The sequence below is a fragment of the Stylophora pistillata genome, chromosome 6 (assembly GCF_964205215.1).
Source record: "Stylophora pistillata chromosome 6, jaStyPist1.2, whole genome shotgun sequence".
NCBI classification, from domain to species: domain Eukaryota; kingdom Metazoa; phylum Cnidaria; class Anthozoa; order Scleractinia; family Pocilloporidae; genus Stylophora; species Stylophora pistillata.
Window position 1 is genome coordinate 19,279,407 of NC_142524.1, and position 70,930 is coordinate 19,350,336.

Genomic DNA, 70,930 nt, shown 5'->3' on the forward strand with positions numbered 1-70,930 from the left:
CATTTATTTTTAACCGGCACTGAGAGCACAATTTAATTATAGTTCAAGAACACGGCCAATAGCCGTGTTTCTGATCTTCGAAGCTTCTTTCATGTTCTGAAAACGTTGTTCTTTTAAGTTTAACACTTCTCGCTTTTCAGTGTAAGATTATTTGTTTGTGTTGATCAAGCGTTTGACCTGAAAAAAAAAAACTCCTCAAACTCTTTGGAATGACCCTCATTTTAAGAGATTACATCATCCTGCAAATAATGGCTTTGTATTTAGTTTCACTTTTCTTTTTGGGTGAAATGAATTAATTCTGTTGGATGAAATCAATAAAATATTAGGCTCACTAAACCGAGCTGATACAATGACAAGGGTTGTATAATATTTATGTATTATTATAACTAATATTTTAAATGATTATTGTTATTGTTAAGTATTAATCACACCCACGACTTTTACCCACACCCACACCCACACCCACGACCCACGACTTGTACCCACGACCCATGACCCACGACCATTAGTCAAACTCTTAAAAAAAAAGGACAAATTAAAACAAAAAAAAAAAAAAAAAAAATACGTGTCGGGTCGAATTACACGCACGACTCCCAAGACGGTTGTTTGACAATTGGGCAAAATTCACGGCATATTGTAAAATTGGACTGGATTGGATTTGTAAAATATGGACTGGATTTGTAAAGCATCGACTGGATTTGTAAAATATGGATTTGTAAAACATGGATTTATGGAAACATGATGGCATTGTTCGACTGTTTATTTGTTTATTTCTCTGTCTGTCCCTTTTTAATCTTAATTGTTTTATTTTATATTATTTACATTTTATATTACCTAATAATTTCTCTAAAAGATTGTTTGATGTTGAGTAATATTAGAATTTGAAAATTTTTAAGAATAATCAAGAAATACGAGAAGCACTCGCTTACAGCGAGTAACCATTCTCCGCATTTTTGGCATTCTCTCGTGTTCAAAAACAAAATTCCGCGTGCTTTTACAGTGCATTCGGCGCGTTTTTATTTTTAAAATTATCAACATCTTAATACACAGGAGCTGGTAATGGTTACTCGCTGTAAGCGAATGCTTCTCGTATTTCTTGATTATTCTTAACAATCTTTTAAGATCTTTTGCCGCATCCTGCGTAAGCTTATTAGGCTCTCTGCATTTCACGCATATCGATCTACTAATGGGATATGATGATATCCTTTAGAAGGCTCTAGAATGTTGTGCTGTGTTGCAGTTAGAAGAGAGCACTAAATGATGTTTCAATTTAACATTAATCAGCTTAGCAACTGTTAACAAGCCGTTCGTTCTCCGTTTTAATAAGATCATGAATGAGTCCTCCTCCATTTTGCCCGCAGGAAATCAATGAAAGATTGCGAGTAAAAGATTTGACTATCGAAAGAATTGATAAATAGTTTGCAACAACGGCTGGAAAGACTGTCCGTTGCAAAAAATGATAACAACCACTCAAAGCGATGATCTAGTGGAAAATTGTATGTAATACTGCATGAGTCCCGTCTTATCACAGAGAAACGACTTCACCAGACTTAGAGCTGTGTAAAACTGATACACGAAATCCGAGCGAAGAAACAAGACTAAACCTCTTCGTTGACGGAAAATATTAATGAAATTTGTTCACCAAACTCTGCTACAACAGATTTGGGCCTGGCAGCTTTACATGTAAATCGCATTATCTAGAGGCTTATTTGAATTAAGAAAGCAGTGTCGCGGCAAGTTTTGGAAAAGTAATCTGAAAGTATGGAACAAAAACAATTCGTACAAGACTTCGTCTTGCAGATTTGGATTCTCTTGATTCTGCGGTATTTAAGGAACGACGGTGTTGTAGGTAACTGTGTGTCCATAGCTGTTGCGCTTAAGTTATTTGGTAAAGAAGAATAATTTCTCAAATTGAAATACCTGTTAGTCGCAGCGAAACAAAATTCCATCCATCAAAGAAAATACACGTGCGTGAGCAACATTCACCACTTAATGCACACACATATATCAGCAGTTGTGGATACTAAGCATTTAGGGTGCTTAGCCCTTTATAACATTGATTCTTGTTAAGAGGGTCTACCCAACCTGCCGAGTGTTTAGATGAGGGTATGTAACCGCGGAAAAAGTCCTCTTTTGCTCTTTTGAAAAATTTCTCTCCAATAGTATGGAAAATGAAGGAAAATGTTGTTTATTTACCTCTTGATTGATACATATTTTCTTAATACATACTCTGGACGTTAGTATTTCCTACTAGCTAATCAAATCGCTCAACTGACAACATAGGAATCATTAAAAATTCTGTTTGAAATTTGAGGCAAGGGCCAGTACCGTGTAAATTCAACGATTTCAGCTTTGAATTCTCGTAAACTTGACTGAAAAATACCAAAATGTTTGCAATATACGACTCCTGAATGAAAGATTTTCATGAGGTGGAGTTAATCAAGCCGAAATGAAAAATTTGAAAGGAAAAACACTTTGCTAGTGATTCACGCGTGTTTTTTCTGCCTAAGCATCTCAGATATTTCGATATCTCGATATTTTCAAAGACCACTAATTGCATTCATCCTACGGGCTAGTGCAATATTGTACGGTCACGGAAACGTAGGATGCTTACGGGACGACGGCTTCGATTTGGAATAGTATGGGATTGTGAAGAAATCTTGCGAAGACGATTGACATGTATTATATACTCGGCTTGAAGGTGCTCGAAAAAGATTGACGGAGCGACCTCGACTGTTATGGAACAACTCTACCATATTAATGTTCGAATGCAAAGACAGTACTCTGAGTGATTTAAATGGAATAGTGCCATAAACGGATGAGATGAGTGAAAACTAAATAATTCCATACAATTGAGATATTGGGTTTAAAACAACAGTCTAAACAAATTACTCCGCACGGATTGAGTCAGATTGTTTATTTGGCGTTGGTTTCACTCTTTCAGGTTATCAATTTTGTCCTGGGACTTCTTTTAAAATGTCAAAATAATGTCAAAACTTAGTATGATGTTATCGGGTTCCATGTCTTGCTCCTTTCTAAGATATTTTGAGAAATATCACTCGTGCACTCATGTATAATATCTGTAGATGTAGCATTTCTGACTATCATTGTGGCTGAGCTCTTTTAAATAGCGGTCGGAGGTTGTCAGAGTGGATTTTGAAACTCTCAGGTTTGTACTCAAACCCGTCCTTTAATTTGTACCTATTTCCGAGTAGAAGAATTTCAACATTTATCGATTAGTTCGTGCTCGCATTCTTCCGATTGTGGATTCATTTTTCTTTCAGTCGCCCATGTTTGCCAGACAATCAGAAACGCGATATTTTGTTGTATATACAATAAACTCGCATATTGGCTCACGAATAAGATAGATCAAAGATAAAAACGTGAGCATTTGAGAAAGGGTAGGATGATATTTGTGCAATTTCGAAACTTTTCGGTCATTTTCCAGTGAGTTTCTGACAGCTATCCGAAGATGTTTAGCGCCCTATAGGTAAGGTCCGTTTCTCGAAAGTCTCGGTAACTTAACGGCCCGTAAAGCTGTTCTGTTTTCACACGAGATGGCGATTTCAAATGTTTTGAAAACCGACAATGAAATAAAACTATCAGCTGAAGAAACATAAAGGACTCGTCTATTTTGCAGGAAGCCTAGTGTTCTACCTATGCATGTTCCTAACAGGACTAAAGAGACAGAGACCGCAGCTTGTCAAAGTTGATTGTGAAACTTGCATAGAAACACTTCAAGTTATAGGGTAATTGTAACAAACAACTTGACAACATTCAAGTCTTTAGAGTGAAGGACTTGAGTGTTCAGTATAGCTGGACAAGATTATTATTCAGTGTTATCGCTCTCCTCTGCAAATTAAGTACAGGTTGCAAAGGGTACATAATAATGCTTTGATATGCTCTGCCCGAAGCAATTCACAGAATAATTTGAGAATGGCTAAAACAAGCCTATACGAGGGTATCATACAAACTCGATAAAGTTTTTGTGTTTAGGAAATAGCGAAGCGGAGAGAATACGGCGAAACCTCGATCGAGAGTCCGGGTAATGGAAAATAATTATGAATATAAATGTTTGAAGATGATGGAACCAGAGAAGCAAGTCCAGATAATCGAAAAATCCGTATTATCGAGGTCCGTATAATAGAGGTTTGACTGTACCTATACTTTGATTTTTTTGGCTATGTAGTTAATGTGACTCTTATAAGTAATATTTGAAGTTATATAAACTCCAAGGTTTAAATGGAGTTTAGTGGGTGAATTACTGATTATTATCATTCCCTATCTAGTGAAAGCTTGTTCGCAGGTAACCAAGTATGGACTTTATCATGTACATTGCTAACTCACTTTCATGTATGTATGCTTAAGAATAGATTTGTATTATCTCCAATGACTTTCATCGTTGCTAAAAGTCATTTATGTAAATAAGGAACAGAAGTGGCCCAAGACCTGATCGATCCTTGGAGCCGGCACACCACAACTGACCATATATGAGTAAACCAGTGTTTAACAACACCTCTGATATCATAGCTTCGCGATTAAAATATTGTGTTTAACAGTATCAAATGCTTTGCTGTGAGAGAAATCACGATCATCAATAGCTTTCGGCACTTGGTCAACAATACTGAGTTTAAGTAAAGAAATTATAAACTCTACACCATTTATACTGCGAGAATCGTGTACAAATACGTTTATACCATTTGTTAGGAAAAATTACAGGATATTTTAGAGGGAAACTTGAATTGTGCTAGCTTATTTCTTCCAATACCTTTAATGTTTTTGATTAAATAAAATTTACAACTTTTTTAGAGACATGTTTCGGTATGCTTATGCCATTTTCAATCAATGAGTAACTGAACGTGAGTAATTATATAACAGACAAGTAGATGAATAAAATATTTACGGTATGATGTAATACAAAAGCGGGTACTAATTACAGCGTGACAACAAACATGAAATTAAAGGTGTGAACTAAAATGCTAGAAAAGTGTCATAAAGCTGTAATTGTTTGTTAAGTTCAGGTTTGATCTTATTTATAGAAAAAGCTTCTTTGAGTTTTAAATCAATTGAGTTGTTGGCAGAATCCAGAATACTAAAGCAAGAAAGGTAGTATTTGTTCTTACAAGAAGGAGATGCGTTAAAATGTAATAATATACGAGTTTTTATCGCTTTCCGTGTGCTCCTTTATCCTAGTAGAGAAGTGGCGACTAGTTTCGCCAATATAACGGGAATTACATCCCACACAAGAAAATTGATAAACTACCATGGATTTTAGAGCATCAGGAATACGATCTTTAACACTGAACATGTTTTTAATTTTGAAAGAAGTGAAAACTAGTTTGATAAAAAGGTCCGATTTACAAAAGCGCTTAGTGAGTTGTCGGAGTTTAAGGTTCGCTATTTTAGAATAATAGCCAACAAAAGGGAGTTTAAAGTAACATGTATTATTGTCATCAATGTTCCGGCTATTTTGAGAGGAGGACCCGTCAAGATACCGCTTGAAAGTTCTTTCAATGATATGCGAAGGAAAAGAATTACGTTTTAAGGTGTCGGAAAGTTTCTCAAGATCGTTTTGAAAACCGGAAGAGGTGTTGTTGATTTTGTAGATACGGTCAATAAGAGTTTGGATAAGGCCAATTTTGTAGCATGATGGAATAAAACTGAAGAAATTTGTTAGGAGACCAGTTTAGGTTTTCTCATGAAAAACTAGCTTATCTTTTTCTCGGTTTCCACGAGCAAACATGGCTAAATAATTTTAACCGTTCGACTCGCCTTCTACTTTATAGGCGTTATGTTGACGACACCTTTTGTGTCTTCCACAATGAACAGGATGCGATGTCATTTTTTGATTACATTAATTCACGGCACCCCCAACATAAAATTCACTTTCGAAAAAGAGCATGATGGTAAACTCTCCTTTCTTGATATATTTATCGACAACTCTTCGAATGATTGTGTTTCTTCAGTACTTCGCTTGCGTGACGACGCCGGAAAGGGCTGCAAGGAAGACTACTACTTGTCTGTTATATAATTACTCACGTTCAGTTACTCATTGATTGAAAATGGCATAAGCATGCCGAAACATGTCTCTAAAAAATGTTGTATATTTCTTACAATATTTATTCTACTTGCTACTACTAAGACCTTATGGAAATAAAATTTAGTTGTAGGGTTTGTCAACAATGTGTCAATTAATTAAATTACCAGCGTGGCCTTAATTCTTCTCTGATGTCAGCTAATAAAACATTATTGCTTCTGTAATCTTTCCTCTAAGTTATAGATACTAAAAACAGAAAAAGTAAGCAAGGTAAAAAAAAAAAAATCGCACTGAAACGGCTATTGATCACAGAATTTGAAGAGGCTTGGTTTTCTGATTGGTTTGTGATATTTAGACTGAGAGTAGCAGGAAAAACACATTAATGTTTTCCTTATTCAACAGCTTAATTAGATTTGACTAACATTCATGATTTAATAATTAACATCGATAGTGAATTTTCATTTAAAATAGGATGCTTCATAACTTTGTTCCTTTCTCTTCAACATCATTTACTAGACGGGGCTCGATTAAAGGAAGTGGGTTAAAAAATATTGGTTTAAAAATTCATAAATGCCTTAGATTTTCCAACTTTGTATAGTGGTGTACACTTGTATATATCTAAAAGCTAAATTATGAGGTCAAGTTGACTGAAGCTTTATTCAACACAACAACAACAATTGATTTGAGTATTAAATAATACAGCACTGTCTTTCTCATACATACGATTATAAGTGTACAGTCTTAAAAAAAGAGAAATTTCTTTTTATCGCAATGATTAAAATAGGATGAAAACCAGATGAGAAAAACCCAGAACAGCTTATCTTAAAAAGAGCGCTAATAACATTGAGATCGACAAACTAAAATTTAAATGGCCATCATCAGTTGTTGCCAACGAAACAACAGATACGTAGGCTTTTAGAAGCACAAAGTAATGGCACAGGTTCAGACATGAAAATATCAAGTGCAGAAACGAGAAGTACAATTCAAGAGGATAGTGGTTTCTTTTCTGTATTGGTATCTACTGGTGCAAAAGATCTGCTTTATGTTGCAAAGGCTGCTACTAAATTTGTTCCAGGTTTCGCCAAAGGAGAATTTGGAGCATTAGGGTCAAAATGTGTTGAAAAAATTTTTGGTAATGTGCAAATAATTGGTGCGTACGTTACGCATTTTCTATGCTTTAGATTAACTGTGAAGTGTAAAAGAATTTCTGGTTCCAAAGCACATCATTGATGTAACCATAACAAGGTCACCCTTAGCCTCACTCCCGTTAAAAGGCTTGGCAACAAAGCACACAACTGTAAAATGGACTATTCTGGCAAGTTGTGCAAACCCTCAACTGCATGTGTCTTGGGTTTGCAAAACTTTCTTGAATTCTCCCAAACCCCCACGTGTTTAGATGAGAGTAAGTAAAGAAGGAAAAAGTTCTCTATTGCTTTGTTTTATAGAACCATCCTCCTTGTTTGACTAGGCTGGCATATTTTTTTTATGGTTTTATATTGATGAACGTCATGCTTTTTGTTTCGCTTCCTTTGTTAACTGAAAAGGATCGATTGAGAGTAATGGTGAAATATTGTAGCTTGACGAGATGTAAATAAAGCTAAGAAAGGATCGGACGAATTAACACAAGAACAGTATGGATAGGAAATGAAAAAATTTCAGCAGACGACGCAAAACGGTATGGGAACAAAGTTTGACAGTTGGCTGCGATAAAAGTAGAAGGAAAGAAAAAGAAAATGGGATGGCGTTTGAAATCAGCGGACGATGACGGATGGCTGAGGCATGGGGTGAAGTTTAGCTTTGGATGCACTTCTACTGTTCCATTAAGTCACTTTCAAGTGTTCTGTATCACAGCAACTGAAGTTTAAATCTTCCCAAAACAATTTTTGAGCATGCTATCCCTTGATAATGAAACTTTGCGCAGTTGCAACTGACGTCTAGTTTCCCTTTGCTTGTGATAACTTGGGCTCATTGGCTCTTTATTAAGTTCTGGCCAATTGATAGAGGTCAGTTAAGGAGATGGTTTCTTCTTGTTAGTTAACTTGATGATAACGAGACTGAAAAGAAAAGTACTGAATACTTCAACACATCATGAATTTATTTGTGGATCAGGACTAATCAGTTTTCATAAGCATGTCTGCAGTTGTATGATAACTTACTTGGAATGTTAGGCACTCTAGCACACATGTGTTCATCAATCTTATTTGATGATAAGTAGATCTCAAATAAAAGCTTTGCTTGGTTCTTCATCTTTTCAGGCAAATTTAAATAGGTTATCACAGTCTTATTGGAACTGAGACCAATATCCTAAACACACCAATGGATGGTTAAGGTGACCCCATTACTATTTTACATAAACTCTTTCTGAGAATCAAAGATAAATCCTGATGTTTATCTTGTCAGGCTAGGTTGATAGTGTTTCTTGCACGGCATCAAAAATAGCCATCTTTCACAGGAGGAAAGGTTAGCCTGACAGGTGGTAGGGGAGGAAATCCCAGTTTCGAACTTCTGAGTGGCTCACAAGAAGTGGGGGCTTGTATTAAAAAATCGAGAATGGTTGCCAAACGGAGTATTCAGCTCTGGATTTGACTCATTTGATGCACATTCCTCGAACTCGCACGCTTTCACATGCCTCGAGTAAAAGATTTGTCAACAGTCTTGAGAAAACAAATGTTATACAAAGGACGGGAAGAGGTCCACTGCTATGGTATTTGCCATGAAAATCTAATGAAGCTGTTTGACCTTACATGTGTGAAATTAAGGGTAAAGAGTTCAGTTACGAATCTCATGCTTGAAATGAGAAAACACATCTTGAAAGTGCTCAATTTAAGATCCAAATCATGCGCTAGGTTGTCTAAGGCCATGTCCACACGTATCCGGGAATATTTTTTTCCGCAAATATTTTTTTGTGGATATGAAAATTTTCGTGTCTACACGCAGCGTATTCGAATCGTTTTTAGCCGTCCACACGTATCCGATTGTATCCGGAAATTTTCTGATTTGCTCTAGTGCCCAGTTCTTTTGCCGGAGAGAATCCTTAAATGAGCATGCACATAATTGCGATTTTGGCGCCATTTCTTTCGCGCCATCGGTACTGCGAGGTGTAATCAGTCGAAGCTTGTAGTTTATCACTCAAACAAATGTCTAAATCTGCTGAAAAAGTCAAGGAAAAGTATGCTGATACATATAAATGGACCGATGATGAAGTTGAACTGCTGCTGACGGTCACGAAAGAATACAAAACGAAGCAAATTGCTAAAAGCATAGTTAATAGAGGGGACTGGTTATGAAGGCCGGCATACATCAGAGAGCTAGGTTATTGTTCGAGTTTATCGAAGCCAACCAAGCGTGACCGTGCACACACATTCAAGATGGCGGGGAGCTAGAAGACTTGCGTACGTGGTTTGATCTGTTTCTAAAGCGTCATGATGTAGTTCTGTCCACCGGGACAGTTTATTTAAGTTTCTAAACTCGAAATTACAATGCCTGGCGACAACTGTGCCGTGTTTGGTTGCGGTACATGTCGTAGAACGAAAGGAATCGGCATATTTAAGTTGCCCCCGCTGCGAAATGCCGAGTATGAAAAATCGCGCAAAGAGTGGCTAAATCGGCTGACCAAACCAAGAATTATCGACAAAGATTTCCAAAGTCAATTCGATAAAGGAAATTTATTTACATGTGAGAAGCATTTCGATCCAAAGTATATCGAAACGTGTAAGTATTCGAGTAAAATATCAATCAAATGGTACCAGGAGAAGATCAAGAGATAAGTCTTAGTCCAATGACTATATTTGATGGATGATTTTTGTGCTCACTCTATTGTATTAGCTAAACTATACTTGTTACCATTTCAATTAGCTGAAAGTAATTATAAACCGTGACAAGTATTTATTCGATTCCAGAGAGATGAGGAACATGGGTTTCATGCATAGTCAGTAACAGCTTTTAAATGTAATGATAAAATGTTAATTTTGTATAACATCAATAACAATGTTTCTTGGGAAAAGTATAAGCCAGGTAACTTTTAATGCTCATTAAAATCCTCTGAGTCAATCAATACAGTTTTAGCAATATGGTGAAAAGTCATTAAAATTTATATTGGACTAGGACTGCCTGTCATTTTCAGATTCTTTACAAGCTCTGCTTATTTCCTTACGTAGCGCTTTGGATTTCAACTGCTTTGCTTGTACCTTATGCTTCTGTATGATATCCTTTGCGAAAGAAAAGGAGCGGACTCTTACATACAGTTGAATGATGTTATGTAGTACATCTTTGGCAAGAGTGCTTTCTGCTGTAAGTTCAGCATCAGACAAAATTAAATGATATGCAGAGATTACATCTATGTCATGGGTAGATCTTGATATAATGTCAGTACAATCAAGCTTTCTTATGTCAGCTTTTGAAGTTATATCCCTAAAATAGTGCTCAGCTCTTTCAAAAATTGTTTGGGTATTCTTTGTTATTGTCCATAAGCCTCCACGATTTAAAGATGAAGTTAGCCTCTGGCTATCTGAAACAGCCTGGTCATCTGACTTTCCAGCCTTAAGAATTGAGATTGCTTGCTCAATTTCCGGTGATTTTTTACTATTTGCCAGTTTGTTATGAAGTTTATGTAGAACATATCCTCCCATGTACTGTAGTCCAGCTTCTTCTTCAGCTGAGAGTTTAGTTAATGGTGCACAAGTACAAATACTAGAGTCTTTGGCTTTCTCCTTGCTGCCAGCCAAGATAAAATCTGCCACTTTGGTAGATAGCAATGTCGCTGCATCCCTAGACAACCCCTCAAAATAAATTACTGCATTTGAGACTACTGCAGAGTAGAAGGAAGTATAGAATCGTTCCGCGTTGCCAGACTTGACCAAGCGACCATAAATGTTTTTTATTTCGCTTATACCTCCATTTGCTGGATTTGTTTGGTAGGTATTTATTTCCTCTCTAATCGAACTTGGATACAATTTCTTTCCAACTATTTTGGCTTTTGCTTTGTGGATGATTTCACAATAAATCTCGAAGGTGAACTGCTCTGTTTCCCTTGGCTTTTCGGACGAATCTGCACTATTTTGGTCTTTGCGCTTCGCTGTTTTGTGTCGCTTTAACCCACTCTTGCTTTTGCACTTCTTGGAACACAGTTCGCATACTAAGTCATCGAATTCTACCTATTACAAATAGATATGATATTAAAAAGATTACAGAATACCCGACATAAAAGCACGATAAACAGTTGAATTCGATCTTGTCAAACATACCGAAATGGTAATAGCAAAACACTTGTTTTCTCTCGCTTTTTAAACTGATCAGGAAGGTTATAATACTTACATCGTCAGCAGCTTCTGTAAAGTATTCATCTAGCTCTTCTTCTTCTTCTAAAATGTCTAAAATGGCATCAAAATCGTCTCCGAAAATAAAAAGTTCACTACTATCCGCCATGTTGCCTTGTAGTGCAAATCAAGGATGTGCACCTTCGTGTGACGTCACGGTACGTTTCAACCTCAGGAGCCGAACAATAGGCCGGCCCTTTCATGTATGCCGGCCTTCATAACCAGTCCCCTCTATTAACTATGCTAAAAGCATCGACTGGGAATCTTGTGTTGACAAGTCTGGCGAGATTATCGAGGCTTACAGTGCTCATTATCCCTCGCCATTATCCATTCTTCTTCGATCATTGTGCCATTGATAAAATTGTCCCACCATGCGCTTATCCTTCCTGCCGGGTCGCGTCCAGAATCACCTTCGGTGATGGTTCGCTCTTTTTTTGACTTTACGATGCCTACTGTTCATTGATAACAATCTCAAAACATCCTATCGATCTCTAATGTATTGTTTGTGTAAATTTATCTTAGCTGCATTTATCTGAACGCATGATATCGAACTAGAAATCAGAGCAACTAACAAAGAAGCTACAACCTTACTGTACGCCATGTTTGTTTATAATGCTCGCCGTGAAGACTGGATCCAAGAGAATGACGTAAGCGTATTCGAAAATTTCCGGATTCGACCGTCCACATGTATCCGTATTCGTATCGGATAAAGAAATTTCCACTCTGGAGAGCGTTATCAAAAATTTCCGGATACGGCCGGAAAATACGCTGGATACGTGTGGACGCAAGCCGTATTCGTAAAAAAAATTTGCGTTTTCACAAATTTCCGGATACGTGTGCACGATGCCTAAGATGACACATCTGGTGGGCTTACCTAAAACCCTGGGGCACACTTATTTTGTGTTTTTTTTTTTTACCCACGCGAGGTTATTAACTGCTATTAAATAACTTAGAAACAATGCGCGAACTGATCGATCAAAAATCTATTGTATATTTGCCTGTAAACCCATAGAAAACTGAGTCATCTTCCTGTCCTGTAAAATGGCTCCACACAGGGTGAATTCCCAGATTTTAATTTGTTTCAAGCCTTTGGTTTGGAAGAAACGAAGAAGACACTTGAACGCACAACATTATCAATTTTTTTTATTTGGAACTGAGGCCAAAAATAGTATAAACCTGTATATAGGTGGGACTGACATTGAACAATCAAAATCTATCAAACTGTTGGGGGTACTCCTGGACTCTGAACTAAATTTTAGTGAGCATATTACCTTAGTCTGTAAAAAGGCAAGTCAACAGATAGGAGTTTTTAAGTCGTCTAAGGAAACTAATACCCACTTACGCTAAACTACAACATTATAAAGCAGCCATTTTACCTCACTTGACCTACTGCAGTATCATCTGGCATTTCTGCAGAGCCTCAGAAAAACGTAAAGTTGAAAGACTACTGGAGAGGGCCTTGAGAGCAGTTTTCAACGATAAATCACTCTCTTATGACGGCCTGCTGAAGCTGGGTGAAATTCCATCACTGGTGAACAGAAGGCTCCAGGACATAGCAATCCTTATGTTCAAGGCAAAAAAGAACTTACTTCCTTGTCAAATACAGGAACTATTTATGTCAGAAGTAAACTGCGATAGAAGATATTCTCTAAGAAATTCAGATTTCAGAATCCCTCGCTTTAATACAGTAAAATATGGTAAACACTCTATAAGATACTATGGCCCTCTCCTCTGGTCGAAACTTACAAAAGAGTTACGCAGGGAAGACAGCCTGCACGGATTTAAGAGCAAAATCAGGAGAACGGACATGACTGTTATGATTGATGATGGATGCAAAAAATGTGCGCTCTGTAATAGTTGATTTTTAACTCTAGGACATTGATAAATAATTTTAACTGTTAATAGGTTAGGTAAATAATTCTGTAAATAGGTTCCAGATTTCTTATTTTTAAAGCTTTTACTGTGTGTCCCCAATTAGTGCTATGCGCTAGGTTTTCACGACACATAAATAAAGTTCACTACTACTACTACTACTACTACTACTACTACTACTACTACTACTACTACTACTACTATTTAAACGCAGTTTAACTGGCCTTTTGCTCCGTTTGAAGCCTTTATTTTTTGCTGCGCAATGAAAGGGGATGAACTTTAGAATTCTCGACTAAATTCCCTAAACTTCTCGCCGAGAAGGAAAAGTTGTCATGTTTTTGCTTCAAGAAAATTGTAATGACAAACTTTTTTCTTCTTCTCCCACCATGTCAAGAAAGTGTGGTTAGAACAGCCAACGACGAGGCAAAACAAAAGCATCGCTCGAGAAATTACGCTTTCGAATAAAACAGTGCTATATATTTTCACTCCTCCAACATAGCGGCCATAAAATTTCTCTGACGTCAAAGTCACGTGACCGCACACACTCTATTGATTTCACACATACAATTCAATCACGAGATTAAATTTTAGGACTCGCAAAGGCTATCGGGAAAATGTATGTTAATCGCGCGTCTTTGTTTGAAAACTTTTAGAGTACATAGTGCAGAGGGAGTGCAGCGTGGTCGTTAGAGATGTTTATCAGGCTACACAGATTTTGCCGCAGAAAACATAGTCGCATTAGACTTCTTTTCTTAATAGGAATCTTTAGTTTACTATCTTTTGCCTTAGTTTTCCGAAAACTTTCGACTACAGATAACGTTGCCACAGTTGAAGAAGGCAGTGCAAGACATGTACAGGACGCCAAAATCATATTAACCAAAGAGAAAGATGGCAATAAGAGTATTGCTTGCAAAGTTCCCGTCCTGGATCCATTTCATCCCAGCGTGGTTCAGTTTATGAAAGATGTTGGCAAACTTCGTTGCGAAGGAGTGAGCTTTTCGAGTTTTGACAACAATCTCCTTCGAGTTCAAGGTCAAGGCATCATTTCAGCGCAGTACAGAAAGATTTTCAGAACTTCTGGAGATGACTTCGGCGTTGTTTTGTCGGACCCCTTACAAATTCAAAACGAAATAAGCGAAAAGAAAGGTAAGGTACATTTAATTTGGTTATATCAACTAAGTTGAAATTCAGTGTAAATTGGCTACCGTAAACAGTTCAAAACTTGATGCTTCGATTGTTAACCGCTCGCCTGACGAAGGTATATCGGCAAAGTATTACGTTTTCCATATTCTCGTGACTTTACCAAAGTAAAAAAAGACAGATAAAAGGCTATTTGTAAATGCATTGCAAAATTTATGAGAGCGCGACGAAAATTAGCGTGCACAACTTGTAATAAAATTTCCAATTGCCTACTACTCGAGGTTTGTGCCCTCAATCTGTTTGGCACCTGCAATTTGCCGAAGGTAACGATGCTAATGTAACGGAGTTTCAAGATCCTTTGAAATTCCATCATTTCCCTCAAAATCTAGTTCAACAACTAACAAATGGTCTATGAAGATGATAAATAGACATTATCATCACTAATAAGTACACATCATCACTACGCGTCTTAAGCTCTTATTTTGACACATGTTTATGCCAGAAACCACGAAGGGAAACTTATCCTCTAGCAAGCTATGATCAGATAAAAACGCTAAGAGTATGAGGGAGGAAAGATTCAAATATGCTCATTTTCTTCTGAAATCAATTTGTTGTGCTTGTAAAATTATCATACAGGGAATTTATTTACCGCTGAGGGAATGTTAAGAGATGTCTTAGAGAATGATATCTACGGCCAGCAATACAGCTAAGTCTCATTTAAGCGTTAGAGCCTAAAATTTCTTGCTGAAATTTGCAGCGTGCGTTTGTTCCTTCGCATCGTATGCTTTTTGAAGATACATTTTAGGTTTCTCGGATCTCATGTCTGTAAAACGCTTCGTGTCATCAGAAAAATTTACATATTTCACATCTCAGTGAACCTTAATAAAAGAAACAAACGTTAATTGTATACGTATTTTATTCACTACGCGCGATACCGCTTGGATACCGCTCGAGGCCGTAGGCCGAGGTCGGTACTAAAGACAGAGGGAAAAGTTTTTCCCAATACGGATCTACCTAGGCTGGTGAATAAAATGCATATATAATTAACGTATGTTTCTAATACTTAACGAAATGCTTGCCAAAAAAACCCAAATGATTTAGGGCTACAAGTATGAGTTTGATTACGAGAAGATCCTCCATAAACTGAACGATGTTTTTCGCGAGTAGATGATAAAGGGGAACCTAAGGAACCTAAATCTGAAACACTGCTACGCTTAGCCGAACTAGTGCTCACACTCAATTGTTTTTCATTCGGAAACAACTTCTTCAAACAAACCAATGGTGTAGCCATAGGCACCAAAATGGGACCTAGCTATGCCAATCTCTTTGTAGGTTTTGTCGAACATCAATTTTTCAGCCAATACAAAGGGTCCAAACCTGAACTCTACGGTCGCTACATCGACGACTGTATCGGCGCTACCTCCTCTACCAGAGAGGAGCTCACTAAATTCATAACCGCAGTCAATTCTTTTCACCCGGCTCTGAAATATACTTGGGAAATTTCTGACAATTCTTTATCCTTTTTAGACGTCAAAGTTTCAATTGAAGGTAACGGTTTATGCACTAGTGTGTATTACAAACCTACAGACTCGCATAATTACTTGTTATATTCGTCTTCACATCCATCTCACGTTAAGAATTCCATTCCTTTTTCTCAGTTTCTAAGACTTCGTCGTTTATGTAGTGATGACTCTGATTTCCACCACAAATCAGAGTCGATGTGCCAGTTCTTCGATAAACGTGGTTACCCTGTTTCCGTCGTTCAAGCGGGTTACCACCGCGCTCAACCTATTGATCGACATTCAGCACTACAAACGTCGCATAAGGAAGATTCCGACCGCATTCCATTCACTCTCACGTTTCACCCTCACAACCACTCAGTTAAATCCATCATTCTTAAAAACTTTAAATTACTTCAAAACGATCCAGAGACAAGCACTATCTTTTCGCAGCCTCCGCTCATTTCATTCAAACGCGACAAAAACATAGGCAATTTTTTGGTCAGAAGTTCTTTTCAGACTAATGACCAACCAGGCACTTTTAAATGCGCTCGTGCACGATGCAAAACGTGTCCTTTCATTCACAACACTGATAAAATATCGGGACCTAAACGATCCATTAAGATCACCGATCACTTCACGTGCACCTCCGCCAATGTAATCTATTGCATGACTTGCACTTATTGCAAAAAGATATACATCGGCGAAACAGGCAGAAGACTAGGTGACCGATTCCGAGAACACCTTCGAGACGTGGAAAGGAATGACAAGGACACATCGAAACCAGTCGCTAGACATTTTAATTTACCTAATCATTCTAAGCAACACACGGCAATCTGAGGTCTTTCCTTGCACTTAGGTGGCACGGAAAGCCGTAAAAATCTTGAACAAAAGCTCATCTTTCAAACCGGCAGTCTAAATCCCACAGGGATCAACGAACGCTTTTTATTCCACTAATTTATTCATGTTTTTCTCGTTGCCATGCTCCCACCAATAACGTAGCTCCATTTTCTGCCTTTAAAAGCACACACAACCCACAATTCCTCTATTCACTCCGACAAAGGGCTAACGCTCGAAACGTCAGCTTTTGTAATCATTACGGTGGCTAATTTACCATTTCAACTTTGTTGATATATCCAAATTATTTCGTTACTCCCACCGACGCAGCCCCAAACAGTTTCTTTCGAAACTATCAGCCTTTATTCAGATGATAAAGGGGACAGAGGTTATTTAATTAAAGAAGGCTTCACCGAAACATTTTTATTTACGCACATGTCACGATGTGACACTTGTCAATTGGAGAAGAAAAAAACGCATGTACACTTTTGGGACCCACTTTTAAATAAACAAGAAACAGTACTGGTATGGCAAACATACACGATTTAAATGACCACAGCGACGATCATCTCTTGAAAATACAACCAGAGACCTAGGAAAGTATTGTACATTTCCAACGACGCTTAATGTTCGAGTATTTACCTCGGTTCTTTTTTATGTTATCACAAAGTCAAAATTTAAGTGGCTTCAAATGTGTGTTTTGAAGTTATGAGAGTTTGCACACTGTTTTGTAATATTCTAAAGGGTCCCAAACTGAAATGTTGTTCTGACATGACTAGAGGTACATCATGATATACGTGCAACACAGAGACAGACACACTCGTTGTTTCTACTTGTTATATTTTTTATGGGTTGACTTTTTTAAGTAACCTGTAATGAGAATGACTGAGTCATGCGTTTTTTGACAGTTATTACCACAAGCATGATAACAAGTGTATACCTCGTGCAAAGCAATAACAAATTAGTGCCATTGCAGAGCGTAACTCAATGTTAAACAATGTCTTGGTCATTAAATATTTGTTTGCTTTGCTTAAGATTCTTCAATCCAGACTATACTGTCAGTAAAAGGTGCTGTAAAGTGATGTAATTATACATGTCTTTATTCAATTTATGAACATCATGAAAGCTGGTGTGCATAACCATAACATCTAATATGCAGTTTTCTGGTAATTCCCTTTAACTGCAAGCTTTTCTAGCTGGAGTAGATCACGGTACTTCCCATGGAGGCTACCACGGTCTCTTTGTCAGCTTTAGTCAGTTTGTGCAGTGTTTCTAATTTCTGAACAAATTTTTATTTGGAAGCACCCCAAAAGTTTAGTAAATAGATGACAGAAATAAAAATAATAATTCCAGCCATAATCCAAGAGTTAGAAATTATAGGCTTCTCCCGCAACAGAAGAAGGGATAATTACTTAGATTGCCTTTACAATTTTTCGCATAATTTCCTGATCATACCGAAACGATCATGATTTAAGCAGCAGAAATGGAATTTGTGCTTGCCAGGTATTAGCCTGAAAGAAATAGGAATAGTCAAATCCCTAATGACATGAGAAACTCTCCCGGTGTTGCCTTATTGTACTTGAAATCCCAACACTTAATGTTTTAGTAACTCTAATGAATCCAACACCTACTGCAAAATTTTCCTAGTTGTTATTGACACTTTTCTTTATTTCTTAAATACAACTGTACATTAGGACCGCAGATACCGAATTCAGGAGGTCAGTTCTTGTCTTCCTACGTCTTGGACTGGCTAGAATATCCACGTCCTTATTGATATGGTGTTCTATCGTACTTGCTTGAGATCCTCAGTACACAAACTCCTCGATAAATTGCCAAAAAAAAAAAAAATCGTCATTCTTGTATCGTTCGAGACATCACAGCGATGGCCCTTATCTAATTCCTCACGGTGATATCTGGTGTTATTTAATTGCAGCATTTTTTAGTCCACGACGAGTCAACATTGAGCGCCTTGTCACTAGCCGCAGTCCTTTGTTCAGCTCAGTTTACGCGTTTGGATATCCCTAAAGGAAATACCGAAAACGCTTGCGTTTCGGCGCGGGGATACCCAAAACGCAGGAATACTGAAAACGAGGGGACAACATGCCACCAAGAGTGATCTCAGTTTTCGTTCATTTATGGGACAGGGTCACGTCTGACAACACGCTGAACTTTCAGCACCACATCACTGATAACCGCAAGTCCTGTTTTTCACTCATACTGTATCTACCGAACTGCCAAGATATTAGTTCACGCCTGTACTGTTTGGTTTTCCTCGCTGCCTTAGGGCCTGATTACATGAGCCGAGCTGGCCCGGTTAGCCGGGCTGATTTCTTTTGTTTTCACGCTTTGGTGAACGCCAAAACAAAAGAAATCAGCCCGGCTAACCGGGCCAGCCCGGCTCATGTAATCAGGCCCTTACTCACAAACTAGACACAGCTTGACGCCTAATTAAAAGGTGGTCGCAAATTTGATTATATTGCACCATTACTTAAAGAGCTTCATTGGCTCCCAGTTGAACATCGTATTGATTTTGACTTGCTCTAATCACTTTTAAGGGATCTACACAACTTTGCTTCTTATGTTACAGTTTCTTTTCAAGCTAAAATTGAATCTCGATTACCGAGTTGATACATGCTCATGCGATGGACACCAAATCAATAGAGGATCTTTATTTATTTATCCCTTTTCCTATCCCACGGGACGTTCTTACATCGAAGCGCTCGATCAGGAAATTACCGAAATAATGTGCGATCAAAGCTTAAAGAATAATCTCAATTTGAAAGCGAGCACGTGGCAATTAAAAGACCGGGCTAAACAAAGGTAAAAACTAGCGATAAGTTTCGCTTTGAATTACAACTACGTGACAGAATCACAAAATAAGTTGTTGCTTGCTAATATTCGTAGATCTTGACCACTTTATCGAGAATTATGGTCTAAACTCGTTTTCTACTCCAAAAAATGATCTTGATACACGGGGTCTTATCCTGAACTGAAACGTTAAATATAATTTTCTATCTAGACACTACTAATCACGGAAGCGTCAATCTATCCAGGAAATATTTCGCAGCCTCTTACGGAAGCGGGAACAATCAGCTTTGATGGGAGCAGTTACACCGTGTCATGATCTGCTTAACAACTTTGCCCCCAGTGGGCGATTGAGCTCATCAACTAACTTTAATCTACAAGTTCCTCCATCAAACTTGAAATGTTATGGAGACCGCACCTTTTCTGAAAGTGCACCCAAGTTATGGAGCAGTCTCCTAACTAATATTTAACGTAGCTGTAGTGTCAGTTCATTTAAGTCGTCTCTAAAACATTATTATCTCTTTAAACGACACTTTTCATCATAGGTGAGCATTAGTTTTCTCAATTTTATTCTTTCCCTGTATTGCTAAGTGCTTTGGAACTTTTGTATAAAGCGCTGTAGAAATGACTATACTATTATTATTGTTATTATCATTATTATTAGGATAAAATAGGTATAAAAACGACATTGGACGTCAGTTAACACTCACAGTATAACTGATCTAAGACGATCTCAAATAAATTCTTGAAATACGAAAACTCGTATAGATAGACATGTTTGAGTAAGTCTGACTCACAATAACAATTGGCAGCACTGTCACTCTATAATTTAACAAGTCACTAAAGCATCTTTGAAAGAATGTTTTTCCTTATGTTGCAGGTGTTTTTAATGGAAGTGCAGCAGTTGATCACGATTTTATCCGAGTCGATGTCGTCTTGTCTTCGGGAGAGACGAAAAGTGACGTACACATGCACGTGTTTCCTAAAAAGGAAGTTCTCGAGCGGAAGCGGCAGCCTAGTGGTCTCCCATTAAGTGTTGCAATGATTATGTTTGATTCCACCTCGACTGCCAATTTTCGACGAAAATTGCCAAACAGCTGGGAACACTTGACTAAGAAATTAAACTCCATTTTGATGCAAGGTGATTTTAAAATCCAAATCTAAGAAAAGTCTATTGCGTTGCGCCAATATTTTCTCAGTAGATGTGAAGCAATAGTGACCAGTTTGGCTCGGGGGCTTTTGTCGAAGCTCAAAGAACAAAGTTCTGGCTAGTGCCTAGTGGGTATACGGTCAATTCGCCACCATAGCAAACTCGTCACCAAAACCTCGCCACCACTCGAAGTCAATTCGCCACCAGTCGCGAATTGACATTTTGGTAACGTGTACCTTCTCGTGTGAAACTTACATCAAATGAAAGCTAAGAGTGCATTGCGAAAAGGGAAAGGGAAGTTAGTGTAGCGTCTCAGTGATGGAACGTTCAACGAAATAAAACATGTTGATGTCACGAAGATTATGAACAGTTTGCGAACAGCGAAACCAGAGTGTTATTCACCGAGTTATTTTTAATAAGTGATTTCCGTGTCGTATGTAAAGCTTAAATAGCCGAAACACTGAAAATTTCTACGAATGAAGAAAAATCGCCAAAGTCTTTTCAAGTAAACTTCGCTATATTTGTACGCGCTTTTAATTTCACAATCTACTTCGACTTCTTAAAATTTTTATGATGAAAGTTTCATACGATTTCACTCATATCGGCGGAAATCACTTGGCGAAAATCACTCGGCGAATAACACTCTGGTTTCGCTGTTCGCAAACTAATCTTCGTGATCTCATCATGTTTTCTTTCGTTTAACGTTCCATTGTTGAGACACTACATCTAACTTCTGAGTCCCTTTCCTTTTTCGCGATGTACTACTACATCTTAGCTATCATTTGACGTAAGTTTCACACGAAAGGCTACATGGTACCAAAAAGTCAATTCGCCAACCGTGGCGAATTGACTTCAAGAGGTGGCGAGTAAGCTGTGGTGGCGAATTGATCAGGTACCGCCTATTGCATTAACAGAAATATGATTGTAAATGCTCAATCCAAGTGCTTGATAGATATCGCAGTGCAGGAATGTATTAAATGCAATGAATATATGAAGTTCATATATTTTGAACTGCGGTATTAAATACGTATGATGCACGATCCTTCGCAGTAGATAGCGCTATTTATGCAATAGCGAAAATCAGACCTGAAAAAAATCAGGCCTGATTTTTTTTCAGGTCTGATTTTCGCTATTGCATAAATAGCGCTATCTACTGCGAAGGATCGTGCATCCTACGTATTTAATACCGCAGTTCAAAATATATGAACTTCATATATTCATTGCATCTGATTTATCATCACGGCTTTATTACGAATCAACTTAACGGCCTGCTCCCAGTTGGCTTGTTAGCTCAATTGGTAGGGCGCTGCACTAGTATCGCAGAGGTCAGTGGTTCGAATCCCGCACAGGCCTGATTTTTTTCAGGTCTGATTTTCGCTATTGCATAAATAGCGCTATCTACTGCGAAGGATCGTGCATCATACGGAATGTATTAAACTGGAAAGTTACTTCTTTGCATAATTATTGCTTTGCTGAATGACCTAAGTCCCATCTACCATAGATTTTCGATCTTAAATATATAAAAAAATAAAATAAAGGCAATAACGATAATAATGATAATAATGATAATAATAAACAATTACTACAAAAATATGCTATTCGGGACCAGAGATTACCAGGAGCTGCGAGAAATGGGGAGCAGCTCCATAAGTGTAGGCTAGAAGGTGCAGCCAGCTCCTAATATTCGCTCTTTCCCCGACATACTTCAAGCGTGGGACAAATCTCATTTGGTTTCTTTTTCATCGACAGGAAGGACAATCGTTGGGGATGGAACCACTTCCCAGCTGGTTGCGATGTTTACTGGTTTACCGGAGAGAGTGCAACAGGAAGCTCGAAAAAGAATAAGTTCATCAACAACTGTCGATAACTGGCGGTGGGTTTTTAAGAACTTTACAGATAAAGGTTATGCCACTTGTTTTTCAGAAGATACGCCACATTCTGCAGCTTTCAATTATCGCTTGAAGGGTTTCCGAGATCCTCCTACAGACCATTTCAGCCGACCATTCTGGTTGGAGGCGGAAAAATTTTGGAGGAAGCATTGTATCAACAGCAGAGCATCTCATAATGTGTCTTTTGAATATTTGTTGAGCTTCTTTCGCAGATACAAGAATCGACCAAAGTTTGTGTTCTCGTCGCACGGTGCAATTTCTCATCAAGACATAAACACGATTGGCTACGTAGATGAAGATCTGAAAACATTTTTGGAAAGGTTTGAGGAAGAGTCTTTCCTTAATAGCACTATGCTGATTATTTTCGGAGACCATGGTGCGCGGTTCTCAAATTTACGGAAAACGCTTCAAGGTAAACTGGAAGAGAGACTTCCATTTACGTCGATTACTTTACCAAAATGGTTTCATGAAAAGTACCCAGACCTCTACAATAATCTCGTTCACAATTCCCGCGCTCTTTCGTCACCCTTCGATGTATATGCAACGTTACGTCATATTCTGTCATACCCCCAGTATCCAAGCGGGATTGCCACGGGCCAGAGCCTTTTTCACCGAATTGAAAAGGCAAATCGTACATGTTCAAGTGCAGGTGTGGCAGATCATTATTGCCCTTGCCTTGACCTAGAAGCTGCGTCAGTTGATGAGCAGGTGGTCAAAGAGATAGCGGCTTCCGTGGTTAACTATATAAATAACAAGACGTCGCAAACCGATGAATTATTGAAACTGTGCCAGCGTTTAGAGTTAAAGGAGATCAAAAGCGCTTTCCGGGAGATGCCGAAGGACGCCATGCAAAGATTTAAAGACTCAAAGCACGCCAGAGATGACAGGTGTGACAGCTGCGAAGCGGTGTTCGGCCAAAAGGCTGAGAACACTCTTGCCAAGGACACTTTATATCAGATACAATTAGTTACATTTCCAAACAAAGGATTTTATGAAGTCTCTGTCAGATTGAAGAAAGGAGTTCCTTCAATTACAGCAGAAATAAGTCGAATTGACGCTTATAAAGACCAAGCGAACTGCATCGCGCGCACCTACCCCTTACATCGTAAGTATTGTTATTGTTCGACCACCTCGTCTTCCTAAGGGAAAGAAGAAATGTTTCTTAATTTTGAGGTACTTGACTACCTGTAAAAACTGCAACCTTCAATCAAAGATATCACAGAATAGTCCTTTTTACAGTTCTGGGCTTGGCGGCCAAGCAGTTGAACAGAAGTGAGGCTTAGGGTGACCTTGTTATGATAGAGATATTGCTGTTTTTAAATGCAAATTACTTTGTTATCATGCTAACTAGATACAGGTCTCTATCACAACAAGGTCACCCTTAGCCTCACTCCTGTTCAAAGGCTTGGCCACCAAGCCTACAACTGTTAAAGGGACTATTGGAGAAATTTCCTCTACAATAATGATCGCGTATTAAAACATTTGATTATCTATCTAACAGAATTCAAATTCACTCCCACCTATGGGGATATAGTGTTAGCCCTCGTAATTACGAATGTGCCGGTCCGTGTTCGCATGAGGTGTTCAAGCCAAAAGAATCGTATTCAAGCCAAAAGAATCGTATATGTTGACAGACCATGGCACGGCGTCGTCTAAATTTCATACCTCTAAACAAGCTATCCACTAACTTAAAAAAAAAAAAACATTGTAGGAATATCGCTATAGAGACTTCGACGGTCTTCGGGAGCTCTTGAAACCTTGAATTCATTACATCTCATTCGACAGCGCCAACATCAACTAGACTGTACTTGCAGGAAGGTTCATTAATAAGCGTGGCCTCGGAGCGTGTTAGAACCTCCTCCAAATGATAAAAAGGAGATTTACGCATTCGTATTATTGAAATCAAGAAGGGCGCCATTGACCTTGTCCTGCATTGCTTGCATACTAAAACGAAAAAAGACAAAGTAGCAGCACGGTAATTAAGAACCGATTTTTCGTCTTTTAGATCTCAATAGTTTTTCGGTTTCTGTGTTTGGGTCTCCTGGCTTGTCAAGACGTGGCAAATCAAAGTAAGCTATCCTAACTTTCTAGAAATAGGGTTGAAACTTAATGATATTACCAAAAGACAGACAGCTAAGCGGTTCGGCTGATTTTAGCTAAATTTCATTACAATGCAGCGTATATTCTCTAAACTTGGCTGCTCAACTCCTTATTCAAAGCGTTATATTTTCATCCCAACTTGTTTTTCTATGGAATTCGACAGAGTAGTCACAATTATGAAAATTGATGCGCACTGCTTACGTGTGCCTAGCGCAAAATGGCGCTAGGCACACGTTGGGATGTTAATATAACGCTTTGAATGAGTTGAGCAGCCAAGTTCAGAGAATATGGCGCGTAGAATATAGCCCAATTGGTTAGAGCGCCGGATTGTGTTGTGCGGGAGGTTGAGGGTTAGAGCCCAGGCTGGACCAATACTCATGGTCTTAAAATATCTTAGGAGAATTTGCTAACTTTCTATAATATCAAGAAATGGATAGATCTTCTAGTCTTCTCGGATAAGGACGAATAAACCGGAGGCCCCGTCTCCTGCAGGGTTAGGGGTATGAGACGTTAATTTCCCACGCACGAGATTACTGTGTGGTGTATAACTTCCCCTGGGGTGGGATGGGTGGGAGAATGGCCCTGAAAAGCCTTATGCGGAGTGGTCAATTAACTTATGTATCTATGTCAAAATGAAAGTAATGTATATAAGCGTTATTTATCATGCGTGAGGTAAAAATGGCTGGGGCATTGACCGAGTTCTTTACGTTTTAATTTTTCCGATTTTCCTTTGGCAAATTGATTATATTTTAGGGGTTACAGTATTGGGCATAAAAAACTGAAATGGAGACTAAACAAACACAAAATCTAAAAATAAAAAAAAAGGCAAGGAAAATACAAATTAGTGCGTGTTGTTGTACCTTAGGGATCTATTAACTCACATACTGTAGCGCTGACCGCGTGTCGATTAGAAGAAGTGACGAAGAATAGAGTACAAAAGGTCGATCCCAGAGGTGAAATATGAGCACGTATGATTGGAAGGCTATTCTGTATCAGTAACTTAGAATAGACTGGCTTACACACCGAAAAAAACCGGTTTCATCAACTGAGTTGATAATGTAAATTGGCCGCCGTAAAGAGTTTCAAAGCTGACTTTTCGTGCGTTAGCCCTCGTCAGAGCGAAGCGATTAAATTCGTTTCAATTCAATGAAGAAAACTTCCTCCGTATGATGCACGATCCTCGCAGTAGATAGCGCTATTTAAGCAATAGCGAAAATCAGACCTGAAAAAAATCAGGCCTGTACGGGACTCGAACCACTGACCTCTGCGATACTAGTGCAGCGCTCTTACCAATTGAGCTAACAAGCCAACTGAGAGCAGGCCGTTAAGTTGATTCGTAATGAACCCGTGCAAGTGATAAATGAGATAGAATAAATATATGAAAATCATATATTTTGAACTGCGGTATTTGATACGTATGATGCACGATCCTCGCAGTATCTACTGCAAGGATTGTGCATCATACGGATCCTCGCAGTATCTACTGCGAGGATTGTGCATCATACGGATCCTCGCAGCTATCTACTGCGAGGATCGTGCATCATACGTATCAAATACCGCAGTTCAAAATATATGATTTTCATATATTTATTCTATCTCATTTATCACTTTCACGGGTTCATTACGAATCAACTTAACGGCCTGCTCTCAGTTGGCTTGTTAGCTTAATTGGTAAGAGCGCTGCACTAGTATCGCAGAGGTCAGTGGTTCGAGTTCCGTACAGGCCTGATTTTTTTCAGGTCTGATTTTCGCTATTGCTTAAATAGCGCTATCTACTGCGAGGATCGTGCATTATACGTATCAAATACCGCAGTTCAAAATATATGATTTTCATATATTTATTCTATCTCAAAACTTCCTCCATACACACGGAACCGCTATTGGTACGAATATGGTACATAAAATCAAACAACGCGTCATAGCAAGAGGGTGCCCAGAAAACAGCATAGAAAGGTCTCTGTCAGGGGTCAAATTTGGCTCAAGACAAACGGCAGTTACACTTGAACAAAAGCCAAAAGGTCACCAACATTTGTTGCCTTTTGCCTTACGTATCGGCAACACAAAGAAGGAGCTCTCAACGTTCTGTTTGTCCGGAGACAATTGATATATTCTGCCGACACTAGTCTTCAAATGCATGCCGCTGCAAAAAGTTTTTAGTTGTGATGGTGTTGTTGATTTCTTCAAAAGTAACTGACGCCGGAAGGATTGCTGCATTACATCCACCCTTCCCATGAAAGTTGATTGCAGTCTCTATCAATTTTGCCTTTGATTTTGAGAAATATCACTAATCGAGTTCTGATGTACTACAACATTCCTTCGTGTAGATGTCCACTTGTATGTATGAAAAGGAAGACTATTTGACCTGGCTATGGTTTGTGGCTGTACCTTGGTAATCCTGCACGTTCCTTACAACAGCTACAACAAGTAGCATCATAAATATTTTTCTTCTTCCTTACTAATTCCTCTCAACCTTCGCTGTTTCGAGGTTGATGAACTTTATTGATAACAAAGCAAGCTTAAGCAAAACTGTGACCACTCTAGTCCTACAACCTAAAATACGATCAATTTTGTGAGAAATATTAAAGTATTATCGTTGTTACTATTATCATGTATATTTACAATACATAACTGAAAACAGAAACGCAGATCCATACGCTCTAAACCAAGCATTTGAGAAATTACAGCAAGTTATCTCTCCGACAGCAGTGAGTAAAATACCACTCTCTTTCTTTGAAAAAAATCTGGCATACTTGTTACAATTTGGTAATAGTGGTTTTCAATGAGAACAAATTCCTCCAGAACTGTCTTCATACCATTCCCTTAATTGATTGGTAGTGGTTCAGACAATGCTAAATTTTGAAAGCTTTGACTTGATATACAACAAAGGGAAATGATGAGAATGAAGTATTTTAAACTAATTAACAGTTGAACAATTTTTTTCAGGAAAAAACCATGTTAGAAGCACTTAAAGGGACAAGGAGGCTTAAAAATAATTATTTTTGTGTCATATTAGTTCATCTTGTGTAACCCCAAAAATACAACTTTTGCGAAAAGCAAAAAGGAAAAACAAGAGTTTTCCTCTGGATCACCAGCAATAAATAGTGTCATAACATTTTACTTTGCTGTTGTTAACAGCACACAAACGTGATCTGTTGTTACTCTCTTGCCATGAATTTCTTGTTGAGTTTCCTCTGAATGGCCAGCTGCCATGACAACTACTAGTTGAAGTCACGTCTTTACACCACTGTCACTGTTGAAATGGAGAAAACAGAATATAAGAACAATAAATACTATGCAACCAAGAGGGATTTCTTAGCATACTTTTTACCAGGTCAAAATGTACACAGGTCTTAAAGAAAGTTACAGTTTGTAATGAAAATGCCAGAGAGTCTTATAAATACTGGGACCAATTTCCTTGTCATTCCTCTCTAGAACATATCTTTATGCATTTATTGAGAAGACATGATAATGGAACATTTGATACAGACTATTGAGGACTGCGAACTCGTGAAAAGAACCATTCAGAAGAAATGGGACCTAGATCTATTACTTGAGGAAGCAAGCCGAAGAGAAGACATCAATCAGCGAGTCAAAGACATGAAAGAAGACTTTAAGATATCGAAAGTAGAGCATCAATCGAAAGATCTTCTGAAGAAAGGAAAGTGGGGCAGAAGAAGAAAATCAAGGAAACCACTGTGACCTCCCAGAAAACGAGAACACAAATGAGAGAAAGAGAGTTTCTGTTCCTCCACAGGATCATTTGCTATCTTCGTATTCCAGTAGATTAGTTCACTTCTGTCTAATCCAGGCAAGACAAATTCCGAAACTTGTCTGAATTTCTTGCAGTCACTGAATCCTGTGAAGTGATTAAAATACTCCTTTCTGGTGGCTTCAGTACTGGCACTCATAAGCAAACTTTGAACTGAAAATCTGTGACAACAAGGTAGTTCTACCTCTACTTGAGTCCCTCTTGATATTTTTTCTTCACAACCAGCTTCCTTCCAGCTGGATCCTTCACCTTCAGAAGCTGTTTCTTCAGCTGCAGCTAATTCATTTACCCACTGTATTTTACTTCTCTTTTCCGGAAGGCTTCGTTCCAGAGCGTCTTTCGTCCAGGGGAATACAGAGGGGTATGCATTTTGCTTCAACCTTCTTTTGTTACTGTAATTATTAATGAAATCGCTTTCAACAAAATGAGCTGAACAGACTTTAGTACTGTCAGAAATGCGAAAATCTCTCTTAGGGTCTCTTTTGATTCTCGTTATCCAAACCTAAAAAAACATTTTTAAAAAATTTAGCTAAACATATCACTTTTCGCTTCGCTTCAAGAAGCCAGTCGCGGCAACAAATTGTCGCATAAAACACTCGAGAAAGATAACTTCTTACCTTCTGTAATCTATTCCCTTTAGGAAAAGAGTGAAAATTGTACTATCCCTCCAATTATTTTGACAACCATAAACGCAGCAAAAATGGACCATTTTGCCTAGAATTATTGACTGCGTACCAAGCTTTGTCCAGAAAATTCAAGATGTCGGCTGTCTGTTTACCCAATTCAGATCACGTGACCCACCGGAAGTAAATGAGACTGAATCGGTCTATTGAGACAATTTTCCAACGATTTTCCTACAAATAAAACTTACGCAATTGTTTGTCGCATATCGTTTATACATACATACATACATACATCTTTATTTAACAATGCAGGTTAGAAGGATTGGCAAGACCGAAGTCCTGATTATTTTACTCTGTAAAAATAAGTTACGATCACTAACAACTGCGCTCTGTGTTTCGAGAGAGGGAAGCCTGAGAGAATTTGTTTCAGTTGCCAGCGGGAAAATCATGTAAACAAAGATTGTCGCTTTCGAATGAAAATAAAAAGCAAATGTCGCTCAAAGAAAATAGGATTCGCTCAGTCGAACGTTACCCTTTCAACACAAGGTGCGATGAAAATAATAAAATTAACAGATATTGTCCACCTATGAAGGAGACTACAGACCGACACACTTAAAAGGTTAGCTTTTCATTCAAGCCGAATTGTACTACTTCGAGTGTCTTTCTCTCGGCTGAAAAATTAGGCGTCTTTGGAAAGAGTGAGAACAACAATATCTCCCGTGCACGCAGATAAGGGAACTTGAACGCAATTTAAAGTCCTTTTCTCTTGAGCTAAGAGCGAAACAAAGACAACTTATAATTACAAAGACATTCCATGTAAACATAACCCACAACTACGTCCAAGCTCCTTGTATTCTACCCCACAAAAAAATGATCTGAACAGCGTGCCTATATTGAAGCACGAGGATTGCGTTCGAAGCATGCGACTCTTACCAAACAGTTTTGAAATACTCCCATCTTGATTAAAGGTAACCTCTTTGGCTCACAAAGCTTTTGTAGCACTAGTTAGATGTCACCACTTGTTCTTCACTCGCCGCGACCTCGAGATCATGTTCCTACTTCAAAAAACATTTGTTGAGGTCCCTCCATGGCAAACACAACAATGAAGGAAGATTTTGTAAGCCCCCTACTCCATCATGCACACAGTGAACAATATATTGTCTTTGTTTTACAATAGTATGGAGTTATGCGCAAATTTTTTCCATCAGTTCAACCGCCAAGATTGAGGAACAGGTCACTTTGTATATGGCAGCCTAGATCTAGGAGATGCCCTTTTCAAGCAAGGAGAGCACATTAAACGGTCAAGGTCAGAAGCGATTAACAACAAACTGGGCACGCGCGACAGAGGTGAATAACGTATACGCATGCGTTAGATTTTGCAGCGGAAAGACGGACTTTGAGGGCCTGATTACATGACCCGGGCTGGCCCTGTTAGCCGGGCTGATTTCTTTTGTTTTAGTGTTCGCCAAAGCGTGAAATCAAAAGAAATCAGCTCGGCTAACCGGGCCAGCTCGGCTCATGTAATCAGGCCCTGAACCGTTCGCATGGTTGATTTCCTATTCTGTTGCTTCGAGGCGTCGTTTTCCTTACCACTTTTCTTTTACAGAACAACCTTCAAAAACTTGGTACACCCCTAAAAATTCTCATAAATTAATTTTCTCCTTAAAACTTCTGGAAATAGGAAAGTGCCTTCGACGAAAACAGAGTTCCTGGACCTAGGCCTTTTGAGCCCGCGTTGTTGACCGCATACCCTCTGACATAGCATTTCATTATTAAGCTCTGTCGGCACGCGCAGTACTTACCGGGTGTTACCACGGAGCAATGTTATCCATAATTTACAAAAGTTGAACTCAAGGTGATTAAATTTTGCCTAGTATCATGCATTTTCTTTGATGGATCACATTTTGTTTCGCTGTTGTAATTTCTACAAGGTATTTAAGTTTTAACAATTATTTTTCTTCGCCATCCTTGCCTACAGCACCAGCGTTTCAAGCGTCAAATGAAATCTGGAAAACCGTTAACACTGAATACGTAGCAGGAAAATTCAAACATGTATACCGAAGTCTTTTACGAATTGTTTCGGTTCTGTACCTTCAGATTACCTTTGAAATGCTTGTCATGAATGAGTTTTCCCGATGAAAATAAGCTTCTTTACTATGATGGGGTGTACAAGAAAAGCTTTCTGGCCCATATCATATGTCGCGGAGAAAATAGAAAATTTCATTCATAATTCCCGGCAACAGAGAGCTTTTGACTTATTACTTCACTTGGCATTGCATGCACCAATTTTACGTCGCTCTAAGTTGACAAAGACGTTTCTCTGTGACTCCAAATTGGGTCTTAAGCAATATCACTCACAAAATTTTCCGCCAGATCATCGAATTACTGTGGTTTTTTACGATTTTGGCGTTAACGAATCTTTCAGCTGTTCTTCAATTCCTATTCTGTTCTCGATAGAGAGATAAACCTTTTTATCGTATTCTTCTATTGATTTCCTCCGGGGAAAACGGATCAGCGCGTATGAAAGATTTCTTGATACTTTCGAAAAGGAGAGCAAACGACTACTAAACTGGAGCTAAGCGGAGTTTACTGTTAAACTGCAAATCCGTATGATGGACGATCCTCGCAGTAGATAGCGCTATTTGAGCAATAGCGAAATTCAGACCTGAAAAAAAATCAGGCCTGTACGGGACTCGAACCACTGACCTCTGCGATACTAGTGCAGCGCTCTAACCAATTGAGCTAACAAGCCAACTGAGAGCAGGCCGTTAAGTTGATTCGTAATGAACCCGTGAAAGTGATAAATGAGATAGAATAAATATATGAAAAGGTCAGTGGTTCGAGTCCCGTACAGGCCTGATTTTTTTCAGGTCTGAATTTCGCTATTGCTCAAATAGCGCTATCTACTGCGAGGATCGTCCATCATACGTATCAAATACCGCAATATATGATTTTCATATATTTATTCTATCTCAAACTGCAAATCGTTGAACGAAATCTTCGCGTGCTGGCGTTTGTAAGTTAATTTTTTTGTAGCAAGTAAGAACGTACTTTGAATAGTGGCTTGATTTTAAAGGCCTATGTTTCATATTGATTTATTGCAGTGCGTACCAAAGAGTATGATAATGATTTCCTGTCATTTTGAATAAGCAAGCAAACTGTTTCGCTTCACCAAACAAATAATCAAGCGGAATAAATTGCTATGTACTCTTTAAAAAACTGATGATTTAAAACCAACTAGTACCAATTTTTTATCGTTGTTGAAATTTTGATGCATGATTCTGACATGGTCCTAGTGTTTTTGGTAGCCCTGTAACTGATAATATAATGGATTATTCTGAATTCACATAAGCTAACACACCTTTGCCATCTGAGTCAACACCATTATGTTACTCATTGAGGTAAATATTCATTTTGTTTATGAAGATGGTTAACAAAGAGAAGAAAGAAAGGAAAGAAACGAAATAAGCACAGAATGCAAATGAGATATAATGACTAAGTAAATGTCAGAATTAATAGATTTTGGTTTCCAATTCAACCAGTAGACCTTCAGAGCCTGGAGCTTGCTGATTAGACTAAAGTCCTCCGACGGGCGTACTCATGACAATAGAGAGTTCCTGGATTTTACACCTTTGCTGCCAGAGAAGATTAAGATGTTTACTGATTACATGGCTTATTGTTCTTCTGTTTTTATTTGCGTCTTATGGAGAGTTGAATTACGCTTGGTAAACATTAGAACGTGGATTACCAGTTGCTTCACAAGGGGTGAGTCTTTTGTTCATTTTTGGATTTATCAACTGATTTAATAGTGTAAATTGGCCACCAGAAAGAGTTTTAAAGCTGACGTTTCGAGCGTTGGGCCCTTCCCATTCGCTCTGACGAAGAGCTAACGCCCGAAACGTCAGCTTTGAAATTCTTTACGGTGGCCAGTTTCCGTACAAACTAGCCGATGGCGAGCTAGTCTAAGCAAATGTGTTTAACAAATCTATATAGCTTAGTGTTTAAATGATGTATCGAATGTAGAAATATTTTGAGAGGAATCAGTTAAAATCAGTCTAAAAGATATATTTTAAAAGGTACTAGAAGAGGACAAGTTCGATCTCGCTGACAAAACACTGATTTCTAACCTTGATTTTTTACAAAGTGACATTGACTAGCTTCTAGCTAAATTCGGTCAGCTTTACAGCTTATTACTTTTATCGATTGGTGAAAAGTTTTGTAGATGACTTTGCTTCTATGAACCCTTGCCGTTTGGGAGAAATTACATGAAATCAATACAATATTTTACAAAAACTTCAGAAATTATTGTCATCAAGATGAATGACGTATCATGAAACGCACCGCTCAGCCATCCTCGGCATGTCGGCGAAAACATTTCTCTCGTAAAAGAACTATTGCAAAGTTCTGAAATGTAAACAGTGGCGAATATCCGAATTCTAAGCACGTCATAGTCGGAAACATTTTTGAAGACGAACTTATCGGAGTGGAAGAAAAGTGGAGGAGAAATCTTCAGTAAAAGAAAACCGGTTTTTAGTTAAAGGAGGGACAAAGTTAAAGGATGACGACCTTGTAGAAATACTTGCAGATGCCAAAGCAAAGGGCAAAAGAAATTAATAACCAAGTGGACGATAAATAAAATTCATGGTAACAGAGTCTATTAGCACCATCACCAACTGGAATTTTATTTTAGAAGTCATTTCAGAGCAGAAATTAAAACAACAAAAGCGCAAACATCAAAGGTACGATCGAACATGTCACGCGCGGGTGATTTTCCGAAAGCTTTTGCACATTGGCTGCATGAACATTTTAATGTTATTGAGAAAAGCAAATTAACCTTAATTTTCAATTGTCTATAATCTTATTGATCATAGAAATGACGCCAATAATGTTCAAAACGTTGCAGTGAAATCACACAGCTGCGCCTCGTGTTTTCACTTTAGTCTTGAACATTAAGCTGGCGTTTAAGCTGGCGTTTAAGCTGGCACAGTTTTTTTGTTGATTCTTATATCTGTGTCCTTAGAAATCAATAAAGGTAAGTATTGGAATGGAGAGCCAAACATCTTTTAAATTTGTGGATTATGCAAAATAGAAGGAGTACAAAATGTCAGAATAGTACCGCGGCGTGACAGAGCTGAATAACGTATACGCATGCGTTAGGTTTTGCCGCGGAAACACGGACTTTGAGTCGTTCACATGGTTGATTTCCTATTCTGTTGCTTCGGGGCGTCGTTTTCCTTGCCGCTATTCTTTTACAGAACAACCTTCAAAAGCTTGGTTCACCCCCTAAAAATTTTCAAAAATTAATTGATTTTCTCTCCTTAAAACCTCTGGAAATAGGAAAGTGCCTTCGACGAAAACAGAGTTCCTAGGTTTTAAAAGTCAGCCCTTAGTATTTTCCACTAATTTCGCTAACTTTTAGACCTAGGACTTTTGAGCCTGCGTTGTTGACCGCAAGCCCTCAGACGTAGCATTTCATCATTCAGCTCTGTCCCGCGGCGTTTCTTTTCGCTTTTTGATAATTCAAGCGCATGAAAACGATGAAGGCCGATTGAAAACCAGAGAGTAGACTCAATTTAATACAGACAGCTAAATTTTTTTAGGAGAAAGGCGAAAATATTGTTTTAAATTACCTGTAACATTGTGCTGGAAGAGACGAGGTAAACAAACAAGGTCAACAAGAATACACTCAAGTTCACAATTATAAAAGAAACAGCAAATAAATCTCATTCGAAAGCTGTCATTGATATGATAAAATTTTAACGAAATTTTTCCTAAAAAAATTTTGTTAAGAGGCCATTTTTGACTTACCAGCTGGTAACCTTGGAGGGCACAACTTAAGAACAACACAGACAAAGTTTGCCGTGTTGTATATAAAGCTCAAATCGCTAATCACCACTGGCAGTTCTGTCATTCATACTTAACAGAACTCTACTAAAGAATCTAGTGGTCACAATGATAACAATAAATAACAATACACAGTTAGTTTAGTAGTTCTCATCAATAGAATCATTCGGCTATTAAACAAACAAGATTACTCAGGTTCCACGAACATCAGATGTAAACAGTCGAGCGGTTTCTGTTGGCAGCGTAAAGCGAAATTTAAAAAAGACTTTAAAAGAATATCATGGGTCACGGCGATAAGTCCTCTCAGTTGATAATCTCTTGTTCAAGGCCTGAATGCAAGGATTTTAAACTGTAGTTCTCAAAGGGCATGCCAGGGAGAGGTGAACAGAATTAGTGCCACAGGAAACCGTATGGACATTGTCCCCAGGTTTTATAGTTTGGAAGAGACTGTTGCGGTGAACAAAGTGAGAAACGAGCCTGAGACTATACTAGGGGAAACGGCCTCGCTAGTTTCAAAATTATAGTCATTCTGCAGAACATAACAATAGTTGGCCATCCAAAACATCCAGCAAAAAAGATCTGATTCGTTTACCTCTAGCAAAATTGCAAAATACCAGTCTTCTTTCCGATATAATGGAGCAAAAACTTGGAACTCTCTACCATCCAAAATACGGAACTCTGAAAATCTTTTGTACTTAAAACAGTCACTTGAAGCTTATTTTAGAATAACTTCTAGTTAATTAACTTAATTGTAAATATTCTCTTGGTTATGATATCATACATTTGTTTTATACTGTATCATATGTAATTGTATTGTAATTTGTTTTATGCAGAGCCCCATTTAAACCAGCATATGCTGAACTGGGCATCTCTGCTAAAATATTGTTGATAAATAAATAAATAAATAAGTAAATTTATGAGTAAAGTTGTGAGTTATAGATGAAAAAATTTGGTAATTACAGGGTCCTCACCACCTTTGTTCAAGTCCTTATTAATTGAAAAGAATAACTGCAAGGAAACTTACTTACTAACGCTATACTTTTCTTGTTCCCTCTCAGCATCCCGCGTGGTTCATTACTCAGGTAAACCAATAGAACGTGCAGTAAAAATATACTTAAAATAAAGACGGTATGATCGTGCAGTCTGATCGTCTGGGTGAGGGTGGAGTTGTTACTGACGTTTTCTACAACAGACTAGTAAAATCTATTCCGTTTAACATTAAAAATTAAAGCAAGTTTAACAGTAGAAATTAAAGCAAAACTGAATCTCGAGTCACGTTTCGAAGTCCAAAAAAGCTCAACGAGTCCGAGACGTACACACCTAAGTCATATGATAACGCGCAACGCAACTCTAAATATCTGTAACAAGTCCTTCTCATGATCAGGACTGATCTCATCCAGACTATCAGACCACGTGATTACACGTAACCCCAGGTTCAAACCATCTACTGAAACGACACTGGGTATGTTTCAATTCTCTGTGGTTTCACCTGTGCAGAGAATGAGACCGGGTTATTAACCATCAGGGCGCTCGTATTATTTCAGTTATTTTATAAGGTTGTATATCCCCAGCCCACTCATAGACTTACCATCTGAAAAGAAGGAGGAGAGATAACTACAATAGTTTTCATATATATCTGTTGTTAACAAAACCTGGAGAGTAGTGGTACTTGTCATCACACCACATTGTTGTTTGTTTTCTTTTCCCAGCAATGAGTCCAAATTGTGGAATATCGAGGAAACAACGGACGATCCCGACATTCAAAAGAGTTGCTCTCCAGTAATAAATGTCCTGTTTCTTAAGACACATAAAACAGGGTCTTCTACAGCATGTAACATTTTTTTTCCGTTATGGGGACTCCCGAGATCTTTCCTTTATTCTTGGTGCAGACACAGTCATTGGTTGGCCAAGACGTTTTAGAATTGCACATACCTTGACACGTAATGATCTCCAGCCAAATTTCCTATGTAGTCACACTAGGTATAGTAAGAAAACGATGAACTACCTTTTTCCTAAAAATGTGAGTAAATATATTACAATCCTTCGAAACCCAGTCGACCAGTTTGAGTCTGTGTTTAACTATATGGGGCTTGGTAAAAGATTCAATTTAGGTGTTGACCCCACGGAATCTATCAAACAATTTCTCAGGAAAGGGATAGAATTTAAGGATGTTAATAAACATCAATTAGCTAGAAACCAAACGATGTTTGATTTAGGTTTCGACTCTCAGTTTAATCAGAATGTCACAGCAGTGAAAAACTACATTGCATTCTTAGAAAAGGAATTTGACCTATTTACGCTTATGGAGTATTTCGAGGAGTCCGTGGTGCTCATTAAGCGCTTGCTTTGCTGGGAACTCAGTGATGTTCTACATATTAAAACAAATGAGAGAATAGATAAAGAAAAAGCTGCGTTCAGTGAAAACATGAGGGAAAATATCAAACGGTGGAATAACGCTGATATGTTTCTCTATGACCACTTCAACAAAACCTTTTGGCATAGAATAAAAATGGAAGGTGCAGGGTTTTACAAAGACCTCGCAGCCTTTCGACAAATGAGGAAGGAGACGGAAAACACATGTTACGAAGGAAAAACACTCCAAATGGCCTATGTTGGCAAGTATGTGAAGAGCCTGGCTTTGAATCCAAACCTGTCACAAGTAAATAGAGAGAAATGTGAAAAATGACAAGAAAAGAGAACAGCTATCTTGAACATCTAAGAAAGAAACAATCTTTTAAATCAGCCGGACCTATTAAGGCAGTGATAAGCGAGGATAATGAACCTAATCAGCTTACCTGGGATGCGGCAAAAGATCTTCAATACGATCCTTTACCACTATAACCCTAGTATAGTTAAATTTTCAATAAGACTAACCAAGGATATATAACATCGGTTTGCTAACTATTGTTATACATGAGACCATAATACCAGAATTTTCTTTACCAAATACTCGGTTGGCCAGCTCAAGAAATGCCCTTGCATACACTATTTATTAGGCTTTAGGGTCACAGTTACGAACATTTTCCTGTATTTTGCGCGAATTTGTACCATATGCTGTTTCAAATTATAAAACTTCAAGTGTTGTAGTTTTCAAAAATCGTTACCTTATCTCTGTGTCGGTAAGGCCGGGGAAAAATTCATGTAGTCGTGCATGGTGGCTGCCTTCGATAGGCCTTAGTTTCATTTTCTTTTAATTTCTAGATTATGGCGCCCCATTTAAAAATGTACACTGTAAAATGAAAGGAGCTGATTTGGCCCTAATAAAAGTGGGGCCAAAACGCGCGAGTCCAGGTACTGACTTTGAGTCAATTCAGCCCCACTGAAATGGAGCTGTTTTTAGCACCAGTTTTAGGGCTAAATCGCCCTAGTTGTAAGGGCCAAATTAGACCATGTGAAGGGTCAATTTGGAAAATATTAGAGCCACTTCGGAATTGAAAAGAGCCAAAACAGCTCCCCAAATTCCAGCCCTCTCCTAATTATATAAATGACCTCTAAAAGAGCCAATTCAACTCCATTTGCACCACTTAGAAGCAGAGGGGTCTTTCCTCTGTGTTCTGATTTTCCCCCTTACTATCACATATCGAAAATACACCTCATACTGCATCTTTCAAACACTCATTTATTAGGCTCTAGATACTGTTTCAGTAAAAAACCTTTTACGGTGTTTTGACATTTATGAAGAATCTTGCGATATAGCATAAACAAAGAAAAACATAAGAAATAAAAGGACAACATAGACACCTATGATGAATGTAACTATTTTATATAACCTAAATAGTTTATTAAATCGATTGTGCAAACATTGCTAGAAATTGCGCCAAATTGACAGTTGTGAGTAAGTTTCCCTTTTCAATGACGAAGTAAATGTCTGGAATATCTGTTGCCATTGTGGGACTGAGGCAGCTTATAATCCACTTGGGCTTTTTTTAAAACAAAATAACACAAATGAAGCAAATGGTCCTGCTTATGCACAAGAACGACCTTTGATTTGTGCATCGGAAGAGCAAAGAGTCTTGTAAAGCAGCATTTAGTGGACTGGAGAATACAAGCACTCATGCTGCTCCTGTTTAAGCTCTTTTTACAACATAAACATTAAAGGCACTTTTCAAGTTATTATAAGTGAGGAAACAGTGAGAATTCCTTTCGCTTACTATAAACATGAGATCAACTTGAAACAGTTCCCCAACAATCAAAATTCTGATACTGTTGGAGAAATAGAACGAGAACTTTATGTAGATGACCTCATTACTGGCGGAGGGACTGTCCAAGAAACGAAACAAAAGAAAGCTACAACGACTGAAATATTCCGCCGGGCCACTTTTCATTTGCACAAGTGGCCCTCAAACATCCCTGAATTAGAGATCTCAGAGGACACCGAGAATGAAGATGACTTAAGCTATGCGAAACAGCAACTAGGAGTAAAGTCCAGAGAGTGCGGTCTGCTCGGTTTAAAATGGAATAAATCAACGGACGAAATTGCAGTCACTATTCCAGAAGAAGATGCTCTACCTACTAAACGAGGGATTCTGGGAAAAGTAGCAAGAATCTACTACCCCCTTGGTCTGATCGCGCCAGTTACCTTGGAGGGAAATTTACTTTACAGAAATGCCTGCGAAGAGAAATCCACCTGGGATGCACCGTTATCTGTGCCTCTAGAACAACAGTGGCAGAAGTGGGAGCGTTCTTTACCACATGAGGTTTCCTGCCCAAGAGCACTGACCAGCGTCCATAAATCGATCGACAAAACTGAACTCCATGCCTTCGGGGATGCGAGCGGAAAGGGCGTCACCGCTGCTATGTACGCCGTCGTCAAACAACCAAGCACTGTAAATCAAGAACTTGTCACGGAAAAAGCAAGACTGGCGAAGCAAGGCCTAACTATACCTCGCCTTGAGCTGTCTCAGGTCACATGGCTGTAAACCTCTTGAGCAACGTACAAGACGCGCTTCAAGGTTTCCCAGTAAGTTCCCTACACTGTTGGCTCGACAGTAGGGTTGCCTTGCACTGGATATTAGGTGGAGGAGACTACAAGTAGTTTGTGGCTAACCGAGTGCGAAAGATTAGAGAGCATGTTGAGGTTATCTGGCGACACGTACCAACTGGAGATAATCCTGCAGATCTCGCTTGTCGTGGTGGATTGGTAACTAAAGAGAACCGACTATGGTGGAGGGGACCAGAGTGGCTTAGCTACCCTAGCAAATGGCCAGAAAACCTTGTCACCGCACCCAGTAAGGAATCCAACCAAGAGGTGAAAACCACAAAGGAACTGTTCGCCTTCAGTATGGCTTAAGACCATTCCTCTTGACTCTAAATTGGACCTACACAACGCCACCAGAATGGATAATCCACCCACAACCAGACGCAGTCGACGCTACAACAAGTGGGGCAGGCTCTTAAGGAAACGTCAGCATTTCCGCCAAAAACGCAGATTGCCCAACCCAGTCAATTTGGACCAACTACACCAGTTAGACCCTGTTAACCTTTCGAGCACATCCATGGATGCAGATCAGGTAAAATTGCTGAGGAAAGGACCATCGTTTTGCCCAACACCTAAGGACATTAATTGGCAGAGCGTGTACGATGACTTAGAAGTATTTGAAGCTCGACTACGAACAGCAGCTTTCTTCATTGATAGTAATCCTGATGACAACTTGACAGTTCCTAGCCACCTACCCCGCGTACCAAAGGATAGGAAATGGAAACCTCCAACGTCAAGGTACCCTGAACTTGAACTATTTTTAGCTAATGTACGGCGTGATCTTATCAATCCTGAGAACAGTAGGCAAGCTAGAGATAACCTTTCTAAAAAAGAACGGGCTGCGCTTAAAGAACTTAAAAATTCCAATGTAGTGATTCGTATACAGGACAAAGGATCCCGATTTGTTTTAATTGATGAAGGGGAGTACGAGGAAAAACTGTTTGGTCAGCTTAACAATCAGTTGCATTATGAACCTTTGCAATCAGACCCAACCTCTAAACATTTGGCATTAGTAGAGAGTTGGTGCTCCAAATGGCTAGGAAAAGGTGAGATTTCTCCCGAAGTAGCCAAATGGGTTTTAAATAAAGAAGCGAGACCAGGAGTTGCATTTGGAAACATCAAAACACACAAAACGGGTAACCGCTCAGACTTATTACATCTTGTTGTGGCACGGCAATTGAAAACTTATCGGCCTTTACTGAATTTTATTTACAACCACTTGCTCGAAAATTACCATCGTTTATTAAAGACACTACCGACCTGCTTAACAAAATAGAACATACAACAACAAACATATGAAACATATGTGTGAACTGCGGTTATGAGACGTATATGAGAACGATTCTTCGCAGTAAAGCACTATTTGAGCAATAGTGAAAATCAGACCTGAAAAAAATTTTCAGGCCTGTACGGGATTCGAACCACTGACCTCTGCGATACTAGTGCAGCGCTCTACCAATTGAGCTAACAAGCCAACTGGGAGCAGGCCATCAAATTAATTCGATATAAACCCGTAGATGATAAATCAAACAACAACAAACATATGAAACATATGTGTGAACTGCGGTTATGAGACGTATATGAGAACGATTCTTCGCAGTAAAGCACTATTTGAGCAATAGTGAAAATCAGACCTGAAAAAAATTTTCAGGCCTGTACATAGATAGAACATCAAAATACAAAATAGAACATCTTAACACAAGCGGTCCATTTTCAACTGGTACCTTACTGGTCTCATGGGACGTGGTTTCAATGTTCCCTAACATCGATAACAAACTCGGCCTCACTGCAGTAAGGAAGGCTTTGAATATTAGAGAAAACAAATTTCCATCCACGACTTGTATTTTAGAAGCCGTGAAAACTTGTTTGAAAAGCAATCATTCTGTTTTTAAAGAGAATTTCTTTCTTCAGATCCATGGCACAGCTATGGGTCCGAAGAATGCTTGTAGCTATGCCGATCTAGCAATGGGCGAAATTGATCACAAAGCTAAGTTTTCTGGTCCGATAAAGCCGTCCTTATGGTGGCGATATCGAGACGATGTATTTGATCTCTGGCAGCAGAGCCTTCCTGCCCTACATCAATTTACTGATTACATCAATTCTCTGTATCCTACTATTAAGTTTGAGCTAGTTTTTTCTGAGCGTGAGCTCCACGTACTTGATCTTTCTACTTGATCTTTCTACATCTTATCGATGGATTTATCAGGACAGACGTCTATTCCAAACCTACAGATAGCCATTTATATCTTCCGCCTTCCAGCTGCCATCCTAAGCACGTTTTCAAGACTATTCCTTTTGGAGTAGCCACAAGATTGAAAAGAAATTGCTCTGAAGAAATATTTTTTGCCAAGACAACAGTTGAGTACAAAGAGTACCTTGTTAACCAGGGTTACCCTTCTAAATTAGTTTCTAAACAATTCTCCAAAGCCTCCGCCATCCCTAGACATAATTTACTCAGGACTCGTGGAAAAGAAGCGAAGAAACTATTTCCATTTGTTACTACATTTGATCCTAACTTGCCCGACGTAGGCAACATAATCAGAAAGCATTTGTTTATTTTGCAATCTAACCCCAAATTGAAAGAACTTTTTCCTCGAAGTTCTATCATACCATCTTTTCGTCAATCGAAAAATCTCAAAGAATCGTTAGCACCATCTCTTTTTAAAACTGCCAGCGAGAGACAAACCATTCCTCATAACAATGGGTGCTTTAAATCCGATAAGAAAAGATGCGACCTCTGTCAGAACTTCTTTGTTGAATCTAAATCATTTCTCAGCTTTCAGACGGGCAAAAATTACACCATTCACTCTAGACTTTCCTGTGACTCTAAAAATGTGATTTACTTGGCTTCCTGTAAGAAATGTCGCCTGCAATACGTGGGATCTACTACCACCGACTTTAAAGTGAGATTTCGAAATCACAAATCTACCATGCTCACAAACAAAATAACTTGTGAAGTTACGATACACTTCAACAAAACCCCACACACCTTGGACGATTTTTCGTTCCAATGCATTGACCAGGTACAGGCCCCTCGTGGCTCTGCAGAGATCGATAGGCTTTTAATCACAAAAGAGGCTTATTGGAGTGCTCAGTTGTTCTCTTTGGCACACCATGGTTTGAATAAAAGAAAGGAATTTCATTCGAAAGATAGAATTTGCTATAATTAATTTTCCATCTTATATTAGGCGCTACTAATTGATCGTTCAAAGGCCCTTTTCTTGGATTTTACCGGCCCTTTAGGTGTGGATTGGACTCAGAGGCCCTGCCAAGGGATCTTAATATGATTAGTATCATTTAAGGGCCCCTCCAGGGATTTTGTTGCTAATTTGCCCTTTCGGGCTCCAAAGGCCTTGTTTTGGGATTTTGTCACGGTTTACAGTTGTAGTAAAAAGTGGGCCTTCCCTTTTTTAATGCTCGCCGCATTGCTTTTTTGCAATTGATCTCGCCACTCTTATTAACATATTTAGTATTCTTATCTCTTAGTTTTTAGGGTTTGTTTCTTGTATTTTGTCCTTTGCTTTCTTTGTAATTAGGTTTTTGTTTATTTGCACCAGTTCATTAGTTGTTATCTGTAACCACGTAATCATTAGCACTTCGATCCTATTTAATGCTCTTTTTTTCTTTCAAAAGTTGTAAATAACTGAAGAAGGTCTTTGACCGAAACGTTTTTTATTAAAATGTTTTATATTTTTTACGTCAGAAGTTGTCCATCCTCGCAATTTTTTAAACTTTCTACGTTCGTGTTGGCTGTGAGGTTCGGACTGCGAATCTTTATTGATCCTCCTGGCGCGGTGCACCTCTGTTGGCCTGAGAGTTCCATTAACGACTTGCGATTCATTGAGCGATTCAAACTAAAAGAAAGAAAGAAAAAGGGGGTTATAACATTTTCCATTTTCCAGCGCATGCTCGCTGGTTTACTCTAGTTTGAGCACTCTGGCATGGCTTAGACGATACCACAAAGGTTGGGTCGTTTGGGGTGACCGTCTCGGTTCTCCCCCATCCTAGCATTAGCACTGCACTGATGAGGCCCAGAAGGCCGAAACAGTACTGTCTGCAGTTATATATATATATATATAACCAAAATAGCGGAATGAGATCATCATCTACTAAAAAAACTGTTTACATGTGCTTACTCGTTGAATGCACATGGGGGGAGTGTATCGGAACAGGATAATTAGTATTGTAACAATTTAAAATTATCTGCCGGAAATCGAGTGTCACGATCTGTCTGCTCCGATAAATCAGTTTGTTTGTCTTTGTTGGGAAGAACTTTATAGCCAATCAAGGTACGCTTTGATCAAGGTGTGTTCATCCGATAAGAAAATTATTGAGAAGTTTCTAGTCGGTCAGAGACTTCGCGTAACGTTGTTCTGTCTGCTTTTGAGCAATAAATTCTGGAAGAAAACAGTGACAGTGTGGGCTCCTCACTAATTCCCTACACTACCACTACCAATTCCCCACACTACCACTACCAATTCCCCACACTACCACTACCAATTCCCCACACTACCACTACCAATTCCCCACACTACCACTACCAATTCCCCACACTACCACTACCAATTCCCCACACTACCACTACCAATTCTTATCATGCTGTCGTCTTCCAGCTTCTAAATGTTTTCGTAGTTAAAATGCTCGAATGTTCATCTGTTGTGGACACAGTTTTTGTGCCAATTCCTCTTTTTTTTTTTGTTGATTGTTTTTCTTCGTTTTTATTTTTTCTGAAATCCCATTACCTCTTGTAGCAGGCAACTAAGAGGACCGTGAGTTGTCCTCATGAATCCGGGATCGTTATCAAATTTGATAACCACGTGACGTCACGAAATGGCGACCATTTCGGAATTCGAAGATTTTCGTAACCAGCTCGAAACGTTCGCTGTTTATTCATTATTGTTCGCCGCATGTACCAACAATCTCTGGGAAATTAGTGAATAGATACTGTTCTTCGCGTATATTCAAGATGGTGGTCTATGAGGAGAGACTTTTTTAGTATAGGGGAAATTTGGACAGAGAGGTAACAGGGCAATTGAAACGACACGTACATTTTTGAACTTTGCCTTTAGAGAGTCAAAAAAGTTATCCACAGTTGAAAAATGTATGGAGCTGATCTTCAATCTACTTTTTTTCTATGCAACTGTAATTTATCATGATGCAAACTGCAGGAAAAAAAGGACATTGGGTGGTCTTGATTTACATCTAATTCAGCCACCAACTGCCAGTCTGTGTTTTCAGCCATTATTTTATTTTTTTGTTGATTTTTCGAACATTCGCCTCAGGCTCTGTAAAATTGTTGATTAGTCCTCGAGACGATTACTTGTATCAAGGTGAAGTGCCAGTTTCCAATAGAATTTGATAGGTTCATTTGGAATTGAATTTTCTTTATCCGACGTTCATCCCTTCCTCGGCAACATTGACAAAACGCGGGGCAGCCATTTTCGCTGCTATAATCACCTCACGCGAGGTGATTATAAAGAGATATGACGCAATCCTTGTCCAATCAGAGTGCGCACATTTCTATAATCACCAGAGCAATTATACTAATTAAAACAGTTATATCGCCAGCCGCTAATTTTGTGTCAAGCCACTATTAGAAGATTAGGAATGATCAAATTAAAAAATTTCTTTGTTATTCTATCTCATGGTAGATCCTTATTGTCCCCTGTAAGCTGATCGACTTTACCAAATGGTTCACCAGGGTCCATCAGGGCTTAAACCACATCGATACCGCTACAAGCCTGCAATTACCTAGCGACTTTATGACTTAAGCTTTCAATTTTCCGGTTTCACCGGTGATTGTCTTTTTTAAAGGTTATTTTTTCCTTCTAATGAGTTTTATTGTTTCATTTCCAATGGAATGTTAAGATCTCATCCCAACATTCTTTTAGCAATTGGAAAAAAATAAAAGGTTAATAACGGTTGTTAACAACACGAAAAAAATATAACATATAGAGGATATTATATGGCCGCGCGGGGATACGAATTTTATCTTCGAGTGTTGAAAGTATCTCTCACGAGTGGGCGCAGCAAACGAGTGAGAGATACTTTCAGCACGAGAAGATAAAATTCGTATCCCCAAGCGGCCATGTAATTTTGTGTTTATTATATAGATACTGATGAAATTTCCACATAAAGGACAACTTTTTTTATTCATTTTCGAAACAGCAATTGGGTTATTATGTTGGTAACCATGGCCACACCAATCTCCTCACACGTGAAAGATAAAAATAGTATCTTCACTGCGCGTGGTGAAGATATGATTTTTTAGTAAAAGGAGAAATCCTGATATTTCATCAGTACCTATATAATAAATATTCATTATGATATAATTTTACCTCCTAAGGGATGGCTTTTTCTTAAATATGTGTCTATTTGGTATTGATGATAAGATGTCTCCACACTTTCCTCTCAGAATTTAAGGAAAAGAGATGTAATTGAAATTGTAAATATCATTTGAAAGCAACAGCCTCACAACTTCATGATAATGTAAAAAACTGCAGTAGAAAACAATGGGACCACAAGCTGTGCCTAATCAAATTATCACAATTTTCCGTCTTGTCTTCTTTGAATTGCGTGACTCATGGAAGACATTATAATGATGGCAGATTTCGATAAGGGTGCGGTGCTATCGGGCTATGAGTACGAGTTTGTTTCGACCGTTTTTGAAGAATTTCACTGTCTGATTTGTCAACTACCTTTGAGAGAACCAGTTCTCACTAGATGTGGACACAGATATTGCAAGAATTGTCTCGACGAGGCCATGAAAAGGTAAGGATCTTTGTCGGACGCTTTGACGTTTGCAAGATGTTGTTCTTTCGATTGGACTCCCGAAGGAAATTTCGAATTCTACCTCTCAGAAATTGTTAATTTATTTCACAAGAGTTTCAGAGTTTCCGCCGAGACTCTTATTCAGACTACGTCGCTATAGTAAATAAGGTTCCTGACGGCGGTGTTGTCTGTACAGGCGAAACAGAAAATCTATCTTATGTTGTTCTTGGTTTTATTTTGTAGACTATCCCACCGTTGTGGGTTACCTGAAATGAGTAGCAGCGGAGAATTAACTTTCTCATAAAATGCGGTTTTAAACACCTCTAAAATATATGCTAAATCGAAAGCGACAGAAATTTCTTCTATCGTATCACGATCACGTTCTTCTTTTATGTACAGCTTATCATTGGTTTTAATCCGATTACCAAGGCGGTGTTCTTGCTAACCTAACTCTTGTTCTTATTTTCGCCTTATGTTTTATTACAGACAACAAGTTCCTGAATGCCCTGTTGACAGGGAAAGATTGGACCGAGAGAAGGTGATCATTGTAACTCATTGTAGAATTTTTCGAAGAAGAATAAGAAACAGTATTGCGCATACATGCGGCTTGTAGAACAGCATGACGTCTGTAAGGACTGTTGTGATCATTTTCGAGACAGTTTTTAATAAATAAAACATCAGGATGAGACACATTGGTGATTTACATAGCACGCGATCAAATGAAAATGATGTCACGCTATGCCTACCACCACGAATCATCATACAGACTAAAACCACGGTTTCATCCCAAAACCTCCATGATAAAAAGACCTTAAATTCAACTGCGTACTTTATTATTCTATAGCAATGTCTAAGAAAATATGTAGTGGTATAGTTTTTGGAAACATCTTGCTTTAGTCGCTCGGGCAGATGCTAGTCGTCACAACTTAAATGTACTAAGTTCAGTGACTTCGTGGGTGGCCGGTTCGTCTCAGTTTGGTCATGTAAAATGCCAGTGTGGAGGTGGGTGAAGGAAATGACGAGATCAAAGTCCATTGAAATTATATTATATTGAAAGTATATTGAAAATATCGATGCTGATCCCCCAGTGTTTGGTCTGAAACAGAACATCTTGGATGCGTGAACATTCAATTTATGTCAATCAAATTGACTGATGCAATGATAACCGCTACCGAATACACGAATTTATTGTTTTCAGCTGTATCGCTCCCGTTGAAAAGAAAAAAAAAAAATTCCAGCATTGAAGTCCCCAAATAATTAGTCAGGTTTGATTACTGTTAATCTCTTAGTGGTAAGAATTTTTTCCAACGGGCAATTCATATAAAATAGGGGTTGTCGGTTATCGTTTCTTATTTTAATTCTAATTTCTAGTATTCATTTTATCCCAAGCGTTATGCATATTGCAGTTTCCCTCATCTTTAAAATAAGGAGTTATAAGTTGTCAATTTTACATTCCTCGATATGATTTTCTGACCATACAGGTCAAACAGGTATGTCTGGTTTTTTCAGAAGTAAAATGACGATTCAGTGTGTTTCTCTATAATTTGAACCTCTACACTATAATTTCATTTTTTTTATCTAGGACATATTTCCCGATAAAGCGACAGAAAGAAGTATTTTGTCCTGCCTTGTGAGGTGTCCAAGCGCAGGATGCGAGTGGACTGGGGAAACCAGAGATGTCGAAGTGAGCAAAGCTTATCAGCAGTGAGAGATATGTGGTGTCTATTTATTGCCAAACGTAAATTGTGAGGTGATTTAAAAACAAGCCTCCCCCCCCCCCCCCACACACTCCCCTGAGATTTTTGTTTCAGTAGAAATTGACAGGAGATACTGGGAAAAGACTGACCTTTGATATAGCTTTTAGTGTGCGACTTAACTTACAAAATATTGGAATTTAGCAAATACAAGATACATTATTAGTAAAAATCTCTGTTTAACCAAGTCTTGCATACAAACCAATAATGCGTGAACCACATTTTTCATGTTCAATTTGTATCGGATCTGCGAACAGACTGAGTGAGAACAGCGGTTTAACCAAGTGAAACCTGTTAATTCGCCGCCGGTTTGTGGAACACTCATCTCAACTTTACATTGTTTTTCTGATATCGACGTATTCATTTCCTGCGAATTGTGATGCGTCTCATTCAACATTTCAGGTCTATTTAAATTAAGTGCAGTTTTTTCTTAATTACGCTTTGTGGATGATAAACCTGACCGGGCCAAGACTTCCCGTAGTTTTCGGAAAACATATTAAATAACACGTTTAAAATCTACAGAACCTGTGTCTTTATTTTCTCCATTAATGGGGAAAAGTTTCTCAAAAGACTGAAATAGAACCAATCTCTGTTACTGGGTTCTCTTATTAAAAAAGTAGCTACTAAGCTAAACAACTTGACACAATTAAGCATATATAATGTCTATCAGAAATGAGTAAATAAAAACAGTTTTTGAGAGGCTAAGAATTTTGGGGAAGAATTGTCTTATAAAAGATATATCATCTCGAATGACGTCATGAGCTACCTGCAGCGTACTCAACGAGCATGATTTCCATCTCAGCTTTTACATGAGATTCACTCTATTTCTGTTAACTCAGGTTCCTGTTCTAAAAGTGCTCCAAACGCATCTCTTCTATGGTACAAAAAGCTTGAAAGAGTCTTGACCATTAGTTGGAACGGTTTGTATTTTTCCTGAACCCATTGAGCTATGATCAACTTTAGCGAAGAATAACGCTGGGTCATTGATTGATTTCCTTCTGCAGACTCATTTGCAGTCCTGCGGTTGCAAGATAACTTCCTGTCCGAATCTTCACTGTGACGTCACCATGGAGAGGAGACTTGTGGATGACCACGTGAAAAACACGTGTCCCTGGAGAACGGTGCAATGTGGATACTGCGATAAAAAACACGCTAAATACGATGAAGAGGTGACTAACAGTCTTCCAATAGCCATAAAACAACGTTGTCATTGAAGCCTTGATAATAATAATGATAATAAATAAACAAATGTATGGTCCATGTTTTTGATAGATACACGCTGGGGAATGCCGAAGACGTCCTACTGACTGTTCTAATGGATGTGGTGAGGTTGTTGCCAGGGAAGAGGTACGAGACTCTTTTTTTAAAGACACTTGCTTTTTCTGTTTAGCATTTTTTATTTGCCTCGACTTCAGGAAATGACAAAAAAGCTGAACAAGAAATGGTGTTCAAAGACGACAACGAAAATATAAAAACCAAGAAACAAGCAAACAAAGAAACTCACAGAGAGTCTTATTTGAAAAACTGAGTTGCATTGATCGACCTGGAGGCATTTTCGCTTTTAAAATTAAGTGAGAATCAAGTGAAATTAAGTAATAACAATTTACATCTCAACAGCACTTTTAAAGGCATTTACACCCAAAACAGGTTTCCTGACAAAATGCCAACAATATTTCGCTGATTCCTCCGTTTAGATGATGGCTCATCAGGAGGTTGTTTGCTCTCATACTGTAGTGAGTTGCCAGTATGACTATCTGGGTTGTGACAATCAGGTAAGTTAGCAACATATATCCTGGATCTCTTGGGTAAGCTGGAGAGAGTGTGCTCAACTCTTACTAGGTCCACTCTAATTATCCCAGGATAGCATAGATGTTTAATTAGAAAACGTGATCATCCGCTGACCAACTGACTTTTACCATTAAGGTATTTCAAGGCTCTTAGAAATTGCCGAAACTATAAAAATAAACATGAAAACATTTCTTTAATTTCGAAATGGAGGTCGATTTTCTCAGACTCATTTTGGTAAATTACTTGACAATGTGGCGGACGGTTACGTACAATAAGTGTCATCTATTTAACACGAGTAAACGGCTTTTGGGAGCCTTTTTTATTAAGGTCACACAATACCAAAAATTTCTTCGATACCCCAACTCAAGTTTTACATGAGAATATACAAAGCCAACGAGCATAAACTTTCTTCTGAGAAGTTGGCATAATTCTAGTATATGAAAAGGCATTGGATACGTTAGTCTTCTATCTTTGATCTTTCTTGGGAAATTTGTCGACCTGTCATCCAGTTATCAAGGAAATTTCGAATAATTGCAATTTGACGACTCTGATAGTGGGGTAGCAAGGGTTAATGTCATCCTCGTGGACCTTGTCTATTCGATTTTATCCCTATCATTACCGTTATCGTTATCTTCGCCATCATCATCATTACCGTTACCATCATCGCTCAGTTATTTATTCATTCATATATTTCCCAGTTATTCATTCATTCATTTATTCATTAATTCATTAACTCATTTTTTCTGTGTCCATTGTTTTAGATTAAAAGGTGCGACGTAGAAGATCATCTAGAGCAAAACCTCCGACGTCATTTTGAGCTATCCGTCAAAAAACTTGCTGATGTGCAAGACGAAACCAGAATATTGAGGCAGGAAATGGAGAAAATAAAGCTTGATTACCAAAAAATGGAGTCCAAGCTCACTGGAATATATAGCGAAGTGACTGAAGTGAAACTGAAGCACAAAGAAATGGAAACCTTTACTCCATTTATATGGAAAGTGACCGAGTTTTGGGATCGAGTCAGTAAGGCGAGGAAAGACAAAGAGGTTCGGGTCGAAAGCGATCCCTTCTACGTTGGTCCTCAAGGGTACAAAATGAAACTCGCCATGTATCCCAATGGCACCAAAGAGGCCAAGAACGCTTATATATCGTTATATATTGCACTGATGAAGGGGAAATACGACCCAATATTACTTTGGCCTTTCCTACATAAAGTGACGCTTTCGGTTCTCGACCAAAACCCTAATGTGCTGCAAAGGCGTAATTTTGTCAAGTCTTTTGTTCCCGAGGCTTCATGGAAAAGCATGAAACGGCCAGAGGGCGAGGAAAACGAGAGACGAGGTTTTGGAAGGTTTCTTTCCCATGAAAAACTGAAATCGGGGTTTCATCTTGTGGACAATATTCTCTTTATTAAGTTTGAAATAAGCCCAGCAGATGCACCGTATTATAGCTAAAATAAAATAATCGGAGAAAATGTAACTTATATCTGACATCGTTGTTCCATGAAAGTAAACTTTGCCGTATACTAAGAACATTTCTCCGTCTTTCCCTTTCGGTACCTGAACCTAAGCCCCTCTAAATAACTCGTGCTAGGAATAAAAAGGAGCAGGGCATACAGTTTGTAACTTAGTTCCAATCTCGATTTTTTAGAGCCGATCAAGTTAAAGACGGAGAAGGGCCTTGATGTATGACTTTGCTACTTCTAGCCACTAACTCTGATGAGCGGCAGTCAATGTAACCTAATCATTGCGACGTGCCATGTTCGGTACACACTTATGCTTTTGTGGAGACACCTTCTCGCCCTAACTGTTGTTAATGATCATCATCGTTACCTTTATCACTTTCATTGATAATAATATTTTATAATCATAATAATTATAATAATTCAGTTATTATTATTATCGTAAACATTTCAGTATTTGATAATATTTCTTCTAGTAGCGCTGCCAGCTAAATATTCAGTTGTAAAAACCACAAAACTCCAACTGAAGATTTAAGTTATGGTCATTAAAAGACATTTATTGCTGAATCGCATTGCCGATAATAAGGTGGATATCTCGCCTGAACGGGCGATCTTTAAAAGAAACCAGAAACGCTGCATTTTACAAAAAAATGGGGAACAAATATCGTGATGAGCCTTTTTGTTATAATCTGAGCCGTTTCTGTTCACCATTTAACCCCTGATCCTGAGTATCCCAACAGCCTCACCCCTAAACATGATGACCAGTTCATCAAGCTCTTGATTATTTCAAACAAATTCTCCTTGTATGTACGTTAGGAACCGTCTGGAGAACAATGTGCAGAACTTGCAAACTAATTCTGGGTGTAAAAGGGTAAATGCCATCACATGATTGTTTCGTCTTTTATCCAGGGTTTTTTTTAGCGTGACAGACACGAGGAGAATTGAATTTTTTTTAAAATAAGTCCAACTATGCTCCTTTTTTTGTGCACTTTCGACTTTATTCCTCTTTTTACTTTGTACTTTCACTTCCAGTATAACTTCAACCTTTGACGGCAATTAACTGATTGATGTATCCTTTGTAACCAAACCCTTCCACTCCCAACAGGAAATGACGTTCGTGGCTAATTTGTCACGCTTGTAATATTAACGGCTACCGTTGTTTAGTTTACAAATGGCTGCCGGTGGAGTGCCTGACCTTGGAGGCTACGAGTATGAGTTTGTTGATGAAATCCCTGATGATTGGGAATGTCTTGTGTGTCAGTTACCTCTAAAAGATCCTGTTCAAATTGAGAAGTGTGGCCACAGGCTTTGTGAAATCTGCGTGGGGTCAATTTTGAGGTAATATTTTGCTTTCAGTAGTTCATGACTAAAATTCCTGCTGTACGGTATTCAAATGAAAGACGTAAGTGAACGCGAAGCAGTTATCGAGCTTGAAGGAGTGAACTTTGGTTTTTGTAACGATTAGAGTGATAAGTATGACATAATTTTCTTTTTCGTGTCGATGTTCAAGGTTGCGAAATATTTTACGTTTTCCGTTTCGTTAATCGATAAAAATAACAATCGACATTACAGTGCATTACAACTTCTTACAGAATGAACTCGATTGTTCATAACTGCTGACAGAAACTGGTTTACTGAGTACTGAAAACTTGTCGATTTTCGAAGCGAGTGTATTTTGTATTAACAACCAATTAATCCTAAATTCACAAGATGTATGAGTTCAAGTTACATGTACTTTTTCGCTTTAGACGGACGGCCGTGCAACGATGCTAAACAAGCGAGCGGAATTTGCATAACTTAACCCTGAAAGCCTTGCTGTTTATATTTAGCACTCGTAACTTACCTCGTTACCTGATTATTAGCGTTTGAGTAGAGCCCTTATTGGTCGAGCTTTAGACTCTCTTCTGTTAGGGCGCCTTTGATAACCAGTGGTAAAGGTTAGAGTTATTTACCCTTTACTTTTTGTGGCAATATGGTTTGACAAAACAGTTCACGTAAATAAACAGATTGGCAGACTCTCAGGCCCGGTTTAAACGTCGCATTTTACATGCGCCGAATCTAATACTAATTTAAGTCGACCTGAATGAAGAAATGAATAAAGGCTGATAGTTTCGAAAGAAACTGTTTGGGGCTGCGTCGGTGGGAGTAACGAAATAATTTGGATATATCAACAAAGTTGAAATGGTAAATTGGCCACCGTAATGATTACAAAAGCTGACGTTTCGAGCGTTAGCCCTTCGTCGGAGCGAATGAAGAAAGTTCGGCATTTGACTTAAACGTCGCATTTAATTGTGCCGAATTTAATTGCCGACTGCGAGTGACAGCTTCATTTCCAGACTCCGCTCTAAGTCCCCCGCCAATATGGCTGACAAAAATAAGGAGGATATTTTGTGTTTTCGGCGTTTATACCTCTCAAGCAACATTTGCGCTAACAGGAAACAGAGAATTATAATGCAGATGGCAGTGCATCATCTGCTAGCAAGAAGAAGACGGCTTCTGTATGTTCATTCCCTTGTTATGCTTTTCCTATCGTAAAGAAATGCCATAGCACGTGTCCCAAGACCCCGATCGTGCCGTCGATCGATACGAAATGAAGGCTGGTGGCACAAGGTATGGACTACATATTCTGATGTTCGATTCTTTCCCGCCAGTTTTCTTTGCGCATGTCATGTACTATAAAACTGTTGTGTTATGTGTAAAATATAATTAAACATAATTTATGAATTAGATTCGGCACATGTAAAATGCGGCGTTTAAATCAACAGTCGAACTTCAGTCGCATATTCGACTGGATCAGTCGAATATTCGACTGAACTCGCATTTAATACAAATCTGCCGAATTTAATTGATTTAAACGTCGCATTTTACATGCCCTTAATTCGGCAGTTAGATTCGACGCATGTAAAATGCTACGTTTAAACCGGGCCTCAGTTTTTCAAAAATCCTTAAAACCACTTTACCTCCACCCCCTCCCCCATGCGATTTTCTTTTTCCTATTTATCATGGCTCACGTCAATTGTTCCTGTTCTAGATCCGGTACACCCCAGTGTCCTGCAGATCGAGAGCCGATATCAAGAAAGCGGGTACCTTCTTTGAGTTAATATGTGGGTTTAATTTTTTCCGTTCACAGTTGAATCAAAATTCCAAACTCAGCTGGTCAGTTTTGGTGTTTAACAGTGTATAATATTATTTAAGATATCGGAAGAGAACACGGAAAATGGACTGGAACTTGCAGGGTGTTCTTACAAATTATTAAAAAAAAAAAGGAATGTAAAGGGGTATCGTACAGTTTTCTCCTATATCTATGATCGATTGATTTCACTTTTTTGAAGTGATACATGATAGACGGCAAGAAAATAAACATACACCGTACTTCTATTAAAAAAAAAAAAAACTGCAAATATCTTAGTTAAAGGAACTCACTTTGAATTGAACCCATATTCATAGGGCTTTCTGTGCTGCCTTTGAGAAATATTATGGTATGGGATTCAGTGAGGAGGTGTTGTTGAGCTCCAATTAACTTAAATGGGGCGTCAATGTGAATTTAAGAGTGTTACACTTGTAACGTTACTCCGAGGAGTGGGTATTCTGAAATACTTCACATATAGTTGATGGTCATTGGGACGTCTCTTATTTTTTAATAACTCTTTGATTGATTTATTTATTTATATGTTTATTTATTTTAGATATTCTCTGATGTTGCTTGCCATCGTAAAATACTGAATGCCCGGGTCAAATGTCCGAATGAGGAGTGTTCCTGGATCGGGGAGCTCAGGGATGTTAAGGTATACGATTGACTGAGAAAGGAGGCAATAGGTAATAGGAATTTGTACAGTTCGGCTTATTTTCCTTTAACTTCCAATTCTAAACTTTATAAGCGTAGACCAAGAGTATCTGCCAAAATGATGGCCGCGTCACAAATAAGGACGATTTCCGAGCATCATGATTGCAAATAAAACTTTCAGACCCCTTTTCTTTCCCTGATGGCCCAAATTTATTCAGCCTCATTCCTCTCCAATATTTTTCTTTCAATATTCTCAAGTGGTTTCCAAATGAGTCCTCCCTCTGTGGGGCATTGATCTGGATGGTTAGAGACATTTTTAGTCTGATCAGTTTGTTAGGACTAAAATTGCGTAAGATTGCGTGACCTAGTATTCATGAAAATAAGAAATCTCGTTAGTCGTACAAAGTGTGAAGCGTGACACAAAATTGGCAAGGCTCCCTCTACTAAGTAACAGAGTGAAACAAATTCGGAATGCTTCTATGCTTAAATCAGTACCTCTTGCGTTACTTAACATTTGTATATAGGGCATAAGAATCTGTGTAAATCTCCTACATCATTTACTAACCTCGCTCTGCTTATCTACCTTTTATTGCACGACACGGGCAGTCAGAGGGCCAATAACTAAAATCAACCAATCAAAATGCTCTATTGCCAGTCAATATTCTCTCAGTATTGGACCGGGCACTGTCCCGAATGGTCCCGAATGATACCGCACTTGTGTCCCTTTGAACTTCAGTCGTATAATAAATCTCTTATTAACCAAGCTTACTCGGGACCATACTGGAGGAATATCGGCCCTCGGTCTTTTTTGTACGGACCTCGCTGCGCTCGGTCCGTACTGTCAAGACCTCGGGCCGATATTCTCCCAGTACGGCCCTCGCGCTTGGTTAATAAGATATATGTAATGACTACCAATTGCAAACTTTACTTATAAAGTCTAAAGGCAATGGAGTGCTTTGCGTAGAAGACTCCAAATACACGTATGGAAACGACACTTCTTTGTTTTGAGAAACGTCTTTTGCATCTCACCTCATAGAGAGGCTCTAAAGTCAACTGGAGATATCTATGCGATGCCTTATCTTTGAAGGTGTTATTGTGGTATTCTTTTGTCCTTAGAAACACGGGGAATTGTGTTCCTATCAGCCTGTTCCTTGTCTAAACGAGGGATGCAGCGAAGAGATTCTTCGCAAGGATATCATTTCTCACGTAGAGACCACATGCCCCTGGTCCGTGATACAGTGTGCGTTCTGCCCCGATCGTTTCCCGAAACTGGAGAAAAAGGTTAGTGGTTAGTGATTTACAAGGATGCTTAATACTTAAATTTTATGGTAAATGAACTGAAAGGAACTGATACAGTTCGATTTGAAATCATACTTTTGATTCGAATTGAAATCACAAGTATATTACAGACCAAAACTGCGCGATGGTAAGTTCAATTGCCCCTCACTAAATCCATTTTACAATCACACTGAACCGCCCAAGTGCAGGTTATAAATAGTCGTTGTGAAACCAGTATTACTGATCTAGTGGCTAAAAAACAAAGTGGCTTGTGAATAAATCGCTTTGCTAAATTGGGATTGCTTTGTTTTTAAATTATTCACATTTCTGAGAACCGAGCACATTCTTAGAATCAATAGTGATGGATGTGTAGTAGGCAGAACACATACACTGATGTTACCTTTATGGTGTAGGCTCACTGTGAGGTCTGTCCACGCTATCCCGTTGAATGCAGTAACAAGTGTGGCGTGAAGGACATACCGCGAGAAGAGGTATTGAGACTGGATTTGACCTTACTGTTTCCTATACATTTGCTTACAGGTTAGGCTTGAGAATTTAACGATACGTTCAGCAATGTAGTTTCGTTCATCAAGGATATGATTTGTCGATTGATATGTTATACAGGTCGGTAACCATACTGAAAATCTTTGCCCTCTGACTGTGATAGAATGTGAGTACAGTGCCATAGGATGCCGAGTCAAGGTAATATGCTATAAAGGCTGATAGTTTCGAAAGAAACTGTTTAGGGCTGCGTCGGTGGGGGTAACGAAATAATTTGGATATATCAACAAAGTTGAACTGGTAAATTGGCCACCGTAACGGTTACAAAAGCTGGCGTTTCGAGCGTTAGCCCTTCGTCGGAGCGAAACTTCGCTCCGATGAGGGGCTAACGCTCGAAACGTCAGCTTTTGTAATCGTTACGGTGGCCAATTTACCATTTCAACTTTGTTGATATATCCAAATTAATATGCTATAATTTCGTCTACAAAATCTGCTAATATATTAAGGCCGTAAGCGATACCTACATAACACGGTAAATAGGTAAATTATAAAGTTGTTTCCCAACTTTCTTCAGTTTCAGAGACGAGATTCCAAAGCTCATTTTGATGCATTTAAAGACACCCATCTACACTTGGCCTGCAAGAAACTGGTTGACATGTCGAAAACAGTCCAAGAACAAGCTCAAACGATCGTAAGTCTCGAAGGAAAGTTACAACGTTTTCAAAATTCTCCCTTTATATGGAAAATATCGAACTTTACCTCTGTTGTGACTGAAAGCCCAGTGAAAATTAGCGATCCGTTCTACTCTTATCGCAATGGGTACAAATTTCAGGTGGAGCTATATCCAAATGGCTACCATATCGATGATAATGCTGGCAGTGAGGGACAATTCATGTCAATTTACCTCAGAATTCTTGTAGGGGAATATGACGGACTTTTAATATGGCCGTTTAACCACACGGTTGTGTTCACGTTGCTTGACCAAAATGAGTCCATGGAAAAGAGAAGACATTTACGTCAAGAAGCTCATCAGACTCCTAATGGACTTGTAAGACCATCAGAAGCTTCCGAAGAAGCTTGTGGTGTTTGGGAATTCGTGCATCACAAGGATTTATTTAAGCGTCCATACATCAAAGACGACACAATATTTATCAAGTTCGCGTTTGTGGAACACAAAGATAGAAAGTTCTCGAGAATTTTCCCTGGAGACTACGATGTATAGTCCAGGATTAATTAAAAAAAGCTAGTATCCGTTTTGTGCCAGTAATGTCTGTACCTGAATTTTTCATCGGTGCAGTTTCATGAAAGAAGGTTCAAAAGGCACATTTACAGTGGCATATTCATCGTGAATTGTGGTAATGAAATATTATACGAATTAAAACTAAATAGTTATGACCATTGTCTCTTTCCTAAATTATTTTATTCTACTAGTGAATTGAATTCATATCATCAGTTAAGTTGAAACACAGCGATTTTATGTTACTGTGTGTTTCTTCAATTATAGATAACAGATGATGCAAACATTAAGGAACCTCAAATGTTCGGCTACATGCGAAATGATTCGTTCTATCTATGTACCGTAACGTCTTTTATTAAGGTCCAGATGAGAAACGAAGCTATCAAAACCAGTCCCTTCTTTGATTTTTTGAAAGCTTTTCTAACCGGCGTTTTCAGTATCATCTTGTTGGTCAACTAAGGTGAACACCACTTTCTGCTGAAAAGGCCACAGTGGTTGGTCGTCATTCCTCCCTCTCACTAAGTGCACATACAAAAAGAGGCGAGTATTACCTGTAATTCTTGAAGGTCCATTTGGCAAATATCAAGGCACATTTTGTATCCATATGGTTCCACAAAGAATAGTTCACTGAAAGAAACAAGTAAATAAAACAAAACAAAAAATACTCAGTCCCTGCATAATCACCTTTTTACTGCACCAAACAAAGAATATTTTACAGTAGTAACACTCCACATTCCTCTTTGGACATTCTTTTGTTGCATGATATTATTCAGATCTTTTTTCAAGGGAATAGCTTCACAATCCTCCCAATGTTAGTGCATTTCACCCCTACAAAACTGCAGTGGGATTCATGTGCCTGAAAAAAGGCAAAACAAAATAAAACATCTTTGTAAAGAATTCCCATTACCTCAGATAGCCGCATATGCCACAATTTTTTTTTTCTGACTTGTGAGAAATTGGTAGGGATGCATCTAAGCAGTCATGCTAGCTAGTCTGAAATAAATTTGTTCTATTTGAAAGCATTACAGTTGGCAAATTGACCTTACTACAAGAGGATTGTCATAATTGGAAAAAGGTAGCAGTGGAAATGAAAAACAGAAAATTAAAAAATAAAAAATTTTCAGAGCATGCAAATCCAAATTTCCAAGCATGAATGCTTTCTTCGAGACTACATTTTTATACTAAGAGAAACAATCCACAACACAGGAAAAAGTATAATTAGGTACCTTAATCATTCAAATGATAATTAAAAATGTTTTAGAACTAGTAGATTGATTCCTAATGTATTTAATTTTGGTTATTTCCTTTTTCCCTTTTGCTTTATGCATTTTTCTTTAACCATGTGACCTGAGTTAGGTGGACGAGGCAAAATTAATCAAAAGATCAGACATCCCATCACCCACACAAATAAAACTGGAAAGATTAAAATGATTGAGATTAATAATTAAATGTATCTTTGGCTATCAAGCATTTTAAATAATAGAATAATTAAATCCTTTTGTATCATGAAACTTTACAATCTGGCCAAATTAGGTGGAGAAACCATGACTAACCCCTATATTTCTGAGTTCTCCAGTCCATTCACAGCCATTTTATTGCTAAGGCATTTTCATATGTTGGAAATCCTAAATGTTCCTCTCAGTGGCAACATCCACATATATTTCATGTGGAATTAAGGGATCGATGATGAATTTTGAAAAAAGAAAGATTGAAATAAATAAAAGAAAGAGACCCCCTATAATAAAATTCACCCTTAACCCTTTCACTCCCAGAAGTGATTAACATGTAACTTCTCCCTTCTCCCACACAGTATCCAACAATTAGCTAAGGAGAATACTCAAACTTATCAGTTAGAGGTTGCAATCTTGATCTAATGCCAAATTCTTGAAACTAATTTACAAGGAAATGTGCAACACATAAAAGGAGAATTATGATTCAGATCTTGTGAGGAGTAAATGATGAGACCAAGTAGTAAAGTGTACTCTTCTGGGCTTATTCATCCAATTCCTCAGTCAATTGTTTGATCCCATATATAGACACCAAAATAAAACGAAAATTTAAAAATTAACTTCCAAGTTCAATTTTAAATTTACTGCAATAGGTAGTTGGTGACCTAGTTCAAAACATGAAAAAAAAAAAAAAAAAAAAAAAAAAAAAGGATCTCATAGATGGATCTTTAAGGATTATCAAAGACCTGGCAAAGATTATTAAAGACAAGGTCATCCTTAAAGGATCCCTTCCAACCACAATACCCTGCGCGCCCAAACAGAAAAAATAATTAAGAAATAACTAGTCAAATAGAAAGAACAATAAATTTGGAACGCGATTGAGGAAATTCAAGACCTCAGTGAGGCAAATGTACTCGGATGAACGAGGATTTCTTTCCACTTCACGACTTGTCCAATACCGGATGGCAGAGAAAATGGCGGATTTCACATATCGCGCGCGCAATGTATTGTGGTTGGAAGGGATCCTTTAAATTATCAGTCACTGTTGTGAAAGATCTTCAAAGATCTTCCTTTTCAAAATCATTTCTTAAGATCTTCAAGGATTTGATAAACATCCTTCAGGGATCCTATGTAATACAAAGATCCTACTAAAAATCCTGGGAAAGTTCTTTGTAGGGATCCTTTAAGTTCCTACATGCCAAAACATATGCCTATCAATCTTCATGATCTTTTTAAGATCTTTGTAAAGGATTCTCAAGGACTTTATCAGGATTCTACAAGGATCCTTGTCAAGATTTTGGGAAGATCTTTGCTAGGATCCTTTAGAATTTGATCAAGATCTTCAAAGGATCCCAATGTCAAGATCTTTTCAAGATCTGTTCAAGTATCCCCCTGAGATCCATAAGGGAAAATCAAGAATATTCCACAGAACTGAAAAAGGATCCTTTCAAAGATTGTATTGCTTAAAACCTTCGTGCTCCTTAAGAAATGTTTTGCAAATAAATGTAATATTTACTTTACTTCATAGAATTGTTGAAATGTTGTGAATGAAGGGAACATAATAGTAGGAGAAGAAATATATTAGTGTTCTCAGCAGACTTGATCCCTTTTGATTTACAGTGACCTTCATATGACATGATTAAGTTGTGGCTTGATCTGCAAGATCTTGTGGAAGGATTTATCATGGATTTTTACAGGCAGAGCATTTCTTGCAAAATATCCTACACAATGTATTATGGCCTTGTTCAGGCCTGAACCTGCAGTGGAAGAGTTATACAAGCTCCTAATAGACTGGACACATAACTCAGCCACCCCTTCCCAAACATTGTTGAGTGTTGTAACTTTATGCTATGGTATATCTTGTTCGTTGAAAACGTGTTGTTGCAAGTCAAAGATTTGGTTGTAGTCTATTTCGAGTTGTCCACTGAGAGTAATTAAACGTGTGATATGTGGAAATAAAGCCAATGCATGTTGAACTGAACAGCGTTTGTTATTGATTATCTGTCACAGTACAGATTGATGATTAAATTAAGTTAATAACTTAATTAACCTGTCACACCCTAATATTAGTATATGCATATTCTCCATACAGTTCTCTATAGCCTTCCCAGGATGTTAACAAGGAGAATTTGCTTTTTGATTGAGAATTTCTGTAGTTGTTGATCATTGTCATCATTCTTATTATTATTATACATACTTTATTTAAGGTATCAAAAAATAAACAACACAAATAATACCCTAAAAAGGAAGTTTAAGAGGTTAACCCTATGTAAATAAACTTCCAAAGAAATAAAATTTCAAAATGTTTGCTAGCTTATAATAAAATCTAAGCTGGATTAAAATTTAAAAATGTATGCTTATAATAAAATCTAAGACGGATAAAAACCTAAGAAATACGCCTGTATAATTTAAGAGCTGTTTTGAAACGTGTTATTAGTTACCTATCTCATCGACATCGGCGGGCAGGTCATTCCATTCACGAATGATTTTAACAAAAAAATAATATTTATAACAATTACATTTTGCCAGTAACCTACGGTTTGTAATTGTGGTTGGACCTAGTACGGTTTGAAGCAAACTTCAAAAAATCACAAAAATGAAGGCCATTCAGCCCGAATACAAGTTTATAGCATTCTACCAAGGAAAAATATAGCCTTCTATCAGTCAACTTCAACCCCTTCGCCTTCGCCAATCGAGAGGCTTTTCTCTGAACTTTCTCCAAGAGAAAATATTTTTAACTAGGTAAGGGCACCATACTGGGGAAGCGTACTCTAGGATTGGTCTCACAAGAGTCTTGTACAATGTGGAAAAGATTTCCTTGTTTACAGAACCGATTGTTTGCTTGATTAGACCAAGAACTTTATTGGCCTTATTGACAACCTCAACAACGAGTGGAGTCAACGAGAGGTCATGCGAGATTGTAATGCCAAGGTCTTTTACAGAACTCACTGAGCCTAGACATTCTCTGTGCGGGACGAGAGAGTGGTGTGGGACAAATTTATCACGGTTATGTGTTACTCGCATAACCTCACATTTGTTCACATTGAAGTTTAACTGCTAGACCTCAGACCACGTACTTCTTCAGGTGAAATAGGTCGGGACTGAAGAATGTTTGTGTCTCTAGCTATGTCTGTAAAGCATGGTGTCATCTGCATACAGTTTAACAGTAGATGAAATTCCTGATGAAATGTCATTTACATATAAAATGAATAAGACGGGACCAAGGATTGTTCCCTGGTTTACTCCTGATAAAACTGGAGACCAGGACGAGCAAGTGCCGCGCAGGACGACGCGTTGCATCCGGCCAGTAAAAAAATTTCGAAACCACTGAAGAGTGCTGCCGTCGATACCGTGACGCTCAAGTTTGAAAAGGAGACGCTCATGCGGTACGCTGTCAAACGCCTTGGAAAAATCCAAAAAGGCAATGCCAGTGGGCTTCTTGTTATTGCGTGATTTCGCCCAGGCGTCATAACAAGAGAGCAGCTCTGAAAGCGTTGATCGGCCCTCCATGTAAGCGAACTGGTTCGGATTGATGATATTTATATTTCGCCAAAAATCCATCACGCGAGACTTGACGATTTTTTCCGCGACCTTGCACCCTATTGATGTTAATGAGACCTGACGATAACTATCCCTGTGAGTCTTACTGCCTTTTTTGAACAAAGGTGTGATGTTAGCAAGTTTCCAAAGATGTGGCAGTTTACATGTTGAAAACGATCTGTTAAAGAAAAGGCACAGAGGTGATGATAAAACACTCGCACATTCTTTCAAAATACGTGGTGTTGGGCTGTCAGGTCTAGACGATTGTAGATTTTCAGATTTTTTAACAGCTTTTCTACCTCCACTGTGTTACAAAGAATGTTTGAAAGTTTACTATTGGTGACATATTCAAATTCGGGGAAGTTATCGCAGTGTTCTGATGTAAACACAGAGGAGAAAAAGTCATTCATACTTTCAGCAATGCCAAGATCATTCGAGAGAGTGACGCCGTCGATATTAAGTGAGACGAGATTGTTAGACCCTTAATTTACGCATAGATTTCACAAAGCTTCAAAACGGCTTGGGATTGTTGTTAGTAGCAAGCTCATCAGCCAGGTCATTAATATAGTTCTGCTTCGCTGCTTTACACTCTTTCTTAACAGAGTTGTTTAAAGTGCGATATCTCATCCACAAGAAATCTGTGTTTACTCGCTTTACCTTCCTGAAAAGATGTCTTTTCTTTCGACAGAGCTTAATGAGTTCCTCTGAAATCCAGGCAGGATTAAATTTGTTGTTGTGTCTCCGCTTCGGAATACACTGATCCACTGCCGCAAAGAATAAATCCAGCCACGCTTGCCAGTTATCATCTAAGTTGTCGTCAAAATATGCACAATGCCACGGTGTATTATGACCTTAATGTTTGATTCGGGAGGGGCTGGGGGGTTATACTGTAAAGAGAAATTAGATGCTGGTCACTCCAAGGCGTAAAAGGGTTAATCAGTTAAAGAGTGGCTGATTGAGAAATTTCAGGCCAAAGAGAAAACAACCGTCGGCTAGTTGCATATTTGAGAGAATAGCAAGGCTTTCAGCTTAATTGTCCACATGCAACTAAGATTTTTGTTACCTTTTCACCGCCTTTTTTAGACATCACTTTCAAATCCTATGGCCGCATTTCGTCTGCACTTGTCCTCACATACTTTAGCAACGAACTCGTAGTCAAATCCAGACGTCGATATGACGCTCCTAGCTAGAATCAGCAAATGAAGGTGTTGTGTTGTGTACGACAGAGCCCAACTTGCCTAAATTAGCGAAAACACGCATAGTAACCACTCATGGTGACCACGCATGGTGACCACGCATGGTGACCACGCATGTTCCCTGTATTTGCAATTTTCATTTGGGAGAAAATAAGAGATTTTCATGCTTTGTTTTAGAGAGACATTTTCCTTGGGCATTGGGGACAGCTTTTGTTAATATCCTGGTAATATTTAGTTGAGCTTGCAAATTGTAGTGGTCGATCAACAGAAAAGAAACCATTTTCAAGAGAATGAAGATGAGGAAACAATTTGAAAATCAAAAACGGTGGACTCCTTGAATGTCTTGACAAGGTTGTAACTCATTCCTGGAAACACACGTGCGCAAGGGTGAAATTACGAAAAAAAGGCCTCGCTATTGCTTCTTTGAAATATCTCCCAGTTACGAGCGCGAATCTGAAACATCACCACCTTGACTGACACTCATAGCAAGAAATTGTAAACAGTTTATATTCTCTGACCCATATCTAACCACACCATCGACTAATGAGAAGGTGCATTCAAACAATAGAGCCATATAGTGTTGGCAATCTCATCAATCTTTATTTATCAATCTTTATTTATCGAGGTAATTATGCCGACGATTCACTCCAAAATAGAAGTGGAAATACTGCTTCCTTTCGCTTACAATTTGAGTGTATTTCAAAATATAATCTAATCTCAATTTGTCAACCGCTATCGTCATCATTGCGGGAGTTTATTGCCTGATTAAACTTAACCTTGGGAAGTGGACTGACTCGTCAGATGATGCGTACTGTCTACAGTTCTGTAATCATTCATTTTGGACAATATTACAACACTGAAGAGCAAACTTCAATATTCTTCATCGTACAAACTGTCTTTAACCTATAAGTCGTTCAAGAGACACTTCAAAGTAACAATCAACTGAATGCAAGTAAAATTAAGTAATGGAACTGAAATACATACACATACATACACATACACATACACATACATACACATACACATACACATACATACACATACATACACATACACACACATACACATATACATACACATACATACACATACACACGTTAATTGACCACTCCCCACGGGGGCTTTTCAGGGCCAATTCCCACCCAGCAACCACCCCAGGGGAGGACATCCATCACACAGTAATCTCGTGCATGGGAAATTAACGTCTCCTACCCCTAACCCTGCAGGAGACTGGACCTCCATTTATTCGTCCCTATCCGAGAAGACTAGAGTATCTAACCATTTCTTGATATAGAAAGGTAGCATATTCTTCTCACTTGTTTTAAGACCTTGAGTGTTGGTCCGGCCGGGGCTCGAACCCTCGACCTCCCGCTCAACAGTCCAGCGCTCTAACCATAGAGCCAACTGGGAGGCGGTAAATAAATCGCTTTTCTTTCTTTTTTGCTATCGTTTATAACAACTTCGATTTATTGTTTAAGTCACACACGTCACAGTCACTACAAAATAACTTAACGATATCCTTTGATATGAAAAGTGAAAGATCATTTTCATTGTCTGACACGTTTTATCGACCTGAATACTAACAGTGTGGTAATTTATTCAGTTTCGTCTCATTTTTTTTTTTTATCTAATCCAGTTTCTTTTTCTAAGACAGGAATACATATCAAAATAAGGGTTTTAGAGCTTCTACTTCCACACAGAAAAATAGTGTGTCGTTTACGAGGTAGCGTCCAGTCTTAAGCCGCTCTTGAGTAACAAATTTGCAAAATCCGAATGCTACATTCTGAGCTCTTTCCTCAACCGGCCTTGAGTAGCAAGGACTCAAATGCCCACTGCTCCTTGGAAAACTACACATCTGAATATTTCGTCTCAATTTTGGACAAGGTTGCTGATCAATAAGAGCAATTGTAACCTTCTTGTCAAATGGCCAGGGCAAAATACCATCGTATTCACTTTTCATTAAACGAACAAAAATCGACAGGTGAGTGTTCAATCCGTCACTGAGTCCATTGGGATGCAGTTCCACGCGCATTTTGTATCCGTAAGGACCAGTGAGGAATGGTTCACTATAATAATAAGTATTTGATCCATCTTTAGCTTTTTGAAGGCAATCATTAAATTGGGTAAATTTCCAGACAAACTTATTGCCGACATGCCTGTTATTTGGGAGCTCTCGAGATGAACCTTGTGTTTCGCTTGTAGTAGAGGCGAAGCGATCATCGTCCGTCATTTCTGCAAGCTGGTCGACTCCAGAAATTCTCCTTTGATTTTGAGGAACGCCTGCTGGTCTAGGGAGAGGAAGCGCCCAAGGGGTCACTGATGTTGGAAGAGGCAAGGTGCTTTTACTTAAAGCACCAGCTTGTAGCCTCCTGTCAGTGCTGGCTGACCCCTTGGTTGGTAGCTCATGTATCCTTTGCCTTATTGCTTCGATTTCGCTTTGTAAATTGTTTTGCTTTCTACGATAATTTTCCATCATTTCATCACGCAGTTCCCCTTTCCGTTCGTTGCCAGTTATTCGCGCCTCAAAGAGTGTCAACTCGTTGCTTGGTTTGCTTTGCAGTTTGGATGTCACCGTTTTCATTGATCTCTCTATATTGTTCATTCTTTGCAAAACATCATTCATCGCAGCATCGAGTTCTCTTAGTTGTGAATGTGTGGTAACTAAACCCTCCAGTTCTTTTTGTCCGATCATGGTTTCATTCTCAAGCATTTGTAACCTCTCACAAGCCAAGTTTAAATGGACTTCGACATTGGCTTGTAAATGTTGGTGTAGGCCATTCCTTTGAATCTTAGTATATTGAGGGGAAAAAAAAGGTAATCAAAATTATCATTTTAAATATGCACCCAATTGTGGCCCATATTTTCGAAAGTTTTGAAATGGCTGCATTTTGGGTGGGAAAGAGGGAGGTCCAAATAGCTTGACGTGGGGAAGGATTTCCTTTGGGTCACACATAAAACAACAAAAGACCACAAAAGTCAACGTGAATTCACACTCGCTAAACTCAGATACTTACCTTGACTTGACATCCAATGTGTCTATACTTGCAGTCCACTTCAGTATGGCCACACTCTAACTCAAGGTGAGTCTCCATCTAAAGTTAAATCAGTGTAAGAGTTGGAAATATGACTTTTAGAGTGCACGATACCTCAGATAAGCAATCACCCAGACTAAGGGAAGCTGTACCTTTAAACTAAATTCAAAGTGACGGAAAATGAATGCATGAACTTCTTCACACATGGCTATATAGGATGGTAGATTCTCAAAACTAAAGAATTAAGTGAAAGATGAAATGAGCTGTTCAGCCATAACCACAAACGAAGTGCTTATCCAATGAGAAGCATGCAACTTCCCCTTTTGAGTTAGGCATGATGTAGAATGAAGAGCAAACGCCGATACCTCGCTCCTTGGAACGTCCCTTACTCCGCATCTCTGTGGGCAACAGCAGGGAAAATTTTGGCAGGTGTCGAAGTGCTCCTGCGGATAACACACATGGTGAGACGTAAATGGTCTTCACAATGGTACAGTGGAAAACGTCGTACATCATACCAGTTTAATCAAAGAACATTAATTTAAGAGTGTAGAAATCTAGCTTACAGCTACGGAATGTGAACATAGTTCGATAAATCAGCCCTGACATTACCGTCGAAACACGAAAAAAAAAAAACCTTAGAATAACGACAGACAATCAGTGGATAAAGGGTTTCCTGTAAAGTTTTGTTTTCAAAATATGTTGAGTTATGCAAACAATGAAATACACAGGTTATCAGTTTCTAAAGAAACAGTTGTTCTGTGTCGTGGGAAAATTCAAGTAGTTGAACATCAAGTAGACGGTGATGTCGCGAGTTTTGTGAGTCCGGGAAAATTCATCCACTTTGAAGAGCATTTTAAAAAGCTCCCTTCTATAAGATTTATTCCATCCTGACCGGTTTGGAGGGTAGGGCTGTCTGTGAGAATAAAGCTGTATATTTAAAGCTAACATCGCCTGTGTCGCAAGCAGAAACAGGGAGAAGGGGAGCGGAAGGAAGGCCCGAGAGGAAGATCTCTCCCTTCTCCACCTCCCGACCCCATCCTTTTCCCCCTCTCCTTGGCGTGATGTGTACAGGGCACCGCACCTGCCAACCTGGGACAAACAGCGAATGTGTTCCACAACCATATCAAAATCAGGAACATGATAAGAAACAGGGAACAAAATACCTCTTCTAGACACCAAACATAGACCGCTCCACAATAAATACATGAGACTGTCCTCCTTGGACAAAGCTCACTTTTATGATGTTGAAGATCCCACCGTAAAACAATTGCAGAACAGTTAACGTTGCCACATTTCACTTTCACAAAATCACAGCTTGCTTCATGCGCCTAGGACAAAAATCAAATAAATTATTTAATATCAATTTAATCTTATAAATACTTGTTGTTGGATAACTGATTAATTCTAAGCTAAGTTTGTACCCTAACTTTTAACTTAGAACGCCTTGTAAGTCTCCTACCTTACAACGAAAAGCAATTTACCAAACCGCTTTCAGCTAGAAAAAGCAAGGTAAATGTTTAACTATTGTTTCTACGAACAGTTCCCATTTGTGACAGCCAACACTACACATGAATGCACACTCAACTTTAATTCGACATCTGCTGATTGATGTTCTGATTGACACAACACTGAATCAATTATTCAGTAATTGGTGGCGCAAAACATGACTTTTATCAAAAATATCATGTTTACTAGTTGCACTTCGTTTTGTTCTTTTAAATTGTTGGTAATTTTATGCGTTATCGAAACACATACCTCAACATTTCTCAGTTCGCCAGTCCACTGGCAGCCATCGATTTCATTCGGACACTTCACTTCGAAATCCAAAATTTTTCTTTCACTCGCTTTATCGGGAAATATGTCCTGTTTTAAAGCGAGACATAAAGTTCAACTTCAGTATAACCCTACTTTACCTACATTCCTGTTTTTATTGGACCCTTAATCTACAACAAATCAGGACTCCTAGGTAGAAACCAATCTCGCCATAAGATTCCTTTTTAACGGTCATCGTTAAATGACGGTATCGAGAGTTATTTGCGTGTGTATGCGTTGAAGGACGACTTAAGAGTCTTGAGGGACGATTAGAAGTAACAGGATTTCTTGTCCCCAAGGAAAAAAAAGGATAATTCATTACTTATTACTCTCAATCTAGAGAAAAAAGCCTCTGGGAGTTCTAACAAAGTAAGATTTACGATTCAAATTTAAAACGAATATCAGTTTGTTTGCAAGACTTTGCCAACGAAATCGGAAGAAAAATTTGGATGCCGCTTACGACTCCGTCGCTTACGATCTGGTGAAAACTCAGCCGATTATGGGAGTCAAAATCGGAAGGCTGCCCGCGGAGGGCCTGAGAACTGGCATTGAAATTGGGGAGTTCTTCCGCTTCTTCTTGGGACTCCGGCAATCTAGTTTTCACTGGATCACAGGTGTTGGAGTCAGAAGCGGACTCGGTTCTTCCCATTCCGATTCGGTTGAGCTTATGACTCCCCTCACGACTCCGATTTTCGATTTTCCCTAGGTTGCATTTTTTTTGAAAACGCTCTTACGACTCCGTCTCCGCTTTTGTCGCCAGTGAAAGCCAGACTTAAATCAAAGAGCGTCATGGCTCACACATAGGTTGATTTCACTAAACTGGTGAACAGATATCTTAAAATTCTGCCTTTTTATGAACATTCCATTTGAATGGGTTCAAGGAAGGAGCTAGAGATTTTGACTTTGACTGAGAAAACTACGGACCCTTCTCTAACATCCACCACTGGGGTTTGTCTTTGGAGTTATGGTGGTGACTCACTCCCACTGCCCCCCATCATATTTACTCTTAGATTTCTACTGGCTGACATTGGACATTGGCTGACATTGACTTACTGTTGGGGTGTCTGCATCGAGGTCTCCTCTGTCTATAGGACATTCTTGCATCCTACAAAAATACGAAGGTTGTTAGACTTACATGTTTCAGACAAGATGCTCACTTATAGGTAGTGTTTTCTCTCTCTTCTCTCTTTTTTATATCTCTTGTCTAATTCAAATACCAGTTCTATTTTCGAGGTCCAACTGACATAACTCATTGCAATCTTAGAGACTTCAACCGAAAGTAAAATTGTATGGGAAGTTGGGCATGATACTGAATGTCGTTTCAGCACCGTTGAGCTTGTTTATCGAGCAAAATATCAAGAACCGTTTGGTGGAATTTAATGAAAAATTGTTCAGTGTATCGTTGTAGCAGTTTCGCCGCAGCGATATATTTTCGACGATAGTAGAAAAAAATCCCATGTATCTATTTT

At 38.6% G+C, this 70,930-nt stretch overlaps 6 protein-coding genes, 1 long non-coding RNA gene and 2 pseudogenes across 12 annotated transcripts in view; 6 read left to right on the forward strand and 3 right to left on the reverse strand.

Annotated features, from left to right (window-relative positions):
* LOC111327489 (galactose-3-O-sulfotransferase 2) overlaps positions 1–2,114 on the reverse strand; it is a 6,969-nt gene extending 4,855 nt beyond the window's left edge. The window contains exon 1 of one of the 2 annotated variants that reach the window (XM_022931692.2): positions 1,921–2,114. The gene's annotated coding sequence lies outside the window, so the exon portion shown is untranslated. The remainder of the gene's footprint in view (positions 1–1,920) is intronic. The other variant, XM_022931691.2, reaches the window with a different exon arrangement.
* Positions 2,115–2,210: 96 nt separating this feature from the next.
* On the forward strand, positions 2,211–4,390 carry LOC148728671 (uncharacterized). Its single transcript, XR_016002595.1, has 2 exons — positions 2,211–3,169; positions 3,641–4,390. It is a non-coding gene; the product is annotated as an uncharacterized LOC148728671 (long non-coding RNA).
* Positions 4,391–9,899: 5,509 nt separating this feature from the next.
* Positions 9,900–11,596, reverse strand: LOC111327477 (uncharacterized). The gene is made up of 2 exons (XM_022931678.2): positions 11,351–11,596; positions 9,900–11,190 (listed from the first exon to the last, which is right to left on the reverse strand). The coding sequence occupies exons 1-2, from the start codon at positions 11,459–11,461 to the stop codon at positions 10,138–10,140; spliced, it is 1,164 nt and encodes a 387-aa protein (XP_022787413.2). The 5' UTR covers positions 11,462–11,596; the 3' UTR covers positions 9,900–10,137.
* A 2,261-nt stretch (positions 11,597–13,857) lies between these two features.
* LOC111327494 (uncharacterized) lies at positions 13,858–25,485 on the forward strand. 2 transcript variants are annotated; one of them, XM_022931701.2, is made up of 3 exons: positions 13,858–14,370; positions 20,386–20,646; positions 22,405–25,485. In XM_022931701.2, the coding sequence occupies exons 1-3, from the start codon at positions 13,917–13,919 to the stop codon at positions 23,685–23,687; spliced, it is 1,998 nt and encodes a 665-aa protein (XP_022787436.1). In that variant the 5' UTR covers positions 13,858–13,916; the 3' UTR covers positions 23,688–25,485. The 2 variants fall into 2 exon arrangements, with proteins under 2 accessions (XP_022787436.1, XP_088619702.1); XM_088763576.1 differs by lacking the exon at positions 20,386–20,646.
* An 8,192-nt stretch (positions 25,486–33,677) lies between these two features.
* LOC148728672 (galactosylceramide sulfotransferase-like) lies at positions 33,678–38,695 on the forward strand (annotated as a pseudogene). Its single transcript, XR_015988667.1, has 3 exons — positions 33,678–33,775; positions 35,939–35,962; positions 36,590–38,695. The product of XR_015988667.1 is annotated as a galactosylceramide sulfotransferase-like (transcript).
* A 1,521-nt stretch (positions 38,696–40,216) lies between these two features.
* Positions 40,217–43,028, forward strand: LOC148728673 (uncharacterized; annotated as a pseudogene).
* A 3,384-nt stretch (positions 43,029–46,412) lies between these two features.
* Positions 46,413–52,200, forward strand: LOC111327495 (TNF receptor-associated factor 6). Its single transcript, XM_022931702.2, has 7 exons — positions 46,413–46,629; positions 47,116–47,167; positions 48,212–48,313; positions 49,388–49,552; positions 49,656–49,730; positions 50,078–50,155; positions 50,933–52,200. Exons 1-7 carry the CDS (start codon positions 46,442–46,444, stop codon positions 51,623–51,625), a joined length of 1,353 nt encoding a protein of 450 aa, XP_022787437.2. The 5' UTR covers positions 46,413–46,441; the 3' UTR covers positions 51,626–52,200.
* A 574-nt stretch (positions 52,201–52,774) lies between these two features.
* On the forward strand, positions 52,775–58,591 carry LOC111327488 (TNF receptor-associated factor 4). 3 transcript variants are annotated; one of them, XM_022931689.2, is made up of 8 exons: positions 52,775–52,971; positions 54,665–54,716; positions 55,320–55,418; positions 56,534–56,698; positions 57,109–57,186; positions 57,320–57,397; positions 57,771–57,887; positions 58,029–58,591. In XM_022931689.2, the coding sequence occupies exons 1-8, from the start codon at positions 52,805–52,807 to the stop codon at positions 58,416–58,418; spliced, it is 1,146 nt and encodes a 381-aa protein (XP_022787424.1). In that variant the 5' UTR covers positions 52,775–52,804; the 3' UTR covers positions 58,419–58,591. The 3 variants fall into 3 exon arrangements, with proteins under 3 accessions (XP_022787424.1, XP_022787423.1, XP_088619707.1); XM_088763581.1 differs by adding an exon at positions 54,171–54,243 and having other exon boundaries at positions 52,836–52,971; positions 57,771–58,591; XM_022931688.2 differs by having other exon boundaries at positions 57,771–58,591.
* A 6,601-nt stretch (positions 58,592–65,192) lies between these two features.
* LOC111327454 (TNF receptor-associated factor 5) overlaps positions 65,193–70,930 on the reverse strand; it is a 7,363-nt gene continuing 1,625 nt past the window's right edge. Inside the window, exons 2-7 of the mRNA XM_022931648.2 lie at positions 70,515–70,566; positions 69,405–69,512; positions 68,813–68,977; positions 68,015–68,092; positions 67,632–67,709; positions 65,193–67,405 (exon numbers count right to left, since the gene is read on the reverse strand). Coding sequence (XP_022787383.1) covers positions 66,281–67,405; positions 67,632–67,709; positions 68,015–68,092; positions 68,813–68,977; positions 69,405–69,512; positions 70,515–70,566 — 1,606 coding nt within the window. The 3' untranslated portion in view covers positions 65,193–66,280. The remainder of the gene's footprint in view (positions 67,406–67,631; positions 67,710–68,014; positions 68,093–68,812; positions 68,978–69,404; positions 69,513–70,514; positions 70,567–70,930) is intronic.

Excerpts from the sequence above, each read along its gene's own strand:
- LOC111327494 (XM_022931701.2), top strand. The coding sequence starts at position 13,917 with ATGTTTATCAGGCTACACAGATTTTGCCGCAGAAAACATAGTCGCATT. Across the intron at positions 14,371-20,385 it reads CGAAATAAGCGAAAAGAAAG|GTGTTTTTAATGGAAGTGCA; the intron begins GTAAGGTACATT and ends CTTATGTTGCAG. Across the intron at positions 20,647-22,404 it reads AAACTCCATTTTGATGCAAG|GAAGGACAATCGTTGGGGAT; the intron begins GTGATTTTAAAA and ends TTTCATCGACAG.
- LOC111327477 (XM_022931678.2), bottom strand. The coding sequence starts at position 11,461 with ATGGCGGATAGTAGTGAACTTTTTATTTTCGGAGACGATTTTGATGCC. Across the intron at positions 11,191-11,350 it reads TTACAGAAGCTGCTGACGAT|GTAGAATTCGATGACTTAGT; the intron begins GTAAGTATTATA and ends TATTTGTAATAG.
- LOC111327495 (XM_022931702.2), top strand. The coding sequence starts at position 46,442 with ATGGAAGACATTATAATGATGGCAGATTTCGATAAGGGTGCGGTGCTA. Across the intron at positions 49,553-49,655 it reads ACGCTAAATACGATGAAGAG|ATACACGCTGGGGAATGCCG; the intron begins GTGACTAACAGT and ends TGTTTTTGATAG. Across the intron at positions 49,731-50,077 it reads AGGTTGTTGCCAGGGAAGAG|ATGATGGCTCATCAGGAGGT; the intron begins GTACGAGACTCT and ends TCCTCCGTTTAG.
- LOC111327488 (XM_022931688.2), top strand. The coding sequence starts at position 52,805 with ATGGCTGCCGGTGGAGTGCCTGACCTTGGAGGCTACGAGTATGAGTTT. Across the intron at positions 55,419-56,533 it reads GGGAGCTCAGGGATGTTAAG|AAACACGGGGAATTGTGTTC; the intron begins GTATACGATTGA and ends TTTTGTCCTTAG. Across the intron at positions 57,398-57,770 it reads CCATAGGATGCCGAGTCAAG|TTTCAGAGACGAGATTCCAA; the intron begins GTAATATGCTAT and ends AACTTTCTTCAG.